We start from the raw sequence: 72,089 nt of genomic DNA, 5'->3' as shown, positions 1-72,089 counted from the left end.
AATCCCACAAACAGAAATAAATGGCCAGATCATCTATTTTAGGTATTTTTTGAAGGGTAAATATTTGTCAGGGCACTGGGAGAAATTCATCTGCTCTTCTTCGACTAGTGCTATCACATCTTTTAAACCACCTAAGAGGGCAGATGGAGTCTCAGTACTGCATTGAAGTGTCCGTCTATATTTTGTGCTCAAGTCTTTAGAGTGGCTTTCTGACAGCTTTCTGACTCAAGAATGAGTCACAACTGAGCCACAGCTGACAAATCCATGAATGGATGGGGCAGGAAGAAACGGTGTTACGATCTCAGTGGACACCCCGGTAACTTTTTAAAAATTGAGTTCCCAGTTATTAACTGAAAAGACCACACGTGAAGATCCCACATTTTAAATGAAAACTTTTATCGTGAGAAATGTCAAAATAAAACAAGCGCTACTAACTAAACACTAGGCTGGGATTTTCCAGCCCTGTTGGTGTTGGGCGGGAGGGGACGACATGGTGAGAGGGCCAAAAATCGGTTTCACACCATTGTGAAACCAGCTTGTGATCGTCCGCTCCACCCACCAATGGCGGGCCACGTTTCCTGCCAACGCTCAGTAGGAACCTAATTTCAATACTTTAGCATCTCATTATAAGCCCTGCTCGCCGGAATCATTCCCCTACGCTGGATCATCCGGGCATATCTGTGTGTTCACAACTGTACATAAGCAACGTACACCTGGCAGCCTGCACTTCACTTGGGACCTTGAGGTTTGTTTCCCTACTTTGCTTTGGGCAACACTCGTGGTCAGCAATGCCAGGCTTCACAGGCAGCACCGTATCACTTTTAGGGGGGCTCAAGGGCAGGTCTCTACCTACTAGACCAGCCGTAAGGTGGGGGTGGCTTTTAAATGGCTGCAGGACTAGGGCTTGCTTGGGGAACGGGGAGAAGTGGCCTCAGGCAAGGGAAGAGGCTGCAGGGCGAGGGTTGTGCTGGGGAGAGGGGTATCCCAGGGTATGTGTGGGGTCACATGTTGATATGTGCAAGTGTCCTCAGGATGTTGAGGGCTGAGGAGGCAGTATTCAGAGGAGATCAGGCCAGATGGAGATGTGAGGGTGTGTGTGAGAGAGTGAGTGGTAATGTCCCTTGAGCTGGCAGTGAGTGAGATGCCAGTGAATGTGTGATGGCCTTGTGAGTGTGTGAGTTTAGAGTGATAAGATCATTCGTCCGTTTTCTGCACTGGATGGCCGACCTCCTGTGTGCACCATTGGCACTGACCACCTCTACCAAAGCCTCCCAAGTGGTGAGACTGATGGGCCTCCTGCGGCCAGAGCAGGGGTAGAGGATATCATGGCCGGCCTCCACAGCATGAAGAATGCGTCTCAGGGATGCGTCACTAAATCGGGGAGCCACACTCGTCTTGGCTTCTAGGGCCATGTCTTCACCAGAGCAGTCCTGGGAGCATTGAGAAATGTGTTTGCGGCTGCAGTTTAAATATGGCGCCTTGCGTGAGGAAATGGTGAGGTAAAAGCATGGTGGACAAATCGGAGGTCACCTACCAGCGAGAAGGCGTGTTTCCTATGGCTGCATAATTAATGGGATGAAAACCCACCATTGAGTCGGCGGGTAAAACTACTTTCTTCCTGCCCCCTACCGCACTTTGTGCAAATCTGGGATGCTTCCACCTGTCATGAAAAGAAAATAATTTTCATAATATTATTGTAATTTATTGTGAAGGTAGGTTAATAGTGGGGTTTGGATTAGTTTTTCTGTATGTATGTGTGTGGGTGCGTGGGGATTTAATTGAATTAGAGACAGCTGGTCTGGAGCTTTTGAGTGATCAAAAGGGAAGCTAGGTTTGAAATACTAAATAAGTGAACATGGCTGAAGTTTTAGGATGTGAGGTGTGAGGAAAATTTGCATTTTTAGATAAACCAGAGTAGTTTGAATTTCAAAGAAATGATGAGATGTTACACCTAGCCATATGAAGCTAGGTCAAACAGTGTGTTTATTTTTCCCAAAGATTACTGATAATATGAGTACTATGAAAGATTTATATTATGGAAAAAGTAAAGTTGCAAAGACATATTGGAACAATGGAATTTACATTAAAAAGGGAGTATAAAGGAGATGTGGTTATGTGTAAGGGAAAGGCATTCTAAGATCTAACACAAGTGTGAAAAGCCTCCAGCCTTTATGCGTCAAGTTGCTGTCTACAGGAACCGAAGCTAAGAAAACTCACTTTGACTATCACTGTCCAGGGTATTGTGTGCTTTGTCTTGGTCTGTTGAAATTTATTTGTTTTTACTGTTGCCTCAAAGAGGGGTAACTGGGAGCTAGATTAATTGGGAGATTTAGGCATTATTATAGTAGTGTTTTGTAGACCTATGTATGTGCTTAAAATCTTTTCTTTTATTAATAAATGTTTAATTTAGTTTTGTAAAAAAAACCTCTAAGTCTTTGTGGGCTCATTACTACTGAATTCAAGGCATACATCTCTTAATAAAGTAAAAATTGCAAAACCATTGTGGCAGCTGTTTCATGTTTCCCTCTGGGATTTGAGCAGCTCAACTGTGCCATAACACCACCCTATATCTCATAAGCACTTATACATTAAACCAATATTCTGAACAGAGCACTGCCTATTCTACTTTTAATTTCAGCCAAGAATCTCTTTTTATGTTACGGTTTTGTGAGTAGTTATTCAGTGTTCATGGAACCAAACCACAGTTTGGGCCACAGCTCCCTGGAATTCAGACCCTGGATTCTCCCAGCCTGGCACATAGGCTTCCAGGACTCACACTCTCTCTCTCTCTGTGAGGATTTCACTGCCAATCTCTTCCACTGGCTTTACTAGCATAAGAGATTCACGCTCCCATTACTGATGGTTCTTGATTTTAGGATTTTATAAAGAACAAAATTACACAGACACGGAGTTTGATTCAACCACAAACTTGTTTATTAAAACACTCCTAACGTCCTAATAGAAGAGCTCTAAACTAGTGTAAATGACACTACACAACACTTAATTGGTTAGCCCGATTTAAATCCCTCCACGATTTAACCTCAGCTTCCTGTAAACACACAAACAAGCCATGACTTATTAAAAAGCCTCTGCTGAAAACCACAGGCAAAACCCCATGTTTCTGCCCAAAACCTTCCTGAATTCAACACAAACCCCCTCAGGATTTGTGTGTTATTCTTCAACTACCTTTTGAGCCTCAGTCCCAATGCCCCTTGGATTTGGCTGATAACTTACATCTCCCCACACGGTTGGTCCTTCCAGCAAAAGTTGTAGATCTGCAAGTCAGGTTGACCGTTCCTGATCCTCCTTCTTGACTGCAGTCCAAAACCTTCAAGCCAATATCACCAAGATATGACTGAAAACACTTACAAACCCCAACACACTGGTCTGTCCGGTGTTGAAAGTGGGCCTGAGTCAAGGTGACCAGACCTGACCCTCCTTCTGAATGCTGTGCCAGGCTCCTCGATCTTAGCCTTTTATGATGATCCTTATCGAAAATATCAAAACACATTTCCTGAAGACATTCTGCTGAATGATAAACATGTTTCCTAAAGTCATCTTGCTGGATGGTCAGTGCATAGCACCCTTTAACCTCTTGGTCCAGATAGACCCATTCATGGCTGATGTTGTTACCACAACCGAAACAATGGACACCGTTCTTGTGAAGTATCTCTGGCTCCCAAACTGATATGCATATAACAGTTTCCTCTCCTTCTTGGCTGTTGTTGATGTTATGATGGCTGTTGTCTGGGGCCAGTTGTTACAATGGCCTTCCCAACTTCTTAATGGAGTTATCTGATGTCAGCTACCTTATGTCATTGTTGTGATAATGTCCCAGTGTCCTTTCATAGTACCCATTTTGCTTTGATATTGGAATGTTTTGAGAATTAACCCCTGCCTCTGTGTGTTTTTGTGTTGAGGTTTGGCCTGTTTATTTGCAGCACTTGTGTCCGTGGGTTTTGGGGTTTTTATATTTCATAAAGTCTGGTTGGAATGGGATCCCGATCTAACACTAGGTGGTAACATGGGCCCCATTCGCAATTCCTTTGGTTCCTGTGGTTTCTGCTGCTTCTGCCTCTCACAGTTTGTTCCCAGGCCAATTGCCCCACAGACTGTGATAACAACAGAGGTATATTAAAACAAAGGAACTTTCCCCTCTCAACCCATCTCCATGGTCATGTGACACACAGGGGCCATTTTCAGTTAGAAATACAAATCAGTTATCTTTAACTTTAAACTTTTCCTTTGATCTGAAAAGTGTATGGATACTTTAAAGCCTTCCTTTGTTTACAAGTCTCCTTCAAACTGTTCTCCCAAGATGTCTTACGGACAGACTGTCTCCTCAAGAGATTGGGAGCCTCATTAACTTTGTTTAGCTTTTAACGCCTCACTTCAGGGCTTCAGTAATATAACATGGGCCTCTCTTTGATCTGTAATTATCCCAGGCCTGAATGCCAGCACACCCCTCCACCCTTCCCTTAGACCCGGCATTCCTTCATTTATCCTGCGTTTAAAAATTACAATTTCTAAATTGTCGCTTAGTTGTACAGAACTTGAATATTGCTGAAAGGGAGAAATGTTGCCTAAAACTTTTTGACTTGCACTCATCAAGACAAATGCAAGAATGTCAAATTTCAAACAATCACAACAATTTATACTATAGGAGGAAAGGGTGTTGATTGGTTGGCAAGTCAGCTCTGATTGGCCGAGGTGTTGCCATGGAGAAAGCAAGCAACTATAGACACTCCAAGCTACCAGGTAATTCAAAAAAGGTGCAGGGCTTGAACATATTCCTTTTGTTTACAGAGAACAGGCCCTGGGTGCAAATGCATTTCACTTCCAGCAAGCATAAATGAACCATGTTACAAATTTAATTGATTACCTTAAATCGGTGTAGCTTATCATGCACTCAGGATTGTTCATCAAGTGCTGCCTAACCACGGAATCACATCTAACAATAGACATTTTGTTGCTTTCTCCATGGCAACACCTTGGCCAATCAGAGTCAACTTGTCAACCAATCAGCACCCTTTTCTCCTGTAGCATAAATTGTTGTGATGGTTTGAAATTTGGCATTCTTGCATTTGTCCTGATGAGTGCAACATGTCTCTCTTTTTGACAATATTTAATTTCCAAATTTAAAAAAAATCGTATTAGATATATGTTTGTAACAATGGAAACAAGGAAAACTGGCAAAAGAGAGTAGATTCCAGTGACCTAGGAACCTGGAAAGGCAGAAAGGTGCACCGACTGCCCTACCAGTCCTAGAGTTTGCACCCCAGAAATAGCAAAACACCCATTCAACAACACCAGCATCTCCTGAAAAGAAAGTAGGAGTAGGGTCTTAAGTTTTAAAGTCAATATCAAGGCAAGAAGACACTTTGGGACATCCTCAGCACATTTCTCCATCAATGCTGACAAACCTGTTGAGTGTTTCCAGAAATTTTTGCCTTTTTTTTGTTTTACAGGGTTGTAGTTTACGGTTTCCTGTCTGCTGCTTTTGAAACTGTTGACCACACCCTCTTCCACAAATACTTCTATGTATTTCAAATGTAACTTCTTTACAGTACATCACAATGTGTCCTTACTCTGCCACTACATTTCAAACCATAGACAATACATACAGGACAATAGTTCCTCCTGCCGTGCTCACAATTCACACTTGGTGTATCCCAGAATTTTAACTTTAACCCCAACCTCTTCATTGCTTAAATGATATCCTTCAGTGCAGAGAGGGGGTAGCTTTCACATTAATACTGATGACACATTAGGCATGCCAAATGCCTAAACAACTTCATAACCTCCATGAGCTACAACTTCCTCGACCACAACAGCAAAGCCAAAGGCACCTTCTTAGGATTCCTATAAATACCTAAATGCCACTGGCATCACCTCTATTTATTTCTCCATCTGCCATCACAGGCTACACCCAGATGTGCAAATCCTTGATGAGCTGCTCGTTCTCGATCTGTTTTTGTTTCATGTGCAATTTGCCACCAAGACCATTTCAGTGAGGAATTGCAACTTCAAATATCCAAATGAACCCAGTACTAATTCTCTTTTGTTTGTCCTTCGAGGTAAAGATAACATGTTCATCATTTGGAGCCATTAGTAGGGTTCCAGTGGGTACGTAGGTGACTGCTAAGCCCAACCTGTGCCCAGAAGGTTCTGCTGCAAATAGGACTGGATACTGCAGATGATTGAGTTATGGATGAGTTGCTGGCTTGGGGTTTCTACTCCATGTGTTCTCTCTCTCTCAAAATTAATATTGACATGTCAAATAAGCCCTGGTGATTTGAGGTTTGGGCTGATAAATGGAGAATATTGCAAGAGGTTAGCATGTTCTATTGGTATGAGAATTGATTCGTGCCGTTGGTGTCGTTCCATCACAAATTAGCCTTCCAGCCAACTGAGAAAAGCTCCTACATTGTCCCCATCGATATCAGTAGACCTCCAGTTCGCTGGATGAATAGTCATTATGCAATGCATTCAGTCTATCTTTACAGGCCAATGTGTAAAGAAATAAGATCCTTTGAGAGAAGTGCAAGGAAAAGTCTGTGGGAGATAGAGGCATCCCTTAGGTGAGATAGTGGAGGCACCTCCCTCCCTTTTAATGGTATCTTTCAGAGTTCCCTCCCGCAGAGAACCATGAGAAACTGTATGCTTAGCTCTCCAACAACAATAAAAAATCTGTACTTGTAAAATGGCCCAAGGTTCTTCATAGGATTATTATAAAACTTAACACCAAGCCACAGATATTAGGGCAGATACGAAAAGGTTTTTTTCATTGTTTGTTTTCGGGATGTGGGCAACACTGGCAAGGTCAACATTTATGGTCCACTTCTAATTAGCTTCAAGTCATAATGAACCACCTTCTTGAACCTTTGCAGTCCATGCTCCGTTGACACACCCACAGTGCTTCAGGTAGGGAATTCCAGGAGTTTTGCCCAGCCACGGTGAAGGAACTATAATATAGTTCCAAGTTAGGCTGGTGTATAAGTTTGAAGGCAACTTGCAATGGTGTGTTCTCCTGCATCTACTGCCTTTGTTCTTCTAGGTGTAAGAGCTCTATGTGGAAGAAGGGTTTGGAAGATGTTGCCAAAGCAGCCTTGATGAATTGCTACAGTGCATCTTATAGATGGTACAAACTACAACCATAGTGCACTGGTGGTGGAGGGAGTCAATGTTTAAGGTGGTAGTGCCAATTAAGCAGGCTGCTTTTTCCTGGATGATGTCAAACTTCTGGAATGTTGTTGGAACTGCATTCATCCAGACAATTGTTAGCTCAGTTGGCTGGTTTGTGATGGAGTGACACCAACACCACGGGTTCAATTCCCAAAGTGGCTGAGATCATCCATGAAAGCCCCAGCTTCTCAACCTCACTTGTGTGGTGTGGTGACCCTCAGGTTAAACTCACCACCAGTCATCTCCCTCTGATGAGAGTAGCAGCCTATGGCCCTCTGGGACTACAGTAACTTTCACTGAGTATTCCATCATACTCCAGATTTGTGCCTTGCAAATGGTGGAAAGGCTTTGGGGAGTTAGGTGGTTCAGCTACTTGCTACAGAACTTCTAGCCTCTGACCAGCTCTTATTGGCACGGTATATATATGTCTGGTCCGATTAAGTCAAAGGTGACCTTCAAGGGTGGTGATAGTAGGTAATGGTGATACTGCTGACTGCCAACAGAAGTTTGATACAGAAATGATGCAAATAATAACTTGCTAAGTGTAGAATTTTAAAAATGAAGCATGTGCTGTAAGTTAACAATGTACACTTTTTAAAAATATGTTGTTTCCAATGCCATGGTACCACATAGAAACTGTTTTATTGGAGTAGATTTCAATACAATTGTTTGATGGGAAAATTTTCATTGAATGAAATGATTCTCTACGTTGCAGCTAATTCAGTTGCATTCAACAGTGCTACTGGCAAAAAATATGGAATCCAACAAAATTCAATTCACATTCGAATCATTTTCAGGTTCATATTTATTCTTTAAAATGTCATTCTCTTGAACAATAAAATGCAAATCACAAAATTTTACATATTGACATGAATGACTGTTGCACCACTGCATTCAAGGACTGATTAGAATCCCCTGAATATTTCTGTAATGTAGATGGTTGGGTCACAATATCCTAAATCTACATAAGGCACACTGCAAGAGACCAGAGATGGGGGCCACATAATCACAGTGTACATGTTTTGGTTCCTTCAAGTCTTCAGTTAATCCATATGTTCCTTCCAGCACACATCCTCAAAAGTGTCTACCAGAGGTAGTTTAAGAGGCACTACACCAGCAGTAAATAGTTGTTTAAGTCTTAATATGAACACACATCATACAGGGTATTTAAACACACTTAATGCTGAATTCTGGCAAATTGACAGCAGTTTTTAAAGTTTATACTTATCGACACGAGTTATTCAAATCTAATAAATTTTGGAATTGGAGAAAGCATTTAATTTGTATTTTTCCAGGGCATCCAGAGCAGCTCAACACTGCCGTGACATACGCAACACAATAGTAAGTTTCCCACAAAGGTGATTACACTAATTTAAAAAGGCACCTTATAAAAACAATTCATACCATGTTTTGCATATTTGTTTTTGATGTAGTAAACCTGTTTCAAAAAAATTATACCCACAGTTAAAATTTGTCACAGTTTAAGGTTATTTTACTTTGAATGTTGGCAGATTGTATTTCATTAAGAACTATACAGCTTGGGTACCAATTATTGCAGTCTAATCAAATTGTGACTATTAAAAGTAGTAGGTAACCTTAGATTTAAGAAACAAGATATTATTCAAGTTCAATAACCTTTGAATTGTCAATTTTATCTACTGCCCTATTTCTCAGTATCAGTATATCTCAGGAGGTCAGGAATTACGAAATTGCAATTGTGAAACCTGTCATAATACTTTACATGCCTGTAAGATGGCAGCTGCCCAATGTAATCCACGATAACCTTTCTCATAAAATATCGAGTGCTATTCGGGAAATTCTGTTCCAGAAGATGGAAATGATAGAGAAGCATTATTAGTTGTTCATTCCTGATTTTAATGTTCCACCATTCGCAGCTATGCCTTCAGGTCTTGGAATAAATTTTTAAGATTCGGAATTTCCTTTCTAAACCTCACTGCTGCTCTACATCCTTATCTCTTTGATCTGTCCTAATATCTCCTTTTGCAAATCCGATTGGTGACAAATTTTGTTCACTGTTAAGTGCCTTGGGACTTTTAAACTACATTGGAGGCACTACATAAATGCAAGTTGTTGTTGGAAAAATTGAGTAGGCCATCTTACCTATTATAAATATGCAATTTTGTTTCTCAAAATAAACTTATTTCTTCCTTATTTTTTCCATTTTAATATTCCAGGATGTCATTTTCATTACCACAGAAGTTTACTTTCCTTTGTGAAAAGTTAAAAGAAAAATCCTCAAATTTCTGATGACTTAGAATAAGCTGTCATTTAATTTTAAAATTGAGTTTTATAAATTAATTTTAATTCAACCATATGGTAAAATATACCCTTCAGTGATTTAAACTTAGACAGAAACCAAAACGACCAGAAATATCCTCTGTACCAAACATTGGGAAGACAGTTACTGTTTCTGCCCGTGTTAAACTTTGTTCACTTGTCACTGACTCCAGCCATCTGTGAGACTGAATCAGACTGTTTGCAACCTTGGTGTTATATCTAACTCCAAGATAAGTTTCCAACCGCATTTCTGCATCATCACCAAGACCACCTATTTATTTCCCCCTCTATTACCCAACTCTGCCCTTGCCTCAGCTTCTCTGTTGCAGAAACCCTTATCCATGCCTTTGTTATCTTTAAACAATTCCAATGAACTCTTAGTTGGCCTCCGTGGTTGCCCTTCCACAAACTTCATCATTTAACCTCTGCTACCCGCGTCCTTAATCGCAAAACCCTTAACCCGCTCACCCATATCTCCCTTGTGCACTGGCCGACATTGGCTCTCAGTTAAGCAATGTGATTTTAAAATTCTCATCCTTGTTTTGAAATCCGTCTGTGGCCTCACCCCTCCCTTTCTCTGTGCTCTGTCAATTCTTGCCACTGGAGCATTCCTGATTTTAATTGCACCACCATTAGTGGCCATGCCTCCAGCTGTCAAGGTCCTAAGCTCTGGAATTCACTCCCTAAAATTTTCACCTCTATTTACTCCTTTAAGATTTTCCTTAATATCATCACTTGCAAGATCCCCTCCAAGCCACACACCATCCTGACTTGGAATTGTTTCACTGTTCCTTCACCATCACTGGAACTCCCTTCTTAACGGCACTGTGGGTGTATCTGCACCACAGATTGTTGCAGTTCAGGGTGGCAGCTCACCACCACCTTTTCAAGATCAACTAGGGATGGGCAACGAATGCTGACATTAATGGGATGTGAGATTACTGGCAAATATTAAAAGAATCTCTACCCAAGCTTATAGTCAACTTGCCTGATATTTCCTTATGTGACTTGTGTCAAATGTCAAAAATAAAACATTGGATTGTTTTGGCTCTATATGCCAAATACAAGTTGTCATTGTTACTGATGAACCATATCAATAATTTATATTAAGGAGAACATCTTGCTATGAAGAAATACTTTCTATATTTCAGCCAATGTAGATATCTAAGAGAAAATAAATCCAAAACATCATGTTGTCTATTGCACTGCATGAGGTTGTTATATTTACAGTACATAAGAGGGAAGTTTGATGATTTTCAAGTATATATTTAAACTCAAAATATAACTAAAGATTCCAATCCACAAATATTATTAAGCAGACAGTGATAAACAGTTGATCCATATCACATTGGCCTCCCTGGGGTAATCCAAATAGTTGTTCACCTTGTGTTCTGGCATATTTCCCAATTCTGGATGACAGACAACTTTTCAATTCCCAATTGCTTGCAAAGTTTTAAAAATCTCAAAATCAATCTACTAGCCTACAATAGCATAAACAAGCAGCCCAGATTAACACCATAACACAAGGGGCTAGCATTCAGAACATTTAGTGCTCACTAAGTTTGTACTTCCCCGATTGTCTAGTGGTGCTGTGAAAACAATTGTGTTGAAATTCGAGTTGCTTCTTTCCCAAAACATGTACTTTAGCAAAACTGATCATTTTAATCAGTGGTACTTTGATGAAGGTGGTAACCAACTGGGCCAGAATTGCTGTAAAGGCTTTCATATCCTGAAAGTAAACTCACATCTACAAGAGAACCGTGCTTATGTTTGTGGTGTCAATAAACTTTATCTTAATGGTCGACTTAGCTCCACACTATGCAGCCTTACAGGAACATAGCAAGTTTAAATAAATGTTCTCATTAATTTGCATACATCTGAAGTTTGTGATACTAACTGATCTTAAGGGCAATTTTCACCTTTACCGCTTACATAGCAGGTCACCCACCCATTATAGGACTCCATTGCCAGATTGTATAAATGGGCAGATGATCTGCTCAGTTATTTTACTACTCTAGCAACGATTGTAATTTGACCCCCTTGCTGTTCTGATTTGGGATTTATCCATCAATGAGGAAACATTAAGAACCACTCTTTCCAGACTCTCAAAACAGGATGCACCAGTGAGCATGAAAACAAACGCAAGTGGAACTGAGATGTTTTGTGGACTAGTCTGCTCGGGCCTAAAGGCCACAATTTACACACTACTGGTTATGACTGAACAGCTCCATTTGCAATAGGTTCCCATTTGCTGCTACAGGAGGAGCTCTCAAGGCGAGAACAGCAGTGAAAATGCCATCTGCACTACCTGCTGTTCCTACTGCACACCCCAAAAATCTGGACAGGTGTTCTTTGACCCCTCTTCTTGCTATGGATTTGAACTTCTAACCTTCAGGCACTACACAAGGACATGTTAATATGACACCAATTCCACAGGAAATTCATGTTTATGCTGATACGTACAGGCCTGTTCAATGTATTTAACTGGTGAATCACCAGCTTCCAATACATTGTATTGGCTCATCATTGCTCATTGTGAAATATTTCTAATGTGGTGTTGACATTTCTTGTATGTTCTGAATAGTAACCCATAATTATCTGAGATAAAGTGCTTCAGGTGGTTAAATTTAATGTGCTGCAATTTGATAAAATTACAGAAACCGAATTCATGCAAGAGATGGTGTAATTTGGGTTGTAAACATGGTGAACATAATTAAATTGGTTACACCTCACAAATTGTGTGTCTAGTTCATAGCAGCACTTAGAAAGGTTTAGACAGAAAATGGATTTTTCATTCATTTTCATTGAAGAATGGATTGAACAATAATTACCCACGTACAGTTTTATTGGTAAAACTGGCAGATTGCTTTGGAATTGATGAAAAACAACATTAGTTACATATAAAAGTTAAAATTACAGTTTTGTATGTTTTTGCTTGCCTTACTAACACAGTAGCTGTTTTATACCAGTTTAATGGTACAGAGAACAAGTTAGTGGACAAGGATCAGCAAGTAACAAAATGTCTGCTTCACCACCTTGCTAAACCTGTTTTTGGTTCAATCTTCAACTCATTCACAATAACAATCAGAAGTAGATCCCTGGTTCAGCTAGCCTTTACATCCAACTTCCCATGAGTAGGAACAAGCAGCAGCAGCAGCGTGTACTGCACATAGTGTAAGATAAACTCCTCTTCCTCAACCACAATCCATTAAAATGGGGACAACAGCTCAACTATATTATGCTTTAGACTGAAAATGGTGTTTTGAATTAAAGCATCTGGCATTTCAGTGCACTGAAATTTCATTAGACCTGCAATTATTCCAATAGATATTTTTCAAAATGTTGAACCATTGGAATGTCTTTATCTAGAAACTTTTGTAAAGCAAGAGAGATTAATTTTACAAGGCCTTTGTACAATTTATAAAAAAGTTTGGGTCTTCATTTGACCAGTTATCAAAAAGCTGCTGTTGAAACATTTCATAAACTAAATTAGTTAAACCTGAAAAGTCCACAATTATAAAGATTAAAAGCATCCATCACATCAAAACATTAAAACCTCCTGCAAAGTATTTGCAATATTCAAACAGGAGTATTTAGATTTGCACAGTGGATATTCAAGATGGAGTGAATCTTGTTTTAAATGTTTTGTACCAACATTTTAAATTCTTTTAATGGGAGGATGGAGGAGTTAGGAAATATCAGGAGGCCCTATCCTACCATTCATTAAAACTTGCCAATACAGAATAGGATTTTTGGATCATATCCGACATGGAATGGTTTCATTCCAAAAAGTACCAACAATGGTGTGATACCTGCACTCTGTGGACAAGCATCTACGGGCCTGGATTTGAGTATGAATTTTACAGTGTGCAATTGGTGAAGAGGAAGGATGCATAAATTTTTTGCCCGATTATCCTTGAGGAACTCACATGCAGAAACATAAAAATGGTGATGCAAAACATTCCTTCTGGCAGGTCTGCAAGTTTGTTCTGGGCTTCCATTTTTTCCTCGAAATGCCAAAATGCACACTAAAATATCTCTTGGCATTTCTGCCCTTTGTGTAGATTTTAAAAATATATTATACAGTTTGTCCTTAATACTACAGCAATCAAATTGCTATATTGGCATTGAATCAGATTGTTCTATGTGTAATGCAGGATTATACACTTCCGCAACCCTGTAGATTCTAACGCTGACACCATTTTGAATTTAACAACAACTCTTGCTGATCAGTGAACAATGGAAGTAAATTCCAGTTAAGCTTTGGTGCTTGTCTGCCACCGTACAAAACAACGCTTTATATAAATTCTTCGTCTGCACTCCTGTTTTGCTGGCCTACTTACTCAACAGATATTAGAAAAATGAATCTCTGTGTATTGTGGACTCATCTTAAAAATTGGTTATCCTTCTTCACCAGAGAATATGTTAGGTAGAATTCAGCTGCCACAAATCTTGCTCAAATTTTCCAATTAACTTTTTTCCCCATAGTTAATCTCCACCCAAGGAAGTTTGTAAGTTTAAAATGGGAGATGGGACCCAGAGGAGATGTTGCAGGGCAACAAACAGGCATTCCAAATTCTAAAACCCCAAGGCTGAAGGGTTCAGAGGTATATATTTATCACAAGCAATTTGTGGAATAAACTGTCACTCAGAAGAAGGGTGGTCAACAGATACAGATGCATAGCATGAAGGGGACTAAAGTTTACTCCTGGATCAGGATGACAGCTAGATATTTGGATATTTTGTGTGACAAGATTGAAATAGATGTGGCTTGCAGTACCCATCCACAGTGAGCTGCATGAGCTGATTGGCCTCTATCTTTGTGACCAGCTGAAAAAGCACATTTGGCCAATTTTCAGGGTTTAACAGAGATCCAGTGCCAATTAACTACCAATGCCCAAATGTTTCGAACCCCATCATTGCCCACCAAAGCCACACTAAAGTAAAAGTCAGCATGTGTATGTTTGGGAGGGGGAGGGAGGACGAATTTGTTATTTAATTTATCAAGCAGGATCCTTACTCAAAATAACTAGCATACTGTAGGAAGAACAATGGAATTATTTAAAAAATATGAACTGAAATCAAATGTGGTCAAAAGAACTTAATTTGATTTAAGTGAGGTCTGATATATAAATCTTGACCACAATATTTTATATTCAGTCACTCTTGCCAGGGTAGTTAAAAATGTTAAGCGAGATTTAAGTACAATACATTTACTTCATTTTATTCTCGACAAACTAGGGGTATTCATAATTTAATGGAGATTAAAAACTACAATAGTCTTGAGAGGGTCAGATGGATAAAGAATAATTTTATGCACTTTAATGCAACTTGGAAATTACGGTAGTTTCTTATACATAATCATTATGAAATACTTGTTAAACATTTTACCAGCAAAAAGACCTACATAAGAAACTATTTTTTTGCATTTGACACATGTTCTTGGGTTTAATTTGCAGCACACAATAGCCTTAGCTAACTAATTTTGGAAGCACAGTACGTAGAGGTATATTATTTCCATTTGAATCAGCCATTTGCACCAAATTGGTCCTTAGTTTGGTGCTATTTGGGGGTAACTTGGAAACAATTCCAGGCAAGGAACTACTGCTATCTGGCGTAGATTTAACCGGTGCGGTCTTCTCCACAGTGGGTGGTTTGGGTAAGCGTCTAAGTAGCCATGAATGTCTCAAAGCCTGGGTGGGTGTTATGCGATTAGGTGGCTCCCAGTCCAAACATCTCTTTAGGAAGCTGATGAACAACGAGTCATCGCAACCCTTCAAAGCTGTCACCCAGTTCCTGCTACCCGGTGGCCCTCGCGGCTTACCTCTTCTGGAACGACCACCATTCACAATCACTGTGTTATCTGGGAGGGTGATGATAGTGCAATAGCGAGGCTGATTCTTAGAGTTGAAGAAGTTCTTGGCTCGTTTGCACTGATCCAGCATTTTTTGAGGAGGCATTCCCAAAAGTTCCATCATGCAAGCCAACTGATCTGCTTCATCTTCTCCAGGAAAAAGAGGGTACCCAGTCAATAGTTCAGCAAGGATACAACCAAGGCTCCACATGTCAATGGGCATCCCATAACGTGAGCCAAGGATAACCTCAGGGGCTCGATAAAATCGTGACTGGATGTACGTGAAAACGCGCTGATGTTCATAGCAGCTGGAGCCGAAATCAATTACTTTGATACCACTGCGGCCTTGCTGCTTCAGTAAAATATTTTCTGGCTTCAAATCACAATGAATGATTCGATTTTTTTGCAATGCTTCCAGGCACTGTAGGATAGATTGGGCAAACTTCCGCACTAACTGCAGGCTGAACCCTTGGAACTTGTTTCTTTTAATCAGTTCATACAGGTTCATGCTCAGCAGTTCAAAAGTCATGCAGGTGTGGCTGCGGAATGTGAAATTCTCCAGCATGTGGATGATATTCATTTGCAAGTTCTTGTCTTGCTTTTTCAAGTGCTCTAGAATTCGGATCTCCTCTACAGCCTGCCGGTGGAATCGCTTCTCATTTCGCACTATCTTCAATGCCAGGTGCTGCCGCTGTTTGTGGTCATACACTTTAGCCACCTGTCCAAAGCTTCCCTTCCCAATAACTTTAAGTACCTCGTACCTATATGCTATATGGTCATGAGGCAAAAGTATGTAAGCTGCTTGATCATCATCATAACCACAGTTGTTTGATCCACCTACTACCCCTTGTCGTTTTTTTGCGTTTAGACCCATAAAGTAAACTTCAGGATAGTTAAAGATTTCCTGATGCTCAAAGGAAGACAACTGATGCATGTGCATCTTCATGGCTTGTGTAGGTGTTATAGCAGCTTTTGATTTAAGTAAAACGCCTTCCGATTTAGACAAGGCCGTACCATCCGAGCTCTTCTCTTTAAGTGAAGGTAGCGCTGTTTTACAAGTTCGAGGCACAGTGGACTGCACAGTTGCATTATTTCGTCTGTTTCCAACATCCTCAAATAAATGTTGCACCTTGACCTGAGACCGACATGAGGCTGGCAAATGGTCCTTCATTGTGTTCTTTCCAATCTAAAATTTGTACAAAAGAAAGTGCTCAGTTTGTCAAAACATACCGAAAGTACTGGTGGTAAAATAGCATAGTAACAAATCCTTTTCATTATCACCTTCCAAAGCAGAATTGTCCAATAGAAATTGCTGACTGAGTACAGATGCAGTGACATCCTTTCGTTTTAGTCAAGTGCATTAATTTTAGTGGGAAACACCTTGTACACACACAAATGCATGAAAATGTTATTTCATTTGTGTATTTACTTAAAACGTCTCCTACCATTCAGCAGCTAAGGAAGTAATGTGTTTACTTTCATTAAAAATTCACTCTCTCATTCTGCTTTGGCTCATCATTTTAACAAAAGTAAAAAAATTAAAGTAAACATGCATAAGCCATGCAAATACAAGTGCTGAGAACACATGCTCATCACTAATATCTCTTTCTCGTTTAGTAATCAGAAATTCAATTAGTCACATGCTGTTCATGGCCAGTCTGTTGAGACACTGTATTCACAAGCAATGTAAGTTACACAAACTGCTAAATACAATCAAATAGAACAAGAACACAGATTTACAAACAATTATCTGCATTAATCTCAAACAATTCATTATTTTCTCTATCCCCCAGCCCTTAGAAGTAGTAGTGGGAAAGTAAGCATTGAGGAAAGGACCATTTCCACTGCGAGTAGCACCCGGTATCCACAATAGTTCAACATTAGATAACAGACACGGAAATGCTCTTTTTAACTGGGCTTGACAACGTACATTAACGAGCACACACCATTACAAATACACTTTCTACACTGAATTAAACCACCCAATTAGTGCTGAATTGGATCGAGTGCGTGAGGTTACTCCCTTTGGACCCCTTTCAGTAGCCAGAGATTTCATCAGTATAGAGGATCCACTGATGAAAACTTTTCCCCATCAGTTTGTAATAAAAGCAAAATACTGCAGATGGAGATCCGAAATAAAAACATAAAGTGCTGGAAAAGCTCAGCAGGTTTGGCAGCATCAGAGGAGTGAGAAACAGAGTTACCGTTGTGAGTCCGTATGGTTCTTCTTTAGTTCTCAAGCAAATGGAGCTGCAGTTTGTGGTTGCTATTAGCATGAAGTGAGGGGTGGGGGATCCAAGAGGGGAAATTGGGCGGGCTTCTAGGTTCATTTTCAAAGCTTCCAATATCTTGAAGATAAAAAAGATTGATCTTTCAATCATTCGACAGGGAGTTGTTGGTCTTCAGTTCTGAAGAGTCATATTGGACTTGAAATGTTAACTCTGTTTCTCTCTCCACAGATGCTGCCAGACCTGCTGAGTTTTTCCAGTATTTTGTTCTTATTCCCATCAGTCATCTTTGGTTCTGTACACTTTGTCTTTTGGTATCGTAACTAACCAACTTTTAGTAGTTCTTTGACATGAATGGAATCACAGTCTAGTCGGTGTGTTTGTTACCTGATGCCCACATCCATACTCTCTAGCATATGTGACCATTAAGAACATGAAACTTAAAAATTTTTCTCTTCCCTCACTAAATGGTGTGAAGGCTAACTAGTGCTCTGCTGCCACCCAAGCTCAAGATCAGCTAACTTAGCACATATTAGAATTAGAACCTGGGACGTTCTCGGTCAACACGTTTTAGTTTGATTTACAGCCCGGCTGTACCAAACTCAAGTGAGCTGACGGGAGCTCCATTCTCACAATTGTTGCAATTTATTAAATTATTTACAGATCTTAGGAGATCACTGGTGCTTGAGGAGAGTGCAAGAGGAGGACCCTGGCACAGGCAGTCAGCAGCACCTAGAGGAGTTTGTGAGAGGACCACCCTGGGACAGGCACTTAGCAGTACCTAAAGGACCACCCCGGGACAGGCAGTCAGCAGCACCAAGAGGATCTAGTCTATTTGGAGGATCTAGCATCTAGTCTACTCAAGTAGGAGTAAGGGTAAAATAAAAGCAAGGGTCCATATTCTATTCAGTTAAGATGTCTGGGGAGCTCAGTCCCTTGATTTGCACATCCTGCGCAATGTGGGAAATCCTAGACGCTCCTGGCAGTCTGGATGACCATGCGTGCAGGAGGTGTCTTCAACTGGAGCAACTCAAGCTTCAGGGTTTGGAGCTTCAGCGGCAGCTGGAGGCCCTGCAGCGCATTCACGAGGCTGAGAAGCTCGTGGATAGCACGTTTCAGGACGTGGTCACCCTGCAGCTTAAGGAAGTGCAAGCAGAGAGAGAATGGATGATCATCAGACAGAAGGGGACCAGGCAGGTAGTGAGGGAATCCCCCGAGTGCATCTAGCTCACAAACCATTTTTCGGCCTTGGAAACCAGTGAGAGTGACGGTTCCTCTGTGGAGGCCAACCAGAGCCAAGGACATGGTACTCTGGGTGATCCAGCTGCTCAGGGGGGAGGAAGAAATGTGGAAGGGCAATAGTGGTAAGGAATTCATTAATGAGGGGAGTAGAAAGGCCGTAGACGCGACTTCAGGATGGTATGTTGCCTCCCGGGTGCCAGGGTCAAGGATGTCACGGAACAGCTGCAGGGCATTCTGAAGGGGGAGGGTGCACAGCCAGAGGTCGTGATCCATTTTGGGACCAATGACATAGGAAGAAAGACAAATGGGGCCCTGTAAGCAGACTTTAGGGAGTTAGGTAGGAAATTGAAAAGCAGGACTTCAAAAGTAGTAATCTCCGGATAACTCCTGGTGCCACACAGTAGTGAGTATCAGAACAGCAGGACAGAGCAGATGAAAGCGTGGTTGGAGAGATGGTGCAGGAGGGAGGGTTTTAGATTCATGGGACATTGGGGCCATTTCTAGAGGAGGTGGGACCTAAAAGTTGGACGGGTTACATCAGAACAGGAATGGGACCAACATCCTCGCGGGGAGGTTTGCTAATGCTGTTGGGGTGGATTTAAACTAAATTGGCAGGGGGATGGGATCCTGAAAAGTAGTTCAGAGGGGAGAGAAGCTGAGATGGAATTTGAAATTGAAGCGCTAGTAAGTCTGGAAGGCAGAGGAAACATAGGCTAGATAAGAAAGAAGTGAGCTTAGCAAGGCTAAATGGAATATATTTTAAAACAAGGAGCCTGAGGAATAAGACAGGCAAGCTGAGGGCACAGATAGGCGCGTGGGTGTATGATATCATAGCTATGACCGAGACGTGGCTAAAAGGGCAGGATTGGCACCTCAATATTCCTGGTTATAGGGTATTCAGATGAGATAGAGAGGGGGATAGAAGAGGAGGGGGGATAGAAGAGGAGGGGGGATAGAAGAGGAGGGGGGATAGAAGAGGAGGGGGGATAGAAGAGGAGGGGGGATAGAAGAGGAGGGGGGATAGAAGAGGAGGGGGGATAGAAGAGGAGGGGGGATAGAAGAGGAGGGGGGATAGAAGAGGAGGGGGGATAGAAGAGGAGGGGGGATAGAAGAGGAGGGGGGATAGAAGAGGAGGGGGGATAGAAGAGGAGGGGGGATAGAAGAGGAGGGGGGATAGAAGAGGAGGGGGGATAGAAGAGGAGGGGGGATAGAAGAGGAGGGGGGATAGAAGAGGAGGGGGGATAGAAGAGGAGGGGGGATAGAAGAGGAGGGGGGATAGAAGAGGAGGGGGGATAGAAGAGGAGGGGGGATAGAAGAGGAGGGGGGATAGAAGAGGAGGGGGGATAGAAGAGGAGGGGGGATAGAAGAGGAGGGGGGATAGAAGAGGAGGGGGGATAGAAGAGGAGGGGGGATAGAAGAGGAGGGGGGATAGAAGAGGAGGGGGGATAGAAGAGGAGGGGGGATAGAAGAGGAGGGGGGATAGAAGAGGAGGGGGGATAGAAGAGGAGGGGGGATAGAAGAGGAGGGGGGATAGAAGAGGAGGGGGGATAGAAGAGGAGGGGGGATAGAAGAGGAGGGGGGATAGAAGAGGAGGGGGGATAGAAGAGGAGGGGGGATAGAAGAGGAGGGGGGATAGAAGAGGAGGGGGGATAGAAGAGGAGGGGGGATAGAAGAGGAGGGGGGATAGAAGAGGAGGGGGGATAGAAGAGGAGGGGGGATAGAAGAGGAGGGGGGATAGAAGAGGAGGGGGGATAGAAGAGGAGGGGGGATAGAAGAGGAGGGGGGATAGAAGAGGAGGGGGGATAGAAGAGGAGGGGGGATAGAAGAGGAGGGGGGATAGAAGAGGAGGGGGGATAGAAGAGGAGGGGGGATAGAAGAGGAGGGGGGATAGAAGAGGAGGGGGGATAGAAGAGGAGGGGGGATAGAAGAGGAGGGGGGATAGAAGAGGAGGGGGGATAGAAGAGGAGGGGGGATAGAAGAGGAGGGGGGATAGAAGAGGAGGGGGGATAGAAGAGGAGGGGGGATAGAAGAGGAGGGGGCATAGAAGAGGAGGGGGCATAGAAGAGGAGGGGGCATAGAAGAGGAGGGGGCATAGAAGAGGAGGGGCATAGAAGAGGAGGGGCATAGAAGAGGAGGGGCATAGAAGAGGAGGGGCATAGAAGAGGAGGGGCATAGAAGAGGAGGGGCATAGAAGAGGAGGGGGATAGAAGAGGAGGGGGATAGAAGAGGAGGGGGATAGAAGAGGAGGGGGATAGAAGAGGAGGGGGATAGAAGAGGAGGGGGATAGAAGAGGAGGGGGATAGAAGAGGAGGGGGATAGAAGAGGAGGGGGATAGAAGAGGAGGGGGATAGAAGAGGAGGGGGATAGAAGAGGAGGGGGATAGAAGAGGAGGGGGATAGAAGAGGAGGGGGATAGAAGAGGAGGGGGATAGAAGAGGAGGGGGATAGAAGAGGAGGGGGATAGAAGAGGAGGGGGATAGAAGAGGAGGGGGATAGAAGAGGAGGGGGATAGAAGAGGAGGGGGCTCGCAATATTGATCAAGGAGCCAATTATAGTGGTGAGGAGGGATGGTACCTTGGAAGGATCATCAAATGAGGCTATATGGGTAGAAGTAAAAAACACAAAAGGGGCAAACATGCTGTTGGGTGTGTACTATAGGCCCCCAAACAGTCAGGGAGAGATAGAGGATCAAATTTCAGAGAAGTGTAAGAATATTAACTGGGATAGTTTTAGTGTGCAAGGTAGGGAGGGAGCAAAATTCTTAAGCTGCATCCAGGAGAACATTTTAAGCCAGTACATAGAAAGCCCAACAAGGGAGGGGGCAGTTCTGGACCTAATATTCGGAAATGAGCCCGGGCAGGTGGAAGGAATATCAGTAGGGGAGCATTTTGGAGATAGTGACCATAACTCAGTTAGATTTATTTTAGTTATGGAAAAGGATACGGTTGAGTTGGGCCGGGAATAAAAGTTCTAAACTGGGGAAAGGCTAATTTTACTAAAATGAAATACAATTTGGCCCAAGTGGACTGGGAGCAGCTACTTGCAGATAAAACTGTGTCAGGGCAATGGGCACAGTCCTCAATGAATACCTTACGTCGATCTTCACAATGGAAAAGGACGACGCAGGCAGAGACATCAGGGTGGAGGGCTGTGAAATATTAGAGGAAATTAACATAGAGAGAGAGGAGGTACTAGCGGGTTTAGCGGCCTTAAAAGTGGATAAATCCACAGGTCCAGATGAGATGAATCCCAGGCTGTTGAGGGAGGCAACGGAAGAGATATATATCAGGGGCCCTGGCAGTAATTTTCAAATCCTCTCTGGCCACAGGTGAGGTGTCAGAGGACAGGTGGACTGCTAACGTCCCATTATTAAAAAAGGGAGGAAGGGATAGACCAGGAAATTACAGGCCAGTCAGTCTAACCTCAGTGGTGGAGAAGTTACTAGAAAGAATTCTGAGGGACTGAATATGTTGCACTTGGAGCGACATGGATTAATTAGGAATAGTCAGCATGGATTTGTTAAGGGAAGGTCATGTTTGACAAATTTGATCAAACTTTTTTGAGCAGGTAACCAGGAGTGTTGATGAGGGTAATGCATTTGATGTGGTCTACATGGCTTTTAATAAGGTCCCTCATGGCAGACTGGTCAAAAAAGTAAGAGCCCATGGGATCCAAGGGAAAGTGGCACATGGATCCAAAACTGGCTGAGAGGCAGGAAGCAGAGGGTGATGGTAGAGGGATGTTTCTGTGACTGGAAGTCTGTTTCCAGTGGGGTTCCATAGGGCTCAGTGCTGGGGCCTTTGCTGTTTGTGGTATACATAAATGATTTGGACTTAAAATGTAGGGGGTATGATCAAGAAGTTCACAGGTGACACAAAAATTGGTAGGGTGGTAAATAGTGAGGAGGATAGCCATAAACTGCAGGAAGATATCAATGGACTGGTCAGGTGGGCAGAGCAGTGGCAAATGGAATTCAACCTGGAAAAGTGTGAGGTAATGCACATGGGGAGGGCTAACAAGGCACCTGGAAAGTACTGAAGATCAGAGGGACCTTGGTGTGCATATCCACAGATCCCTGAGGGTAGCAGGTAGATAAGGAGGTTAAGAAGGCATATGGGATACTTCCCTTTATTAGCCAAGGCACAGAATACAATAGCAGGGAGTTTATGCTGGAATTATATAAAATGCTGGTTAGGCCACAACTGGATTACTGCATGCAGTTCAGGTCACCACATTATAGGGAAGATGTGATTGCACTGGAGAGGTTAGAGGAGCTTTACCAAGATGCTGCCTGGGCTGGAGGGTCTGAGCTATGAGGAAAGATTGGATAGGCTGTGGTTGTTTTCCTTGGAGCAGCGAAGGTTGAGGGGGGACCTGATAGAGGTGTATAAGATTATGAGGGGCATAGATAGGGTGGATAGGAAGGCACTTTTTCAATTCGTCGATGGGTCAATAACCAGGAGGCATAGATTTAAGGTAAGAGGTAGAAGGCTAAGAGGAGTTGAGGAGAGATTTTTTCATCCAGAGGGTGGTGGGAGTCTGGAACTCACTGCCTGAAATGCTGGTTGAGTCAGAAACTCTCGTAACATTTAAAAAGTATTTAGATATTCACTTGCGTAGCCATAGCCTCCAGGGCTATGGGCAAAGCGCTGGAAAATGGGATTAGTGCAGTCAGATCTTTGTCAACTGGCACAGACACGATGGGCTGAATGACCTCTATCTGTGCTGCAAACGTCTATGAGTCTTAAAACTGAAGGACAGCTCAGTGTTGTTACTGAGACAATATCAATAAATAACACAAATTATGATCATTCGAATTTCCCACTTTCTCGACACCACACTACAACAGAAAAATGTCCCATTTGGTGCCCACACCTTTTCATTTAAATCAGTACTAATATTCAATGAAATGTTCACCCTACCACTCCCCATTGAGCTTTGTAGGTATATCTGTGGGCATTTCTTTCAGGATGAAAAAAAGGGCTTCAGTCAACCAAGAGTTAGTGCAGTACGCTATACATTCCTTTCACAGCAAACGAATCCCTGAACCCAATTGCAACACATATTTGCCACTTTAGACACAGGGCATCTGCAGTCATCATCTCCTGTGGCTTTTAAAATAAGGCTATTATTGCAGATGAAAATAGAAACCAACCAAAGATTAATAAAGAAATACCAGAGACAAGTACAATAGTTTAGCTGTCTTGTTATAGCCAATATTAATACATTATCTGATGACTTAATCAAAGCAGTGTATTAATTTAATTCATAGATGCATGTTGGATTGAAAAATGTCTTTCACCAAAATAAGCAGTATTACGCATAGAATTGGACTACTAGAATACAAGCGAGTTGAAAACATGTTAACACAGTAGTGAAGCACTGTAACTCCTCACAACTTAAGTCCCTTTAATTATTTCATTTCAAAAACTATTTCATAAAGGTGAGTAGTGGGCTTTCGTCCACCTCATGGTAGCTGATCATGAGGCCTGATACTAGTTTATATCCCAGCCGCTTCAAACAAGCAGCAGGATGGCACAGGCAGCCAAAAAAGTTGGGAGGAAAATAGGCTTCAAAAAGGGGTCAAAAATAATAATAAAATGAAACACAGATGTCTACTCTTTCCTCTAATTGTTTTTGTTTCCTGCCTTTCAGGTGAATCCACTTTGTCCATTTTGCCCCAAATAAGATCCTATATGGACAAAGTAACAAACTTACCTATCTACACTTCAATAAACTTCCATAGATTTGCAGGTACTTATCGACACTGACACGTTGCATTTTCTGTCACATTATACAGGCAGTTTGAAAAGTTCACGCAGAACTAAAAACTCCTTATTCTACAGAATTGAGAGGCATTAACTTTTGAAGGAAGTTCGAAAAACTTTGGTAAAACTGTTGTAAATGGTGGTCATTTATTATTTTACAGCTGCATCACCTTCTTGCAGAGCTGAAATGAATTTTGTTTATCTCACCTACCCAAAACTGCATGTTAAGCACAGTGCAGCTTTAACAGAAGACTGCTATGAGTCCTGTGTTCAAGGTGCAAGCACAGGAGAGGTCGAGAAACAAAATGTGACCGGGCACATCTCAATGCTTGGTTGCAGAGTACCACTAGCAAAGGCTTGCAAAGTAAGCAGTACAATTGGCCTCGGTATCTCCGAGAAGGTGGCAGTGAATCCAGGGTAATGCTCTGGGGACCTGGGTTCAAATCCCACCATGACAGATGGTGAAATTTGAATTCAATAGAAATCTGGAATTAAAAGTCTAATGATGACCATAAAACCATTGTCAATTGTCATAAAAACCCATCTGGTTCACTAATGTCCTTTAGGGAAGGAAATCTGCCATCATTGTGACTCCAGACCCACAGTAATGTGGTTGACTCTTAGCTGGCCTAGCAAGCCACTCAGTTGTATCAATCCGCTTAATGTAAAAAGGGAATGGAACCGGGCGGACTATCCGGCATCGATCTAGGCACCGGAAACGACAACGGCAAACTCAGCGCTGTTGACTCTGCAAAGTCCTCCCTACTACATCTGGAGGCTAGTGACAAAATTGGGAGAGCTGTCTCAGACTAGTCAAGCAACAGCCTGACATAGTCATACTCATGGAAACGTACCTTACAGACCCATGCCCCAGACCCAGGGATGGTGATGGTGGTGTATGTCCTGTCCCACCGGCAAGACAGACCCAGCAGAGGTGGTTGCACTGTGGCATACAGCCGGAAAGGGGTTGCACTGGGAGTCCTCAATATCCACTCTGGATCCCATGGGGTCTCATGGCATCAGGTCAAACATGGATAGGGAAACCTCCTTCTAATTACCACAAACCACACTCCCCTCAGCAGAAGAATCAGTGCTCCTCCATGTTGAACAACTTGTAGGAAACACTGAGGGTGGCAAGGGTGCAAAATGTACTCTGGGTTAGGGCCTTCAACGTCTATCAACAAGAGTGGCTCGGTAGCACCACTACTGGCTGAGTCGGCTGATCCCTAAATGACATAGCTGCTAGACTGGGTCTGCGGCAGGTGGTGCGGGAACTAACAAGAGGGGGAAAAAAAAAACACGACCTCAGCCTCACCAACCTGCCTGCCACAGCTGCACCTGTCCATGACAGTATCGGTAAGAGTGATCACCACACAGTTCTTGTGGAGATGAGGTCCCGCCTTCACATTGAGGATATCCTTCATCATGTTGTGTTGCACTATCACCGTGCTAAATGGGATAGATTTTGAATAGATCTAGCAACTCAAGACTGGGCATCCATGAGGTGCTGTGGGCCATCAGCAGAATTGTACTCAACCACAATCTGTAACCCCATGGCCTGGCGTATCCCCCACACTACCATTACCATCAAGTCAGGAGATCAACCCTGGTTCAATGAAGAGTGCAGGAGGGCATACCAGGAGGAGCACCAGGCATACCTAAAAATGAGATGTCAACCTGGTGAAGCTACAACACAGAACTACTTGCGTGCCAAGCAGCAAGTGATAGACAGGGCTACGCGACCACACAACCAACAGATCAGATCAAAGCTCTGCAGTCCTGCCAAATCCAGTCATGAACGATAGTGGAAAATTAAACAACTAACTGGAGGAGGCGGCACCACAAATATCCCCATCTTCAATGATTGGGGAGCCCATCACATCAGTGCAAAAAATAAGGCTGAAGCATTTGCAAAAATCTTCAGCCAGAAGTGCCAAATGGATGATCCATCACGGCCTCTGCCTGAGGTCCCCAGCATCACAGATGCCAGTCTTCAGCCAATTCGATTCACTCCACCTGATATCAAGAAATGGCTGAAGGCACTGGATACTGCAAAGGCTATGAGCCCCGACAATACTGAAAGCGTGCTCCAGAACTTGCCATGCCCCTAGCCAAGCTGTTCCAGTACAGCTACAACACCAGTATCTATTCGGCAATGTGGAAAATTGACCAATATGTCCTATATACAAAAGGCAGGCCAGACCCAACCCGGCCATTGTCGCCCCATCAGTCTACTGTCCATCAAGAGTCCATGTCCAAATGCAGCAAGACCTGGACAATATCCAGGCTTGGGCTGACAAGTGGCAAGCAACATTCACTGCACACAAGTGACAATGTACATCGCCAAAAAGAGGGTCCAACCATCACCCCACGACATTCAATTACATTACCATCGCTGAATTCCCACCTAGCAACATCCTGGGGCAGGGGGTGGGGCGGGGGGGGGGGGGGGTGTGGTGGTGGTGGTGGTTACCATTGACCAGAAACTGAACTGGACTAGCCATATAAATACTGCGGCTATAAGAGCAGGTCAGAGTCTAGGAACCCTGCAGCCAGTAGCTCACCTCCCAACTCCCCAAAGTCTGCCCATCTACAAGGCACAAGTCAGGAGTGTGACAGGATACTCTCCGCTTGTCTGGATGAGTGCAGCTCCTACAACATTCAAGAAGCTTGACACCATCCAGCACAAAGCAGCCGCTTGATTGGCATTCCTTCCACAAACATTCATTCTCTCCACCGCCGAACAGTGGCAGCAGAGTGTACCATCTTCAAGATGCACTGCAGGAACTCATCAAGCCTATTTAGGCAGCACCTTCCAAACCCACGACCACTACCATCTAGAAGGACAAGGGCAGCAGATAGTAACACCACCACCTGGAAGTTCCTCTCCAAACCACTCACCATCCTGTCTTGGAAATATATCGCCGTTCCATCACTGTTGCTGGGTCAAAATCCTGGAACTCTCTTCCTAACAGCACTTAGGGTGCACCTACACCACATGGACTGCAACAGATTCAAGAAGGCAGCTTACCACCATCTTCTCAAGGGCAATTAGGGATAGGCAATAAATTCTGGCCTAGCCAGTGACATCAAAATCCCATGAATGAATAAAAAAAGGGTCAGGTTAGGAAGAAGGGTATGAATGGGGGTGGAGGGGTGAAGATATCAGTCAAGGTCAACCTAACCACTCTCTCAACTGTGGATATGTTCTTGGATCTAAAGAGAATGAGAAATGTTTACACAAATACCACTAAGTCACCGATTTAAAAATGGTTAAGTGCTTCCAGAACAAACATTACAATTTCAAGAATCTCTTAACACTAAATGCTGTCACTTACAGTCCCCAATCCAATACAGAACCAAGTAAGTCGAAGAGGCAAGTGGGTGCGGGGAGTTGTAAAAGTAGTACACTTGCGTACTTCAGTAATTTGTTATATTGAGAAATTATCTCTTAAATGTGCATCTACTTCCTTTACTCCTCAGAGTCAGGTTTATGAGCGCTTGTTGAACCGGTCTCATAAAGTTTTAACAGAATGAAAAAATTGCATCATTTTAAAGTGCATTGGTACACATTATGCATATGCTTACCGTTAAGCTATTAAGAGATGGTAATCCCACAGGGCTTTCTTTCTCCACACACAGGACTTGGCTCTCAGCCTGATCTACACGCATGTAAGAGTCATACAGGACATCTCCAAGTTGGGCTGTAAACAGAAAAGTCAAAACCACATCATTACTGCAGTTACGGACTCAGCTAGTAAGTGCTAAAATGAGTGAGGCAAATTTGCAGCAAACAACCAGACTACGTTTACAGCATGTTACCACTTGTCTTCCTCACTGGAGGCCTCACTAAAAAAGGTGCAATGATTTTTCTTTCTCTTCTCTCCTACCAAATAAATGCATGTGTGACATTTTCAAAAAATAGTTTGGGAAGGGTTAATCCTCCACAATCTGTGAAATATGTTTTAGTAAAACAGAGTGCAAGCATAAAGAATGACAATATTTTACTAAAATCAGCTTCTCTCCCATGGTACCTGCAGTACACAATGAGGTTTTGCTTCTAACGTAGCCTACCCCTTTAAGATATCTTGGAGGGTAAACAGTCTAAAAAGGTCTTCCAAGTCCTCAATGGCAAATCATTCTTGTTATTGAAGGCTTCTTCACATTAGCAGCTGTTTGGGTCTACCTTCTTTGAAAGGAGCCAAAAACAGTACAAAATAACTGTATACTTTAAAAGAAAAGGTCATTCCTTGAGGTTTGTTGGTCTCTTCTACTTGTGAGTGCACGTAGTCACTTGTCATCCACTCCACTGAAGCAGAAAAGGGATGGTTAGAGTACAAAGTGTTACTCAAATTGCAATTAGCTTTTGAAGCAGGGTCAATCATGGAATTAAAAGGGGCACTAAAATAAACACTTCAAGCAAAAAATAAGGCCACTGGAAAAAGCACAAAATTGATATGAACCTGATTACTGCAAAATATACCAGCAGCACAGCTGTAATGATTCTTATGGCTTCCTACTGTGGCGAGATTTCTACAATTCCAGTACAGATTTCACTGAACTAACTCTAGAGGTGAAACAGGCAGACGGATGAGAATGCTGAACAAAATAAGAGTTTGAAAAAGAAACTGATGATTTCTCCCCAAACTTGGTAAACTAAAAATTGGATTTTGTTGCCCCACTAATTCATTAGCCAGACTAACAGAAATGGAAGCAGTCAAACAAATTCAGAGCGCAAGAGATGCTGGGTTTAAAGATTATCTTAATGACAAGGTTAAGTTACCTGCTGCAGGTTAAAATTGCTGCCATCGTTGGGTGTTCACAAACCTCAGGGCAAAGTTGAACAACAACTGCAGAAGGGCATTATGTGGCAACATGACTACCGTTTATAAGGGTGCAATCTGTAGACTATAATATTTCATGATAAGTAACTGCGTCAATGGAGCTGGTCATAAGTCATTTTTAATATACTTGCAACTAAACTATAGATCCATTAGATTTATGTCACCGTCATATTAACAAAGCTGGAGTACAGTGACACAATTAATGGCAGATGTGCCTCAATGATGTACATTACCTGTTATGTTCAAAGAAGCTGTGCCAACAGTTCATAAACTCAAGATTACAAAGGGAATAGAAACATTAAGTTGGAATTTTTCGTTCTATATACATGGTGTAAAATTTACTCCCTCAAAACTTTAAGATCTGTCACCAACAGCACACATATAAACATTAACAGCCACTGGGAACCATGGAAACATCCACAATTGTCATGTCACAATTATATAGAGTCAGTGGTTAGATTCTAAATCTGTTTTCAAAAAAAAAAGGATCAAGAAGAGGAATGTGTGAAAACGGAACATGCCAGCTAATTTAATAGCCAAAACTCTCAATTGATCCTGGCTGAAAGGTGGTTGAGAAATCACATTCTTGAAACCAATGCTTATGAAACACAACAGGAGCAAAATTGACCATCACCTAAAGTAACGAGGAAACTGGATGACACAAGCACAGTTTCTGAAAGGGCAGAAAGCAACAGAACAAAAATAAAACACAGAACCCCCAACTCTTAAAGCAGCACCCCCAAGGCACAAGTCATAATCGAAACATTTGAGCAATTTCCCCCCTGATGTGACCTGCACAGCTATGGTGGCATTAAAAGATCAGACAAGTTCAAAGAGTAACGTGGGGAGTTGCCAGCTCGGAGGGAATCCTGGACAGGAAGTCTGAGGCGCTTTTATCCCTCTTAGTAAGAAAATTGGGGGGGGGGGGGGGGAATGAACATGCTTTCAAGAGAGTGATCGACAATCAAACCACTGCACAGAACGAATAAAGGATTTTTAAAAAAAAAACACACACATTTGAAGGATATGCAATGTTTAAATTCTAGGTGGGGACACATTGAAACCCAGACCATAAGATTTAAATCCTCCAGCACAGAAAAAAATCAAAATAATGAAAGAATTTTATAATTATATATAAATGCAGATCAGATTCCTACACGAATTAACTGATTGAAGTGAGAATGATGATGGGGATGGGGTTGGTTAGATGGGGGGGGGGGGGGAAGGTACATCACCATTAACTGAGACACGTGGAGCGGGACTGAGGAGCTTCTTTTACCCGTGGCCAAGAGTCCTGGAGCCGATGCTTTCCTCGTTAACATGGCGATCGAAGAGCGTTCAGCTGCCTCCAACCGCCGGCCATTCCTCACACAGCTTCCTACAGCTGGCCATCTGCCTCTGCCAAAGGCGGGGTGGAGCCAGCAGGGTGCGGCTCCAGGCCTGTGGGCCTCTGGGCCTGGGCCTCGCTCAACTGTATCTTGAACCAAGCCGCCGGATTCCCCCTCCCTCTCCCTCTCCGTCCGGGCGGCCGTTTGTCCGTTAGCCGCGCTCCCGCTCTGTTCAATCTGTGGCGATTCGCGGCCCAGCGTCAAACCCACTCACTCACTCACTCACACCCACACTCCCCGAGCGGAGGCAGGACGAGAATGGGGGGAGGGGCGAGGGGGAAGGGACAGACCACCCCGCCCCACCGGCACCGTGCCCCCCCTCCTCACCCCCGACAAGCGTACCGGCATTGACCTCCCGCCCCGCCCCTACTCACTGCTGCCCTCTTGCTGCTGGGAGGATATTTTTGTGCCGCCGCCTCCTCCACCACCACACACTGCTGGCCCCTGCTGGTAGGAGGACCTCTTTGTGTCGCCCCACCAGCCCACACGGCTGATCCCTGCCGGTAGGAGGACCCCCTTGCGCTCCCGCCCTCTACTCACTGCTGCCTCCTGCTGGTGGGATGACCTCCTTGTAAACCGCCGCCACCTGGATCTTGCTGCTTATTCTGCTGCTGGGAGGACCTACATGTACCCCTGACATGCTGCCTCCTGCTGGTGGGAGAACCTCCTTGTGCTCCTCGCCCCAACTCACTGCTACCCCTGCTGGTGGGAGGACCTACTTGTACCCCCCGACACACGTTGCCTCCTGCTTTGTGACCAGATTGGAGGGAGCTCTCCTTGACAAGGGACTGCTCAGCTCACAATTACAGATGATGTCAATCATTTTGGTCCATAATGGATCAACCATTCCAAAATCTAATTGTTCTTATCTGCATCTGGGGCTATACACCTCCATCTCTTTATGGTGAAGTCCATTGCAAGGGCTTTTTATCCTCAACATCCACCTCTTTACTCACTCAAGCCATTTGCTAATGCTGTTTGTGGGAGTTTGTTGTACACAAATGCAACAATTTCCTACATTACAATGGTATTTAAACTTCAAAATTACTTTTTTGGCTGTAAAATGCTTTGAGGTGTCTGGTGGTCTTGAAAAGCACTATCAATGTGTGTTTCTTTTTAAAAAATCATTAGGGCACTAAAAGGGAAGTTTCCGTTAGGAGCAGGAGTAGACCATTAGGCCCTTTGAGCCCGCTCCGTCATTTGATGACATGGCTGATCTAATTGTGGTCTCACCTCCACTTTCCTGCCTGTTGTACATAACCATTGATTCCCTCGTTGATCAAAAATCTATCTAACTCAGCACTGAATATATTCAATGACCCAGCCTCACTGTTTTCTGGGGAAGAGAATTCCACAGACTAACAACCCTCTGAGAGAAAAAATTCCTCCTCATCTCCGTCTTAAAAGGGAGACCTTAAACTGTGTCCCCTAGTTCTAGTCTCCCCCTAAGATGGAACATTCTCCTGGTATCTATCCTATCAAGTCCCCTCAGGATCTTATATATTTCAATGCAATCACCTTTCATTCTTTTAAAATCCAATGAGTAAAAGTCCAACGTGTTCAATCTTTCTTCATAAGATAATCCCTTCATCCCCGGGATGAGTCAGTTGAATCTTCGCTGAACGGCTTCTAATGCAATTGGATCGTTTTTCATGTAAGTAGACCAAAACTGTACACAGTATTCCAGATATGGTCTGACCAAGGTCCTGTGCAGCGTCAGTAAAACTTCCCTACTTTTATACTCAATTCTCCTTGCAGTAAACACCAACATCTCATTTGCCTTCCTAATCATTTGCTGTACCTGCATGCTGACATTTTGTGAATCATGTAGTCAGATCCCTCTGTACCACCAAGTTCTGCAATTTCTCCCCATTTAAACAGCATACTGCTTTCTATCCTTCCCGCCACAGTGGACATGTTCACATTTTCCCACATTATTGTGTCTGCCAAATTTTTGCTCACTCACTTAACCTACCTATCTCTTTGTAGACTGTTTATCTCCTCTTGACAACTTACTTTCCTACCTATCTTGGTGTCATTGGCAAATTTCACCACCATACATTTGGTCCCTTTATCAAAGAAATTGATATAGATTGTAAATAGTTGAGGCTCCAGCACTGATTGTTGTGGCACTCCACTAGTTACAGCTTGCCAACCCGACAAAGACCCATTTGTCCCTACTCGCTGCTTCCTGATAGCTAACCAAACCTTTATCCATTCTAATTTTTTACCCTGTATATCTGCTCCTATCTTTTGTAGTAATCTTTGATGCAGCACCTTATCAATATCAAATGCCATTTGACAAACTTTTTTTTGTCTCCCCAACATAACTTGTTTTGTACATGGTTCTATGCAGGAGATATATTGGAAAACGCCAACGTAAACTTGTCACACTGTAATTACACACTCTTACCAGTAGCAACGCTGTAGCACCTCAGTTTTCCTCCACAATTTGTACTCTGATGCTCCAACCAACACCTTTTCAATTATATAATATGAATAATGGAGTATAAAAGCACATTAAACTAAGAATAGTTGCATGTTTTTGTTGCATGTTTATTATTTCTCAATATAAATATTAAATTAAGGTATTATATAAAAATAAAGACAGAGTTTATGACTTTGAGTTAGGCTTTGAATTACATCTGCACACCCTGGTCCAATTATCTCCTATCCTGTAACCCTGATTAACCTGAAGACAACACCCAATGTGCAATATTCTAGGAGATCAACTATTATTTTAAATAATGTATTTTGCACAGTAACTATCAGCAAATTTTAGGAAATAATTCAGTCATGGAAGTCTGATGACTATTGAACTATTTGAACTTGATTATTGTGTGATACCTTCCAAACCAAAGTAACTATAATCTTGGAAAGTCTTTTTAGACAGTCCTATGGGATTGAGGATGACTTGCTTCCACCCTGGTTTGATGGGATCTGATAAGCCCAATGCACAATCTGCAGACTCTTCCACATGAGGGGCAGGTGGTGCTTGAAGGGTCAGATAGATGAGGTGTTCGGAGGTTTCTGCGCCCTCTCTGACGCCTCAACTTCACCTTTGCATGTTCCCGACAAAGTCTCTCGAGGTATTTGTTGCCTTCCAGAATGAACCTTTTCTATTTTGGTCGGTCACAAACAGGGATTCCCATGAATCAGCGCGAGGGGAAAAAAACAGTTTGGACTCGTACTCTTATTCCCCAGTTTTTACTGTTTTTTCCCCTTCGGAGAGGGGATGTTGGGACTTCTTCAGGGATGCTTTGAGAACACCTCTACAGAGTTTCCGCTGTCCTCCAGAGAATCTCCTGTCATGATCGAGCTCCCAGGAGAACAGCAGGAGTCTGGTGTCAGGCATATGAATGACCTGCCCCAGCAGAGCAGGTTTTGAGTGATGAGTGTCTGGATGCTTGGGCATGTATAAGTTGGAAAGTACAGGCACAGCAGCAACCACTAAAGTAACATAATGCTCATTGAATCGAGCATTGATTGGCAGGATTGTTCATTGTCAGTAGATTTACCATCAATGCTTATATCTAAAATAAAAAGCCATGCAGTGATTTATATATGTGCAATTTATCCTGCTGCACTGCCTGGTGTGGGTAGGAACCTCTAGAGCAGCCACACGGGAAGCTTGTGTTCCACCCGGAAAACTGAAGGAGGGGCGCAAGATGGCGGAACGGGCCGCCGACACAACCCGAACAAACGTTTGAAATCGTCGCTGCTGAGCTGAGCTAAGCCAAGCAGGTGGCCCTAACTCCCCGCGGGGATGAACCTGCGACATCAGCGGGACTAGCCGGAAAACCAAAGGAAAATGTTCGCCAAACCTTTTCGCGTCAAGTCCAACACGGCGATCAAAGGGTCGGACAGGTGAGCTCATGGTGTCCGCTCTGTGGTGTGTTCCGCCGGCCCCGGGGAGACGATGAGCCGCCTTTAGAGGTTAAACGTCGATGTCATTGACAAATAATCGGAATCAATAAACTCCAGGACGTCAGAATGTAATATTTACGCGTCAGTGTCAACGATGACCTAAGCGGATAAACTGCGGACTCAGGGTTACTCTCTGCAATTGAGTCTCATTTTCCCTTTGGCAGGGCTTAGATTTACAGCAGAATTTTATTTCTTTCTTTCTGTGCAGCTTCCCGTTACTTTCAGTCAAATATTTGATGAGACCTTCCAGGAACTCGTGAAGCCGGTCTAACATCCCACCCCACTTTTTTTTTTGCATTTAAATAACACATTTCACAACGGCAGGACGTGTAAGAGCGGTTTATAGCCGATGGAGTACTTTTGAAGAGTAGTCACTGTTGTAACGTAGGAAAGAGGGAAGTGTGTTTGCTTTATCTCCTATGAAAATCACCCTGCTTGGCCTGAGTATAATTAGGGGGGAATAGATGTTGTTCTCTGCAGCCGTGAGCGTGCCCCTGAAGGCTCTGTTGCCTGCCTGGTGCCAGGGTTAAGGACACCTCAGAGCTGGAGAAGAACTTGGAGAGGGAGGGGAGGGGTCCAGTTGTCATCATCCATGTTGGCACCAACGACATTGATAGGACAAGGAAGGAGGTTCTGCTGAAAGAATTTGAACAGTTAGGAGCTAAATTAAAAAAACAGAACCTCCAAGGTAATAATTTCGGGATCACCACCTGAGCCACGGGCAAACTGGCCTAGGGTAAATAAAGTGAACGAGCTAAATGCGTGGCTCAAAAATTGGTGTGGGAGGAATGGATTTCAGTTCATGGGCACTGGCACCAGTACTGGGGTAGAAGGGAGCAGTTCCGGTGGGAAGGGCTTCACTTGAATTGTTCTGAGACTGGCGAATTGAATAACTAGGGCTGTAGAGAGGGCTTTAAACTAAATAGAGGGAAATAGGGTTCTGGAGAGGGGATACATAGTCATACAAAGCAAAAAGATATGGCAGCATTGCAGGGCAGCTATTTAGATAATGATACCCAGAGTGTGACAGAAAGAGAGAGAGAGAGAGTACAAACATAAAAACAAAGCAGCAAATAGATTCAAAAGGGGAAAAAATGGTAAAAAGGCAAAATTAATGGTTCTCTACTTAGATCCATGTAGTATTCGGAACAAGATAAATGAATTAACAGTACAAATAGAGGTTAATGGGTAAGATCTTATAGTCAATATGGAGACATGAATACGAGAAGATCAAAGCTGGGAACTAAATATTCAGGGGTATGTGACTTTTTGAAAGGACAAGCAGGAAGGAAAAGGTGGTGGGGTAGCTTTGTTAATACAAGATGGAATAAGTACGATAGCAAGAAATGACTTTGGATCGCAAGATGTAGAATCCATATGGATGGAGGTAAGAAATAACAAGGGGAGGAAGACACTGGTGAGAGTAGTCTATAGGCCCCCTAACGGTAGCTATACTGTAGAACAGAGAATAAGTCAGGAGATAATTAGGGCATTAAAAAAGGCAGTACATTAATCATGGGTGACTTTAATCTTCATGTAGATTGGGAAAATCAAATTGGCAGAGGTAGCCACAAGCAAGAATTCATATTGTTCTAGGAAACTGTCTCAAATACACTTAAGTTGTGATCCAACCAGAGATCAGGCTATTTTGGATCTGGTAACGTGTAATGAGGCAGGTTTAATCAATGATTTCAGAGTAAAAGATCTCCTAGGCAACAGTGACCATAACATGGTAGAATTTAGCATTCAGTTTGAGAATGAGAAACTTGAATCGGAAACAACTGTACTAAACTTAAATAAGGGTAATTACAAAGGAATGAGGGCAGAGTTGGCTGGAGTGGACTAGGAAAGGAGTTCAGCAGAAAAGATGGTTGTTGAACAATGGCAGATGTTTAAGAAAATAGTTCATGGCTCACAACAAAGTTATATCCCAGTGAGGAAGAAGGATTCTAGGAAGGGGATAAACCAACCATGGTTAACCAACGAAGTTAAAGATAGTGTCAAATTGAAAGAAAAAACACATTGTGGCAAAGATTAGTGGTAAGCCAGAGGACTGGGAAAGTTTTAAAAACCAACAAAAGATGACCAAAAAAAAAGAGGGAGAAAATAAACTTTGAGGGTAAGCTAGCAAGTAATATAAAACAGACGGTAAGAGCTTCTTTAAAAATATAAAAAAGGAAGAGTGAGACCAATGTGAACATAGGTTCCTTAGAGAATGACGCTGGTGAAATAATAATGGGGAACCAGGATATGGCAGAGGAGTTGAATAAATACTTTGCATCAGCCTTCACGGTAGAAGATGCTTATAGCATTCCAAAAATACTAAATAATCAAGGGGCAAAAGCAGGGAAGGAAATAAATACAATAACTATCACAAGAGAAAAAGTACTAGGGAAACTAATGGGGCTAAAGGCCAATAAGCCCCCTGGACCTAATGGGTTGCATCCTAGGATATTAAAAGAAGTAGCTACAGAGATAGTGGATGCACTGGTAGTAATCTTCCAAGAATCCTTAGATTCTGGGAAAGTCCCAGAGGTTTGGAAAACTGCCAACGTAACACCCTTATTCAAAAAGGGAGGGAGACAAAAAACAGGTAACTAAAGGCCAGTTAGCTTAATATCTGTCATTGGGAAAATGTTAGAGTCTATTATAAAAGATGTAATAGTAGAGCATTTAGAAATGCATAACATAATCGAGCAGAGTCAGCATGGCTTCATGAAGGCGAAATCATGCCTGACAAATTTATTAGAATTCTTTGAGGAGGTAACAAGCAGGATAGATAAAGGGGAACCAGTAGATGCAATATATTTGGATTTCCAAAAGGCGTTTGACAAGGCACCCTACATAACGCTACTTAATAAGATAAGAGCCTGTGGTGTTGGGGGTAGTATATTAGCATAGATATAGGATTAGCTAACTAATAGAAGACAGAGAGTTGGGATAAGGGGGACATTTTCAGGATGGTAACCTGCAACTAGTGGAGTGCCACAGGAATCAGTGCTGGGGCCACAATTATTTACAATATATATTAATGACTTGGATGAGGGAAGTCAATGTACTATCGCCAAGTTTGCGGTTGACACAAAGAGTCTACAGAGGGATATAGACAGGTTAAGTGAGTGGGCAAAAATTTGGCAGATGGGATATAATGTGGGAAAATGTGAGGCTATGCACTTTGGCAGGAAGAATAGATGAGCTGAATATTATTTAAATGGAGAAAGATGGCAGAAAGCTGCAGCACAGAGGGACTTGGGGGTCCTCGTGCAAGAATCAGAAAAAGCTAGCATACAAGTTCATCAGGTAATAGGGAAGGCAAATGGAATGTTGGCCTTTATTTCAAAGGGAATAAAAATAGAGAAGTCTTGCTAAAACTATATAAGGCATTCAGATCACACCTAGAATACTGTGAACAGTTTTGGTCCCCTTATCTAAGGAAAGATATACTGGCATTGGAGGCAGTCCAGAGAAGGACTAGGTTGATCCCAGGAATGGAGAGATTTTCTTATGAGGAAAGGTTGAGTAGGTTGGGCCTGTACTCATTGGAGTTTAGAAAAATGAGAGGCGATCTTATTGAAACATGTAAGATTCTTAGGGAGCTAGACAGGGTAGATGCTGAGAGGTTGTTTCCCCTTGTGGGAGAGTCTAGGACCAAAGGGCATAATCTCAGATGAGGAGGAATTTCTTCTCTCAGCGGGTATTGAGTCTGTGGAATTCTTTACCACAGAGGGCTGTAGAGGCTGGGTCATTAAGTATTTTAAAGCTGTGATAGACAGGTTTTTAATCAGTAAGGGAATCAAGGGTTATGGGGAAAAGGCAGTAAAAGGAGTTGAGGATTATCAGATCATCCATGATCTCATTCAGTGGTGGAGTAGACTCAATGGGCTGAATGGCTTACTTCTGCTCCTACATCTTATGGTTTCTTGTGATATCTGCAGTATACCCGCCATTACCACCAGGAGATATCTAAACCAAATATGCATGTGGCTCAGAGGTTGGTTTGTTCCAGGCTAGCCAAATCAAAAGTTTTTAAAAAGTGCTGGAAATACTCAGTAGATTTGGTAGCATCTATGGAGAGAGAAACAAGAGTTAACGTTTCGAGTCCAATATGACTTCTTCGGAACTGCGGGGTTCTGAAGAAGAGTCATATTGAGCTCAAAACATTAACACTGTTTTTCTCTCCACAGAGGCTGCCAGATTTGCTGAGTTTTCCAGCATTTTTTGTTTTTATTTCAGATTTCCATAATCCACAGTGTTTTGCTTTTATTTGATTGCCAAATCCAAAACCAGACTGGAATGGAAGATGTCTGTGGCAAAATGTTGCGGAGGAGGGGGAGGGACTCCCTGTAAAATATTTTTACTTGACTTTAGATAGCTGTGGGGGGAGGCAGGCAATGCATGTAGCTTATCTTTAACTGATGGATGGAGGCAGGGTAAATGTAAATTATAAATAGTTTCATTTTACTATATCTATAAATAAATCATTTTGTTCCTGTATCAAGGGAATGGGCAACACATACAATGAATTAGTTCTATCCACATTTTCAATGAAAACCAACTGGTCACTATTGGTGTACTGTCTGCACTCAGATCTGGATCCCAATTAGGTCAAAGATTGCTTGGTGGCTAGACATTCTATTTGAAGTGTTAGTTATACACATGCCAACATACCAGTGTAGGCAGGGGTTGGGGTGGAGAGGGGGAGAGAGACAAGTTCAGTGTTAATGATGTTAAAATCATCAAGCCATATACTTTTGGCATTAAAGGTATTGCCCACCCTCCATTTTAAATCAGTGCACTTGTGAAGTTGATGCGAGAATCATTTTGCTCATGTAGATCACTGGGATCTAATAAGAAAGACTGTTATATCCAAAAGTCTTAGATTTTTGGGCTGTGTATGAGGTATGATCCAAGAAGGATATTTTAACTCACTTTATCACTGTTTATGAAAAGTGCCTTTCTTGCATGAATGCAAATTAAAAATTATGGGATAAACCGTGAGCCATAACATTGAGATCATGACTTGGGTTCAGATGTTCTGAATGCTTCTGATGAAAATTGCATCATAAGACGCATATTTTAAAATTCCATTTTAAAATTCACTCTTTGGTTTCCGGCTTGCATGAAAACTATTTCTGGGTAGCTCATTCTATAAAATCAACTGTGGGATCCAAAATTAGACAGATGGCAAACTGCTGTCAGATCTTCAAGTTCTGCTAGGACTCTTTTTGTGTGGTTTTTGAAATCGTGTATTACCTTCAGAAGTTGAAAGACTACTCTAAATGGATTGTTTATTATTGTTGACAATGCCATAGAATTTGGAGCATAAAGCAACTTTAAAATTACAGAGGAATAATAATTCTACTTAAACCTATTTATTTTGAAGTACTGTATTTGACTTTGTTCTGCTACAGGTGATAGAGTCCAGTGTTATATCCCATCCACACTGATCTGCAGATCCCTGACCACTGTATGAAAGTTTTTTTCATGTCATAGACTGCTGAGCAGAATAAAAACATCAGAATATCATGGTGTTTGAAAACTAGCTTTGCATAGAGAAAGTGCAAACAGGTTTGGACAAGCTAGTGCCAAATCAATTCTCTAAATTCAGAGAACAAGAAAATTCAATTGTCTTTCACTGTGTACATTGTAAAGGCACACTAAGAGATTTGAAGATAGAAATCCAAACAGGGATTGGTTGTAGTTAGAATTAATGTTTCAGTAAAGCAAAGAGAAATTATTATTTTAAGCGACTAACCCAAATTACTTTTCATTCCCCAGGAGGAAGCTCAAGGCTGACGTACAGTCTACCTTTCCTTCTTTATCCGGTGGTGAACTATCACATCTCATACCAAACAAGGAGGAGCTGAATGTGGTGAAAATATATTTGCATAAAGGAGAAGTAGTGACTGCCTACGTTTTGAATAAGAACCCCATCTTCTTTGAATTGGCCAAGAGGCTTTATCCAACAGGTGTGAGTGATTTTTTAAAACTGGGTCTTTTTTTTCCTGATTGCAGCAAATTCATAAAAGGAATAAAAATGTTGATTGCAGCAAAATTGTGTAATATCCATAATCCAGCTGTTTTTAGTGTCTCAAATGTAACATATTTTGCTCAGGTATAAATGAGTCTCATTTTGGATTTTTGTTAGTTAAAAGGGGAATCCTTGGTCGCTCAAAGTTTCTTATTAAGAGCCGAAGCTGGGGACAATGATGCACAAATTGAAAATGACTGCCCAACTCTTTAACCCCAACCATAGAGCTTTTATTTGGAACTGTCGTAATAAACTCTGACACGCTTCTGCACAGTTTATTAACCTTTTATTGCATTCAGTTATCATCCCAGAGGAACATTTCAGTGAAGTGCCTATCTTGACCCTCTCATCTATGCTCTCATCGGTGTACTTTGTTTTTGATGAAGAGGCTATTTTAGAGAATATAGGTTGCTTGTTTGGAAGTGTATTCCAACAATATCGTAATTGATTAGGTGAGAGTTTCAATCAAGAGGAGGCTATAGTTTGTGTAAGAATTTAAAAAACATGGGAAGTAACCATATTACTAAACAATCACTGTAACAGTCCATTGGCAGAAAGGGAACAAACAATTTACAGTGCACTTCATCATGTCATACCTAAATCTGTCAAACTTAATCTTGCACGCTTGTTTTACTGTATTCTGACACCCAAACTCCATCTCCAAGGTAATGGGCCTTTCATGCTGTGCTCCACATTGTCATCTGCCTGAGCTGACTCAGTCCCCTTTCATTCTAGCTGCCAGGGTACATCCCTGACTAGATCCCGGTCATTCCCTGATGCTGGCTGAAGCCTTCTGTAAAGGCCAGCCCAGAGCAAGGATGGATCCTGCCACCCATCACTGGTAACCCAGACATCAGTCTGCAGCCCTTCCCGTATGTACCACCCCTATCAGAAAGAAGGCATGAGGGAAGAAATGTAACTGGCTAGAGAAAGAAATGAAAGAGGAGATAAAACAGACAAAAACATGTTGATGTAAAAGGAGAGAAATAGGAACAGCACATAAACACAAACCCACAAAAGGAGAGGAGCACAAAATATAGGGAAGGAACATGCACACATGGATGTATCTTGCTGCTTATGACATGGCCAACAGAAGTAGGTTATGGTGTCCTTTTATACACTTACCACCACGAGATTTCATAGAATTATTTTTCTCAGTTATTTTGTTGCACAAGCAACCTCATTGTTTGTCACCCACTACCATTACTTAAGAAAACAAATGGATTTCGTTCCATTATAAGATTACAGCTGATTACTGACTAATGTACTTGATGAATTAGTAGTACTGCAAGACTGAAATTGAAGGGAATGTCAAAAATAGCACGGAGAAGAAAAGTAGATCTGCTTCAATGGGGACATTCTGCTCTATGAGTAAAGTGTTTGTGACCATGGAGAGACCAAATGTATAATGCTAACTTATGGAAAAATACCTTCCTTAAGTAGATTAGTTTATGGTTCCTTCCTTTGTATACACTGTATATTATGGACCTGTCTCAGTTCTCCTTTATATTTCTGCATGCCAGAGACAACAATTGAGAGAGTTGTGCTGTATCCATAGAGGTATATCCAGTAAGTGGTGTAATAGCTGCAGAACAGCATGTTTGATTGTAGTTGAAATAGTCGGTCGGATGCCAAGTGCTTTATGCTGCTAAACGGAGTTTGTAATATTGTTCCTTTGAGCATTTACGCTGTTTCATCCCCATTCTGGACGTTGGCTTGTACCCTTAGTTTAGTTTTGTAATAATCTATTGAGCTTAAAACTTTACCGTTCTTATAAAAAAAAAAACAACCACGAACTAGAAATCGATAAAATGAAATTACATAGGACTATGGAGTACTTTTCCGTAACCAATGAATCGATTAGGAAGGAGAGCCAGTAGTGTTCTTCTGAAATGTCCTCAGCCCAACACTCAAGTGAGGAGGGTGCACTGGAAAGGTAAAAAGAATTATACAGGATTTCAAGAGGCTTACATAGTATCCCCATTCCTTGTAATAATCCCTATGTTAAGGTTTCACTCACTATTTTAAAAACAATCTAGAATTTTCACATCTAATGTCAGAACAGATGTTACAACAAAAAATGTTTTTGTCCATTATGTTAACAGTTGACTTTTAATTCAAAACTTAACTGATAGTGACTTTTTTCTCAGCCTAAAGTTCCTAATTTCTTATGTTATTTGCATCGCTTGATTTGCTTTACTGGTGTTATAAATGCAGGACTTTACAAGACGGTTATGTTTTAAAATGTCTCCTCTAACTTAAGATGAAACAGAATGTTCTGGCTAGGAGTGATGGTGATCGTACCTCTGCTGAGGACAAGCCCATGTGACCTGGTTATCATGGAAAAGGAACCCAAACTGAAACCTTTGGAAATCAAGTGACAGTTTTCACACCGGAAAGGGACAGTTTTCACACCTTGGCACAGGAAAGGACAACTACATTGTGAAGTCAGAGAGAGAGAAAGACAATGCAGCTGTTTGAAGAGCAGGGAAAGATTGTTTGTTTGAGCAGCCAATCAGTGAATGCTGGTCTTTGTTCGAAAAGAAGATAGAACAGAAGGGACTTTTGGCAATTTAAGGAACAAGGAGTCATAGAAGTGTGCCTTGCTGGTGGAAGTCTGATTTGGGAGACTCAGGCTGAGAGGTGTGAGGAATTCACTTGTAATAAATAAGTCAGTAGCAAGACCATCAAATTGTAGCAGAGTGCAAAGATGTATTAAGCATAAAATATGACCTCAGAACCTGGCAGTAATTAACACAGCTTAACAGGTTATACTTCTCACTTTGCATACGGACACCAAAGCATGCAAAAACCCAGACTGGATTCACCTTTCAACTTCACAAACTGTTGTTTCTTCAGACTTCTGTGATCTGCTCAGACTTCTGTGGATCTTTGATCCCGGGTATGGGCAATTCCTTCCATTTGGATCTTCTCTCCGCTACAACAAACATGGTTTTGACCACCTTTCTTATACCCTAAGCAATCAATTAGTGCCCTCCTTTTACAAATCATTTGAGCCAATTGACCAGTTACTAGGACACCCTAATTGGTCCCTGTTAGCTAGTCTTGGCTGCTGTTTTATGTCAGTCTTAAACAGAAAAGTTCCCATGTTCACAAGCATGCTTATCAGCTACATCCTGGTTTTGACCTGCTCAGTTCCATCTTGTGCAGTTACAGCAGTCATTTTATGCAAGCGTAAGTATTTTCAAGCAGGTACACAGGCTAAGGTTAGAAAGGTTCACTTAGAGTTTGAATTCCGGTACTTGAGATAAGGAACACATGTTAAAACTTTGGATGCTGCCTTGATTCCCTTGTAAAGCATGATTCTAAAAACATGATTTTCTCACAATGGACCATTAGAAGTTGCAACCTGGCATGGCAGGGAGAAGTGAGCTTTTTGGAAAGCTTGGAGTAACCTGGGACTCCTTCTTGTAATGCTATATATCTGCCAGAAGTGCAGTGCACAGCTAAAGGAGTTGTAAGATGTGTTTCGACTGCATTATTTAGTTAATGTGAAAGTACCTTTTATTTCATTCGATGTATTAGTTGCCTGTCAGGTAATGTTTGATTTATGTTGATTTTAGTTTGTTCATTACAGTAAAAGCCTTAAAATGTGAAAGCTTTCCCGCTGAGAAATTCAGCTCTTTTTGAAAGTTATTGGTCTCTATGGGATTGTAACACTGGTTATTTCATATATTTAGCATGAGAAAATAACTGAATAATCAGAAGTATGCTGTGTAATGACAAATACAGTTGCCCATTTTTGACAGGTGATATATTGGTTATATTTGAAACAATAATACAACGTAAAGACCTCAACATTCAGACTAATTCCAGCCATACAGTAGCTGGCCTGAGTGAATTTATCTATGCGTCTAGTGAATATAATGAGGGGTCATAGTGACTCTGGGGACTAGTTTAAAATGGACAATATTGGATCAACTGCAATTGGCTATCTTTCTTGATGAAAATGGGGATAGACTTGTAACAAGCAGCTAATTGGATACTGCCCATTTTACATTATTGGCCACCAAAGTCAGAATTTCTTCCTCCCCATGTCTTTTGTGGTTTAGTAATTTGATTTGTTTGTTTTATTGGACAGTGTATACCCTGTGGTCTCACCCAGATCTGCTGGCTGCATTCACAACATGGCCTGCTGTACTAACAAAACTCACTGGAGGAGCAGGTGAGGCATCTGAAACACAGAGGCGCAAAAAAATGTTATTAAGAGGCACATTTAAAATAATTTCAGCCTATGTAATAGTTCACATTTTGTGGAAGAAAATTTTCTGCTCCTATAGTTATTTGAGTGTGAGCAGTTAAGCTAAACTTGTGGTGGGAACTAAATAGTAAATGTTAAGGAAGTAAGCCATACTCCTGAATTCTACTTCAAGCTCAAGCTTTTCCAAATCACTACCTTTCCAGAAAACATTGGTCTCTTCCATAAATTGTCTTCTATTTTTCCTCCCGTTAATTGATCTGTGACTTTCCTTACTTAATGTTCATCCATAGAACATTCATCACAAGTCCTTATTGGATGTATTCATTGGATGTTTCTTTTGGGATACAGTTTTAGGAAAATAAATGGAAGATGCCAAGTTCATTGCAGGCAGAACAGTCCTTAGACTTTTGAGGAAGAAAGCACCTTTTTTATGTTTTAACAACAAATTATATTTATATAGTGTTTTTAACTTAATAAAATGTCCCAAGGTGATTCACAGGAGCATTATAAAACAAGTATGACACTGAACCGCATAAAGATGCCCAAAAGTTTGGTTAAAGAGGTAGGTTTTAAGGATTATCTATAAGGAGGAAAGCAAGATAGAGAATTAGAGAGGCATGGGGTGTGGAGAGGGGCTGTTATTCCAGAGCTTGGGGCCTTAGGCAACTGAAGGTACAGCCACCAGTGGTGGAGAGATTAAAATCGGGGATGCGCAAGAGGCCAGAATTAGAGGAGCACAGATATCTCAGAGTTGTGGGGCTGGAGGAGTTTACAGAGATAGAGAGGAGCAAGACCATGGAGGGATTTAAAAACAAGGATGAGAATTTTAAAATCAAGACATTGCTTGACTGGAAGTTCAGTGAGCACTGGGGTGATAGGGGACTTGGTGTGAGTTAAGACATGGGCAGCAGAGCTTTGGATGTCCTCCACTTTACAGAGGGTAGAATGTGGGAGATCAGCCAGTGTATTGGAATAGTCAAGTCTAGAGGTAACAAAAACTTAAAGGTTTCAGCAGCAGATGAACTGAAACGGGCAAAACCGGGTGATGTTACAGAGGTGGAAATAGGTGGTCTTAGTGATAGCATGATTATTAGGTCGGAAGCTCATCTCAGGGTAAAATGCGACACTATAGCTGTGAATAGATTGACTTAATCTCAGACCATTGCCAGGAAGAATGATGGAGTTGGTAGTTAGAGAATGGAGATCGGATTGGGGACTGGAAATTATTTCTATTAACTTCAATTTACTTGGCTTAATTGTGGGATTTCAAGACACCGATAGATGAAGCTGCTGTCACAGTGTCCGCTTGTGTGTTGGTGTAGGGACTATATGCATACATCATATTTGATGCTATCCACATGTTTTAATTGAGAATATATGTGGAAAATCTAATTATTTTGTTGCATTCTGGTACCCTTGCAATTGTTGAAGTATTAATTGTAGTGTTTATTCAAAACAAAGTGTATTATTGCTTTCCTTGCACTTTTTTAAAAAAAAAGTCAGATTACACTCTTCCAAATTCAAGAGGGATTCAGCATCAAAGCCAAGAATCCTTGAGTTACCAGTGTTCTTTTCCCAATAAACTGGTAGTATTATTTGAGTTTTCAAATGAAAACCTGGAAAAGAACTTTGGCTTCACTGGAATGTAAATTCAGGGCAACTTTTGCTTGGACAATAAGAGAATTGAGTTCTCTTCCAGAGAGTGCTTTGGCTGAGCAATGACCCGCCCCCTTCCAGAAAGACCGCACCCGGTGAGGTTCTGGTGCACCTATGGCTTTACTCATGTAAGTGCCCTTTGTGATACTTGACGTCACCTGCTGCGAACTGATGGAAAGGAGAGCATTCTCACCACCAATAATGCTGACCTATAGAAGTCTGGTAAATAGAGCATAAAAGCGTGCCTTCACAGTGGAATAGCGTGTGAACTGGCCTTGTATTGTTGGGAGGTGGGATGCTTTTCCTTCCATCACTGCCTTGTTTTATTTTGGTGTAATATCAGTTGAAGCACGTTGACTAATGAAGCTGTATGACAGTAGAAAGAAGTGCAGAGGGAATGGAACGATAAAGCACATTTTATTTCTGAACACTATACAATAAACATCACATATTATCTGGTCATTATAATAGTGCTGTGTGTGAGAGCTTGCTGTGTCCAAATTTGCTGCTGGGTTTCCTACATTAGAACAGTGACTGCAATTCAAAAGTATTTATTTTGCTGGGATGTCCTGGTGTTGTAAAAAGCATTAAATGAATGCTAGCCTGCCTTTCTTTCAAATCAAAGTTACAACTAAAGGAAAGTACCCAAGGATCTTTTTTGGATAAAATTATTTGTCATGGCTATTGCAATTTTCAAAAAGTTTGAGAAGCTTTCTCTAAAGGAATATTCTACTTGTGTACCCACCACAGATAGCCAACTGCAGCATTACTATATAGTAACCAAGGACAACATATTCCTTTGTCTTAACCACTCATTGTGTAGCATCACACCACTTACGATGCAATATAATTACACTTACTTAAATAAGTGAAATTAGACTATCAAAACTGCTCATGCTAACTCACATGAGTTAGGGTTTGTTCAGTATTGTTGGTATTTGTAAGTTTGAGGTCATCCAAAACTCTGCTGCCTACGTCTTTACTCTCACCAAGTCCCGTTCACCCCTGTGTTCGCTGACCTACATTGGCTACCAGTCAAGAAAGGCGCTGATTTTAAAATTCTCTTTATTGTTTTCAGATCCCTCCATGGCCTCGCACTTTCCCTTTCTCTGCAACCAATTCCAACCCCACAAACCTCCAAGATATCTACATTCATCTAATTTTAGTCTTGAGCATCTCTGGTTTTAATTGTGCCACCATTGTTAGCCAGGCCTTCAGCGGCCTATTCTCTAAGCTCTAGGGTACCCTCCCCAAATCTCTGATTCTCTACTTCTCTTCCTTTCTTTAAGACACTTCTTAAAACCTACCCGTATGAACAAGCTTGTAGCCATGTACCCTAATATTGCCTTATGTGTCTTGCTGCCCCTCCCAGGGCTCTGGACCAAGAACTTCTGAATTAAATCAGCCACCCTTCTGGCAATGTTATATGATTACAAGAAAATATGGTTTTTATAATAGAGCTTTATAATAGAGCTGTTTAATACTTTGCCAATCAACCCAAAGGAAAATCAGCCGGGGTATATAGCGGCCTTCTGATCCAATATCTCCAGTTTTATGCCTCCACATTGACTATTCCAATACACACCTGGCCTGCCCCCGACATTCTATCTTCTGAAAACTTGAGGTCACCTGAAATTCTGCTGCCCCTGTCTGAACTTGCATCAAGCCTCATTCACCCATTACCCCTGTGTTCACTCTCCTACATTGGCTCCTGGTTGAACAAATCTCTGATTTCAATATTTTTATCCTTGTTTTCAAACCTGACCATGGCCTCACACTCTGACCTCTGTAATCTCCTCCAGTTCTATGATCCTTCGCGATACCTGCACTCCTCTAATTCTGGCCCCTTTAGCATCCTGAAGTTTAATTGCCCCACCGTTGACGGCTGTGCCCTTAAGCTGCCGAGGCTCTAAGCTCTGAAATTCCTTCCTTAAACTTCTCTTCTCTTTCCTCCTCTAAGACTGCCCTTAAAACCTACACCTTTGACTAAACTTTCGGCCAGTATCCTAGTATCGCCTTATGTGGCTCGGTGTTAGATTTTGGTTTATAGCATTCCTCTGAAACACTTTGGGACACTTTATTACTCTTAGGGCAGTAAATACAAGTTGTTGTTTTTCTTGCTGAGACGTCGTCGAGCGGCAGGACAATCGAGTACATCATCTTGTGGGGGAAAAAAGCATACATCATTTTTTGAAAGTTAGAAATTACATTCAAGTGCGAGGGAGAGAATGCAAGACAGTAATTTAATGATATGTTAAGATGTTTATAAAGTGAACTTTGCCTTTGAGGTTAATGACATCATCTGGACCCCTCAATTAGACTGTCTCGTGGGAGTTCAGCCCAAGAAATCATTTTAATTTTAGTTTTGTAACTTTTTATTCCATGTTTTAGTTACAAATCTGATTTTAGTCCAGGCTTTTGCTGCCATGTTTTAGTTTTTGGCAAAAGTTTTAGACAAATATTAGCTTTTTTTTTTTTGCATTTCTGTTTTTCAGAACTTATTTTTAAAATTTATGTTTTATAAATTGTTATTTCTCACATAAGACCATAAATGTGGGCAAACTTTTAGTTGAATGGCAATTAAGACTTTAATCATCTGTTACAATTTCCAAAGTTGTGACCACAAGACCACGAGGAAAATGTCAACGGTGATGGGAATAAAACACTGGTTGCTCCTGTTCCATTTTATCTAGTCTAGCATCTAATTGTATCTTGAATCTCCCTAACATATTTGAATGCACTGCCTTCCCTGATAGATATTTGAATAAAGGTTTTTTTTAATCAAGATCTATTTTAAATCTACTGTTCACAAATCATATTTAAGTTTACAACCTCTTATTGTACTAGTTGGACTGACAAACTAAATCCTGGGTCCATCTTGCCAATGCCATTTAAAACTTCATATGAAATTAGTTAGGTTGCCCCTGACTTTGCTTACTAGACTATCAAGGTTAAGCTCCTCTAGCCTCTGAGCTTGTTCCCTTTTATACGTGACCATCCTTGATGTTGTTCACTCCTGCAATGCATGAACATCCCTTTTGAAGTGTGTCAACCAGCACTGCACACAGTGCTCTGGTTGAATTCTAACAGTATATTATAGAAGCTCAATCTAATCTCTAGAGACTTGCACTATAGTGTAATGGCTGCGTAATCATTTTAACTTTAGTCTTGCTATAGTCAAATCTTCATAAAAATAGTGCTATGTTTTAGTCCTATAACAATTTCCTCTAAATGTCAATCTGCATGGCTGAATCATTGGTATTCACTATTCTGTTGCCTGCAAAATTAAAAGTTTATACATTTGATTATAATAATTTGCAGATTTAATACAAAAATTGTTTTCTAATGAGAATCTGCTACTTGAACATTTGGATTCACTGTTTGTGGTAATTCTGAATTATTGCTGTTGCAGATCTTATGTTGCCTGGAGTGGTGGTGCCACCTTCTGGTCTTCCTGAAGTATGGCAGGGAGATCTTTGTGCTGTTAACCTTGTTGGGAGCAGGTACTGTACTCTCATTACTACATTTAGATGCCCAGTTTTTATCCCTTTTGCAAAAGTTTGTTTGCAGGAAACCTTTGTTTCTTTAGACTGTACAGTAAGGTAATTTGTGCTATGCAACCCACAGAAAATCATAGAAAGTTAAAAGGCTGACGCACAAAGGTGACTATTTATCCTGTTGTTGGCCTTGTATTCTTTGTCTGATATCCCTGCTGCTTCAAAAAAGGCTGCTGGTTGATGTACGTTTGGAGCCATTGCTGACAAATGAAATGAAGGTCACCTCTTTCCACTCTGTCAAGTGTCCTAAAGCCCAGAGCCCACAAAGCAGATCTAGCAATACAACAACTTTTTTAAATAGAGACATACAAGCTTTTGCCAGCAACTTGAGAGGGAGGAAGATCCACATGATCCAATTTAAATTTAAAATGCAAATCGTGTTGCTTTATTTTATCCCTTTTGTTCAATATATTGCAGAGCTCCAGTGGCAATAGGCTTGGCCACTATGCCAACAACAGAGATGCTTGCAGCTGATATGAAAGGAAAGGGTGTCACCACCCTCCATACATATCTGGATCAGTTATGGTAAGAATGGGGAGTACTCAATTCATATTTATAAATTTTACGTGGCTGCAAAATATATCAACCAATTAGCACTCTCTTCTCATGTAGTATAAATTGTTGTTCCATTTACTGTTGGTATTCTTGTGAACTGTCTTGATGAGTGCAAGATGAAAAGCTTTGGCTGCATGTCTCTCATTCAACAATACTCCAGTGCTGTACTACCAAATTACTATTGCACCTTTAGCTCATTTACCACCCATTACATTCAGTTGCATACTACACGAACAGAGACCCGCTAAACAATTAGTATCTTTATTGCAACAGTACTCCTTTTAAATTCCCACCCCATGCCGTTCAACCCTTTCCATGCCATCCCTCTCATGTCAGACCCATTCCATTCCTTTCGCCCCTCTCACATTATCCCTATCCCATTCCCATCCCCATTCCATATCTCCCATGCAGTCCCCCTCCTCTCATGCCATCCCCAGCCCCCCTCCAGGTCCACTAAATAAACCCACCAACTGACGCACCCCTTAAAACAGTCTGGACAGACAAAAACTGCATAGTGTTATTAATAATAATATTGTTATTATTCTTACTAGATAGTGTTGGTATGGCTACATGATGTGGCACAAAAAGTAGCCTTATCTGCAAAACCTTTTAACTCTTGGCTTCGTGAAAGATTAAAATGATGTTATTAAACCTTGGATACTGAGGTCATACTAACACGTAATACATGATACACTTAGGATGTAACTTTTCTCCTTTACCTGACAGAATTATCACCTGACAAGCAGAATGTAGTAAGTGGCACAGTAATAAAAAAAAAAAAATTGCCACCACTCAGCTTCAACAATCTTTCCGTTTGTCTGAATCTAAGTGATCATTGTCTCCACTCAATTGAAGTATATGGCTTTTTTATACATGTTAATAGTTACCTACTATAACTACCATCCAAATACCTTTTTAGTTTTCAGTATAATGATGGGTATTACTTAATCTTTTTGAGTTCATCCCTCATTGGTTTTTAGATTGAGTTATGTTTTGCGGGTTGCATCTTCAAATCAAGTGATTTTTAAAAATTCATTCACGGGATGTGGGCTTCGCTGGTTGGGCCAGCATTTATTACCCCTAGTTGCCCTTGAGAAGGTGGTGGTGAGCTGCCTTCTTGAACTGTAGGTACACCCACAGTGCTGTTAGGAAGGAAGTTCCAGGATTTTGACCCAGCGACAGTGAAGAAACGGTGATATATTTCCAAGTCAGGGTGGTGAGTGACTCGAGGGGGAACTTCCAGTTTGTGGTATTCCCATGTGTCTGCTGCCCTTGACCTTCTAGATGGTAGTGGTTGTGGGTTTGGAAGGTGCTGTCGAAGGAGCCTTGGCGAATTCCTGCAGTGCATCTTGTAGATGGTACACACTGCTGCTACTGTGCATCGGTGGTGAAGGAAGTGAATGTTTGTGGATGTGGTGCCAATCAAGTGAGCTTCTTTGTCCATGATGGTGTCAAGCTTCTTGAGTGTTGTGGGAGCTGCACTCATCCAGGCAAGCGGGCAGTATTTCATCACATTCCTGACTTGTGTCTTGTAGATGGTGAACAGGTTTTGGGGAGTCAGGAGCTGAGTGTAGATGGTGGACAGGGTTTAAGGAATCAGGAGGTGAGTTACTCATCATAGGACTCCTAGCCTCTGACCTGCTCTTGTAGCCACAGTATTTATATGGCTGGTCCAGTTCAGTATCTGATCAATGGTAACCCCCCCCCAGGATGTTGATAGTGGGGGATTCAGTGATGATAATGCCATTGGACATAAAGGGGTGACGGTTGGATTCTCTCTTTCTTGTTGGAGATGGTCATTGCCTGACACTTGTGTGGTGCGAATGTTACTTGCCATGTGTCAGCCCAAGCCTGAATATTGTTCAGGTCTTGCTACATTTGGACATGGACTGCTTCAGTATCTGAGGAGTCACAAATGGTGCTGAACATTGTGCAATCACCAGCGAACATTCCCACTTCTGACCTTATAATGGAAGGCAGGTCATTGATAAACAGCTGGAGATGGTTGGGCAGAAGATACTACCCTGAAGAACTCCTGTAGTGATGTCCTGGAACTGAGATGACTGACCTCCAACAACCACAACCATCCTCCTTTGTGCTAGGTACGACTCCAACTAGTAGAGAGTTTCCCCCCGATTCCCATTGACTCCAGGGGTCCTTGATGCCACACTCAGTCAAATGCGGCCTTGATGTCAAGGGCAGTGACTCTCACCTCACCTCGGGATTTTAGCTCTTTTGTCCATGTTTGAACCAAGACTGTAATGAGGTCAGGAGCTGAGTGGCTGGGCAGAACCCAAACTGGGTGCCAGTGAGCAGGTTATTGCTAAGCAAGTGCCACTTGATAGGACTGTTGATGACCCCTTCCATTACTTTACAGAAGATCGAGAGTAGACTGATGGGGCGGTAATTGGCCAGGTTGGATTTGTCCTGCTTTTTGTGTACAAGACATATCTGGGCAATTTTCCACATTGCCAGTGTTGTAGCTGTACTGGAACAGCTTGCCTTGGGGCGCTGCAAGTTCTGGAGCACAAGTCTTCAGTACTTTTGCCGGAATATTGTCTGGGCCCATAGCCTTTGCAGTATTCAGTGCCTTCAGATGTTTCTTGATATCATGTGGAGTGAATTGAATTGGCTGAAGACTAGCATCTGTGATGCTGGGAGGAGGCCATGATGGATCATCCACTCGGCACTTCTGGCTGACGACTGTAGCAAATGCTTCGACTTCATCTTTTGCACTGATGTGCTGGGCTCCTGTATCATTGAGGATGGGGATACTTGTGGAGCCTTCTCCTCCAGTGAGCCGTTTAATTGTCCACCGCCACTCACAACTGGATGTGGCAAGACTGCAGAGCTGATCCGTTGGTTGTGGGATCACTTAGCTCCGACTATCACTTGCTGCTTATGCTGTTTGGAATGCAAGTAGCCCTGTGTTATGGCTTCACCAGGTTGATGCCTCATTTTTAGGTGTGCCTGGTGCTGCTCCTGGCATACCCTCCTGCACTCTTCATTGAACCAGGATTGATCCCCTGGCTTGGTGGTATTGTGTGCTTTGCCTGGGTCTGTTGAAATATATTTTGTTTTACTGTTGCCTTAATGGAGGTGTAACTGGGAATCAGATTAATTAGGGGAGTTTGGAGTTATTAAAGTAGTAATTTGTAGACGTATGTATGTACTTAAAATCTCTTCTTCTACTAGTAAATGTTTAATTTAGTTTTGTAAAAAATCTCTGGACTCGGTGGACTTATTACTACTGAATTCAAGGCACACGTCTCAAAATAAAACTGCAAATTGCAAAATAGTTGTGGCAGATGTTTCAAGTTTCCCTCTGGGATTTGAGCAGCTCTGCATTTACCATTTGCTGTCCCATAACAATTGTAGATGTGGTGTCATTTGAAATTTTCAAGACTGCAATTGAAACATTTTTTTGTTAGGTAAGGGTATCAGCAGATATGGAAAGAAAGCTGATAAATGGAATTGAGGTAAGGATCAGATTGAATAGCATAGCAGGCTGAATAGCCTACTGTGTTTCTATTCATGCTGCACAGTACTGCTATGGGCAGAGACAAATGCTTGTTTGTGAAAGATAAGCTGAAACAGGGCACCGCAGTCAAAGAGGACATGAACAACAAGAGAATGAAAAAGTGTTGCATGAGAAAACAAGTGAGAAAATGGAATAGCAACAACAAATGAATGAAAGGAACGTTATGAACAATATAATGAACTAGGCAGGAATGATCTAGGTGTGAGCAGAGGGTAAAGATAGGAAAAAGAAAGGCTTGCCGTTATATAGCACTTTTCACAACCACCAGATGTCTCAAATGCGTTACAGCCAATGAAGCATTTTGAAGTGTAGTCACTGGACGGAATCGTTAAGTGCGGCAGGTAAAACGACGTTTTAGCCGTATCGTCCCAAACCCGCCACATTAGTTTTGCGTTCATGGGAAACGAGCCATTTTGATAGCAGGCGGGCTCTCGTTCGCCCACCGTGCTATCACCTTGCCGCTTCATCATGCGGGCCCCATATTTAAAGTCCAGACGTGCGTGCACATATCTCAGTGTTTCCAGCCCAGGACTACTGCAGGGAAGATGTCCACAAAAGGCAAAAAGACTGCAGCCTCCAGGTTTAGTAATGTGTCACTGGAATGCCATTTGGATGCTGTGGTGGCCTGCTGCGATGTCCTCAACCCCCGCTCTGGCTGCAGGATGGGCAGCGACGTGAGGCTTGGGAGGCAGAGGTGGTGGTCAGTGCCAGTGCTGCGCAGAAGAGGTTGTCCATCCAATGCAGATAGAGGACGAATGATCTCATCTGTGCAGCCAGGGTGTGGCAACCATCTCATCACTCTAAACTCACACATTCACAAGCCCATCACACATTCACTGGCATCTCACTCACTGCCAGCTCAAGGGACATCACCACCCATTCTCACGCACATACCCTCACATCTCCATCTGGCCTCATCTCCTCTGGAAACTGCCTTCTCAGCCCTCACCATCTTGAGGCCACGCATAGATCATCATGTGCCCCCACACACACTCTGGGTTACCCTCTTTCCTCAGTATAGCCCTCGTCCTGCTTGAGGCCACTTCTCCCTCTTCCCCAAGCAAGCCCTAGACCTGTAACCATTGAAAAGCTACCCACATATGGCTGACCTGGTAGGTAGAGACCTGCCCATGAAAGTGATGTGGTGCTGTCTGGGAAGCCTGGCGCTGATGACTGCAAGTGCTGCCCGAAGCAAGGTAGGCAAACAAACCTCGAAGTCCCGAGCGAAGTGCAGCTCACCAGGTGCACGTCGCTTATGTGCTGTTGTGAAACACATCGGTGTGTTTCTCATCGACTTCGGCGGACGAGCCGGGGGGGTGGGGTGGGGGCAATTCCGGTGGGCTGGCCTAAAAATGACATGAAGATGCATTACAATGAGGTTCCTGACATCCGATGGCAGGAATTGTGGTCCGCCATCGGCGGGCTGAGTGGATGATCGCAAACAGGTTTCATGCTGCCATGAAACCGATTGCTCCGTATTGTCCACTCATGTCAACGAACACGCCCGTGGCCAGCGAGCACGGAAAATCCCGGACACTGTTGTAACGTAGGAATGTGGCAACCAATTTGTACACAGCAAACTCCCACAAATGACAATATGATAATGACCAGATAAAGTGTTTTAGTGGCATTGATTGAGGGATAAATATTGGTCAGGATACCAGGTATAACTCCCTTCTCTTTTTTGAAATAGTGTCGAGAGATCTTTTACATCCACCTAAGCAGGCAGGTGTGTCTGCGGTTTAACGTCTCATTTGAAAGCTGGCACTTCCGACAATACAGCACTCCCTCCATACTGCACTGTGTAGTCAACCTTCATTTTCGTGATTTGTAATAAGGAAAGAAACTTGCAGAGGCTGAATCTGAATCTGCTTGAATGGAGTTCAGCTGCTTATGTTATAAAATAGTGCACCCACCAACTTGGCACAAGTAGGAGATTCAATTTAGGTTAGTGTCTGATATTTACACTAATACCAAACTCCACTCTATTTTCTTTTGTTCCAATGTGATCATCAGTTTAGTTTCTTACAAATTTGATCTTTGCCTTTATTTCCACTCATTGTACTTTGTACTTTACTGTCCATATCTAATATAAGATCCATGTTCCAGTACTTGGTGAATTCTTGTTGTCAGCTGGATTGACTGGGTGAGATGGCTAAAGGAAACAGCGTGCTCCCCTGTCATCAACCTCCACCCCCCACCCCAAAATCCCCTTGCAATCCCTGGAGATGAGAGGGAAAGAGAATCAAAGCTTAAATCCATGTATTTTATGTATTTATCCTTGGACACAACATGGCAGCTGGTTCAAGGTCCTTTTAACTGGAAGGTGCAGTTTGAAAGAGGAAGAGAGGAAATGTTTTTCTTTAAATCAATTAAATTCTTGATTCTTTTTAAGGGCATTTGGAGAAAAGACTAACCCACCTGTGATTCCCCACGTGTGCTGTGACCCTGGGGAGATTGGAGACCAGATGGAGAAGGAAGAGGAAGAAATAGGAGAGGAGGAAAAAGTGATAATTAATACAAATGATATTGAGAATGTGACTGCAGTGCTGGACAGTACAGAGAATGATGCACCAGACATGGACAGTCTTTGTTTGAATGTGGAAACTGAATCAGAACATGTATCCTCAGCAACAGGTCAAGCGAATGACAGCGAGGCTCATGACTCAGAGATCGTTGATCTGAAAGAAATTACAGAAGACAGTGAGAATGACCAGGACACTCCAGAAATCATTGGGACTGTACAGGGTATGAAGGAGCTATCTTTAAAAAAATTAGCTACCCAGGATGGATTGTCAAACATGTGGGTCACATATTACAAGAAACCATAATGGGAAATTGTCCTTGGTTTAGGTTTTAAATAGATGGCTGTGCGGATTTCAATTCCTTGCATACCAGTAAAAATCCTGGAATCCTATATAACCAGAATTTGATGTATTAATTCTTTCTCTGAATTTTTTTTTGAAATACCCACTAATTTTTAGCAATGAAAACAGTACAGCAGTAGGAAATTAATATTTAATAAAATCAAATAATTTTGTGAACCAACTTTGAATGGCTATAACAAAGTGAAATCTCGAGGCCAATATTTATTTTTTTGTACGATAGTTGCATCTGATTTTTTAAAAAGTCAATAGATCCTCTCTTTGCATTTTTTGCCCCACAATGAAAGGTATATAGAATGTCATTTTCAAATAAATCCTTTTGTTTCATAAAAAAACAAAATTCTGCAGTGGTCAGGATTTAATTTTGCATCCTAACTTTTCAAAATGTTGGGTATTGTGCAAAGAAGGATATCTCTTACAAATTGCAGTCCACTTACAATTTAGTCACCGTCTAATGCAAAAAGGCTGAATAACCCAACAATTTGAATTAAACGGACAACACAGCAAATTAGGAATTGAATATAAAAGATTGAATTGTCAGGAAGCTTAAATTAAGCAATGTTGATGTGAGTAGACTATACAGCAATGTTTAATGCTACAAGAAGTTTTGTTGTAAAATGTAAGTAAATTTGAAAGCTTGAAAGAGAATTTCAGTATTAAAAGGGTTAAAATAAATAAATGGACAGATTAAATTATGTTTTTTTGAAAAAAATCTAAGAGCTCCTAAAGTCCAAGGGAAAGGGTTGCTGCCAGTAATAAAAGCCAAATGTCTTCTGTAGTGATGTCACATTAAACATTAGGCACATTGCCCATTGTCATTTTATGCACTCAGTTTAATTTCTCTCAGAGCCTTGGCAGCCAGTGGCACTTGCAGTTAACTGACCCGTCATGTCAATTTAGTAGCAAACTAGCACTTATTTTGGGTCTTGTAATGGGCAGAGCAAAAATAGCTTTATTTTCCCCTTCCTATTTCTACAGAGCAGATGGATGAGCTCCTTCTACAGTGTTTCCTTCATGCTTTGAAATTTAAGGTGAAGAAAGCAGATCTGCCACTGCTTACAAGCACCTTTCTCAAGGTTCATGTATATCCATGTTGGTAAGTGTAGTATTCAATCTGAATTGCAATATGATGTTCGTTCATTATGGACCTGGATTGGTACTGTACTTCTATTGAAGCTGTTACTCCACATTGGCGGGTCAGTGAAGGACTTGTTTACAAAGTCTCAAGTTAGCTCTTGTTTTATGATTAATCAAGTTTTCTACAATGGATTGCACTATATTTAGAAACTGAGGCGATGGATTGAAGAAAAAATTATAGGACTAGAGACCTTGCATCTTATTGCTGTCCTCCTGGATTTTTTCTACTTTTGTTAATAGACTGGGAAGAGAGAAGTCTAGCTAAGAATTAGACACATATCCTGGTACTTTTTTTTGAGAAACGAATAAGATTGCCTTCATTTTTAAATTGATTTATGCCTATCTTAGAACAGAACTCCCCTCCTAAACATTAAAGAATAATACTGGAGCCCTTGTTCCATGCCAAGACGAAGAGTCCACTTAACTTGGGCGAAGACAAGAATGGTCATTCTGAACATAGCTTGTGGAAATATCAAAACATGCGTGTAAGGTGCAGACTAAATTTCCCCTCAGCCACTGAATAAGAGAAAATGACCAGTTTGGGTCTATCTCAAGTTGAGCTCACAACTTTTTAAAAGTTCAGTACCATCATGAAAAAATGTTTGGCGAATCTATCTTCATTTGTTTATGAACAAGCAGAGTAATGTAATTTGTTCTGTAATGTAACTTGTTCTGAACTGGATAATTGCATCACATGTCACTGTGATGAAAATGCTACACAACTTTTCTCACTTCCCCAATAAAAGACACTTAAAGATAAATTTTTTCGTGTAACACCACTTTTAGCAGCACTGCCGGTGACTTGTGTCGATTCACCAGGGCAGGCAGCCATTCAATAATATTAATGAAGAATGCCAAGTGGGCCAAATAGATAGCAGCCTGCGGCACTGCCTGCCCCAGGGAATCGACCTATGCCTGCTGACTGCACCACACAAAAGAGTTTCTCCGCCACTCTTTGTCAAATATTTTATCTTGTTTATAAAAAAATGGTGTCCCTTTGGCTTATGAGAATCCATGTTCATCCTTGACTATGTTATTCACTAAGATCCAAAACCATAATTTATGCAGAATTGTTTTAATTTTTTTTTGTGCTGTTTTCTTTTTGCATAGTCCTGAAGGCCGACAATTAGACATCAAAAAATCTAGTTATAAGAAGGTAAGTTAATGCATAAAAGTGTTTTATACAACAGCTAAACATAGGAAAAATTACAAAAGCTTTGTAGAATTATAGGAATTAACACCACAGAAGAAGGCAATTGATGCATTGTGCCTATGCCAGTGGTATATGTTCATTTGGAGATATCTGCTCTCATCACATTCCCCTGTGTTAACCCATATCCTTCAATGGTTCTTTTTAAATACTTATAAAGTATTTTCTTTTAAATGATATGATCTTTTCCTCAATAAATAATTATGTTCCATATTTTAATAGCAGTCTCAATGAGAAAAGTATTTTGACCTCCCCCTTCATTCTTTGAGTGATAACTCTGAAATTATGCCCTTTGCTAACCATTGAAAACGGTCCTTCACTATTTACTTTCTCAAAAGCTTTGGGTAATTTTGAGAACCACTGCTCCTTTATCTTTCTCTGTTCCAGTGTACAAAAACTGAAATTTTCAAGCCTTTCTTCATAAATATATCCTTTAATTCCAAATTTCATACTAATGAATCTTTTCTGTAGCCTTTTCTGTCTTTTAGAAAAGAATGCCCAGAACTTGACACTAAACGCGAACTGTGAATTTACAAATGTCTTGTGCAAATTCAGTACCACTTCCATATTTCTGTACTTTTTGCTCTTGTACATTAAACCCAGATTCCCATTGGGCCTTTTTAATCACTTCCCTTTTGTGTTATGTCGCAGTGACAAAATAATTTCTGTGATGTCTGTGACTGTTCACAGAACTGTCACGGCGCAGAAGGAGGCCATTTGGCTCATCATGTCTGCACCAGCTCTCCAAATGAACATCATGACTTAGTGCCATTCTCCAACTTTTTCCCTGTAACCTTGCACATTGTTTCTATTCAAACAATCATCTGTTGCCTCTTGAGTGCTTCCATTGAACCTGCCTCCACCATACTTCTAGGCAGTGCATTCCAGACCCGAACCACTCGTTGTGTGAAAAAGTTTTTTCTCACATCACATTTGCCTCTTTTGCAAATCACTTTAAATCTGTGCCATCTTGTTCTCGATCCCTTGACAAATGGGCACAGTTTCTCCCTAGTTAATTCATCCAGTCCCCTCATGATTTTGAACACCTCCATCAAATCTCCTCTTAGCCTTCTCCTCTCCAAGGAGAACAGTTCCAACCTCTCCAATCTATCTTCATAGCTCAAGTTTCTCATGCCTAGAACCTTTCTTGTAAACCGCTTCTGTACAATCTCCAATGCGATCACATCTTCCTATAGTGTGGCACCCAGAACTGTACACCATACTCCAGCTGAAGTCTAACTAGTGTCTTATATAAGCAAGCATAACCTCTCTGCTCTTGTACTCTTTGCCCCTTTTAATAAAGCCTAGGATACTGTATGCTATACTAACTGCTTTCTCCACCTGTCCTGCCATCTTCAATGATCTATGCACATATACACCCAGGTGTCTCTACTCCTGCACACGCTTTAGAATTGTACCCCTCATTTTATATTGTCTCTCCATATTCTTCCTACCAAAATTAATCACCTCACACTTCTGCATATCGAACTTCACCTGCCACCTATCTGCCCACTCCTCCAACTTGTCTATGTCCTTTTGATGTTCTACACTGTCCTTCTCACAGTTTACAATGCTTCCAAGTTTTGTATCATCCGCATATGAGACATTGTCCCCTGCACACCAAGATCTAGATCATTAATATATATCAGGAAAAGCAAGGGTCCCAATACCGACCCCTGGGGAACTCCACTACAAACCTTCCTCCAGCCCGAAAAATATCCATTGACCATTACCCTTTGTTTCTTATTACTCAGCCAATTTTGTATTCACGTTGCTACTGTCCCTTTTTATTCCATGAGCTATAACTTTTCTAATGTGTTAGTTCTCATTCTAACGTGAGTTTAAAAGTAATCCAACAGACTGGTTGGCCTTTATTAAATTGAGTTTTAAAGTTGACCTCAAATTTTATGCAGTTAGATCACAGCTGGTGTTATGAGTATCCGTCCTGGGTGATCTTGTATCTTGCGAAGTGGTGTATGTTTGGCCATAGTTATGCTGCAATTACATGTTACTGGGAAGTTGAAGCATTGTAATGGTGCGAAACAGTCAATATAATTACTCTATTGCAATAATTGCACTCTCCTCTGAAACATTGGCTTCTTAACGTCAATCCTGAACATCACCATCATGTTATAGCTGGGCTGCTCAATGAGAATGCAGTGCTATTGCTATCACTTATCCTACCAATGCTATCAATGATGTGGTTTGCATGAGTTTTTGAAGTGATCTGTTTAAACCTTGTCCTCAGCTCTCCAAGTTTCTTCAGACCATGCAGTACCGGCAGATAGTGCAGGTGAAGGAACTCTCGAAAGGTGTTGAAAGCATTGCTGTTGTGAACTGGAAGCATGCAGAGTAGGTATACAGAACAAAACCACTCTTTATCAATGAGTTGCCCAAGTAACACTGTACCTGTACCAGTAAGAAAGTGTCTTCAGTTTCATATCTTTCTGGTTTGTGAACTTTTGATTGTAGCACTTGTGCCGTTCGTGGAGCAAGTATTCTGCAAACTCTGCTTTTACTTCACTATTCTGACGAGTGAAAAATTGGGTTATGCTGAAAAAGCTTTTCGTTTTTCTTGCTGAAACGTAGTTTTTCAACTGAGTAAAACTCAATCACAATAGCGCGTTTTTTGCTTTGGCCACAATAGCAACGAACATCTGTTGAAACTTTTTAGATGCTGTAATCCTATGCGTAATCCATTTCTTTGCTGTCGTAACATGAATCAAAAAGTGCGAAGAGTGACAGTGAGCTGATGTTCAGCGTCAAATAACTGGCACATATTGCAACACAAATTATAGCTTTCGTCTACTCAAAAAATATATAACAGGCTTTGTCATTTAAATCTGATTTTATGCAAAGTAAGAGATTATTATATAAGTTATTCATGAGGAAATGTAGAAATATATATAAAATATAGTTTGTGTAAGAAAATTGACTCTTTTTCCAGTCCTTTTCTCCACTTCCCTCTCCAAACCCATCCTCCACCGGTCTGGATATTTTGGCATTATTTCAATTCAAATATCTACAGATTTACTGTTGTTCTTAATTTTATTGAAAAAGTATGCATTTAAAAAAAATCAAGATCAAGCAGAAGCCAGTATACTGTACTTTGGCTATTATTAAAAATTAAAATAATAGATCAGTTTGCCAAATTAAAAAGGACTGATTCTATCAGAGGTTATGAAGAATTTCTTGCTAAATTTCTTCTAAATCTCACATAACTGCCATAAGGAGTGATTGAAACAGACAACATTGAAGCATTGATGCGTAACTGAGAGGGAAGGGAATCGAGGCATTTGGGGGCAGAGTCGGCTAAAGTAGTAATTAGAGAAGGAGGAAGCATGTGGAGGGTAGAAACACGAACGTAGCCCAGTTGGACTGAAGCATGTGTTCTGTGCTGTTGGTGCTATACAGTTTAAATTCTGTGTAATATAAGGAGGACAAAAATGATGGATTCCAGCACAATAGTTCTCTGAAACCACAACCAAATCTTCATCGCAGACTTCATTGACGATTCTAGTCACACACATTGAAATTGAAGAAGTAACATACTTACAAAATGATGAGTTCAATCTTGCCGGAAACTTTTCCTACAGGGGAAAAAAGGAACACTAACTCATCAGAATATTTGTCAAATAGAGTTGCCTGCATGCCGTTTAAAATTGCATGCAATTTAGAATTACATTTTCTGTTGCAGCCTGCGGTCCTTCAAAGTTCCTGAAACAGCTACTGGCGAAGACATGGTGAAGATTGACAGAGTGAGAGAGACACCCTACCAACCACTTGAGATCCGGTCCTTTTGCAGTGTTTCCAGTAAATTAATTCCCCTGTTTGAACACGCAGGTCTCAAGTAGGTATTGTTAAACTGTCTGCCTGAAATGTGTAACACAGTCTGCCTATGTTTGTGTGAATAACCCATTTTTCTAGAAATGGAAATTCCTTAATGAGAGCAGGCCACACGGGCACTTGTACACAGTGAGTGGCTAAGTGAAGAATGTGAATGACAAAGCCATGAATTTGTAAGTCTGGGTGGATCTTTGAGTGGTGCCCTATATACAATGGAGAAATGTTGAGCTCTGAGAAATGTTGGTGATCTCAATGTATTACTCAGTCCAGCAAACGTGTGGCCAACTGTTACTGAGGCTAACTCACACTGTAGCTACGGGACATTGCTAAAGTTCATTATGACCCCGTGAGACCTGAAATGTTAAATCTCTCAACGGATGCCGCCAGACCTGCTGAAAATTTCTAGCATTTTCAGTTTTTATTTCAGATTCCCAACACCCCCTTCCCTTGAAGTAGGGGGAGCCACAACTTTACTTTTCAGAGCCCAGTCCTTCAGAATTGTTACACATGACTGTCAGGACGAGGGGGTATGGGCTCAAGCTAGTGAGTGGCAGGTGTAGGACTGGGGTTAGCGGGGGCCGGGTTGGAGGTATGATGGTTGTTCACACAATGGATGATCAGCAAATGCAGTAATCTTCTGATGGAGGCAGGGAAATGGTTGGCTCTTCTGATAAGGGGCTATAATTTTTCTCCTGGATTGATTCAGATTGGAAATGATCTTCAAAGATAAAGAATTCTTTTTTTTGCTTTCCTGATAAATTTGTTTTCATTCTGTTTAGAAAAGATGCAGCCCTCTCAAATGCAGATGTTAGAAGTATCATCACAAGTTATGTAAAGTCTAATGAACTGATAGACGACTACAATAAAAAGTAAGTCATCCACATGGTATATAAATCTGAAAAGTAATTTTTTTTAAAAATAACTTGGGGAAGAACAAACAATCTGCACTTCTGACAACATAATGGTAGAGAGCATTAACATTATTATGCAAGAAGTTACAGTAATTATAAAAGGCCAAGGGTTCTACAACCTAGAAGGCCTAAATGTGCCTTACTTGTTAAAATAAAGGTGTGTATAATTAAGTAAGGTAGTTGACCATGAAGGTTTACTGATCATACGTTCCACATGTCAGTGGGGAGAATCTAGAACTAGGGGCCACAGTTTCAGAATAAGGAATTTCCCATTTAAGACAGAGATGGAGAGGAATTTCTTTTCTAAGAGGACTGTGAATCTTTGGAATTTTCTACCCAGAGAACAGTGGAAGCTGGGTCATTGAATATATTCAGGACTGAGTTAGCCAGATTTTTGATCTACAAGGGAGTTGGGGTTATGGGAGGAGGTGGGGTGGCAGCAGGGAAGTGGAGTTGAGACCAGCATCAGATCAGCCATGTTATTGAATGGCGGAGCAGGCTCAAAGGAACAAATGGCAATCTCCTGCTCCTATTTCTTATGTTCTCATTGAGTTTCTGAATAAAACTTTTAGTTGCCTGAAACATTTCTTTTAATTACATTTTATTATGGTCGCTATTAGAGTAACCCAGTTATTCAGTTGAGCATTGAGAACAATTGACTAAGTGCTTTGAACATGGGGTGTAAAGGCTATATTTGTCCTCTGGTTTATAATGCCAAATTCTTTAATGCATTGGCTGTACAATATATTTTATTTGCATTAACCACTCAGCCATTTTATTTTATTTGACTTGATTATATTTCTTTACAGTGTAGAAACATAGAAACTAGGAGCAGGATTAGGCCATTCGGCCCTTCGAGCCTACTCCGCCATTCAATATGATCATGGCTGATTATCCAACTCAATAGCCTGCTCCCGCTTTCTCCTCATACCCTTTGATCCCTTTCGCCCCAAGAGCTATATTTAACTCCTTCTTGAAAACATACAATGTTTTGGTCTCAGCTACTTTTTGTGGTAACAAATTCCACAGGCTCACCACTCTCTGGGTGAAGAAATTTCTCCTCATCTCAGTCCTAAATGGTCTACCCCATATCCTCAGACTGTGACCCCTGGCTCTGGACTCCCGCACCATCGGGAATATCCTACCCTGTCTAGTCCTGTTAGAATTTTATAGGTTTCTATGAGATCCCCCCTCATTCTTCTGAACGCCAGCAACTATAATCCTAATCGCCTCAGTCTGTCCTCATATGTCAGTCCCGCTATCCCAGGAATGTCAGGTAAAGCGTCGCTGCACTCCCTCTATAGCAAGTCACTACCTAATATCTGATGCATCTTTCTCTAATTGACTCACTTATTTTGTTATCAATTTGGTGTATTTTACCCTGAAATTATAAGTTGCTGAAACAAAAACCTGGTAATTCTGCAGTTCGTGTAGAAGATTAGTATTTGCTAGAACGAGCGCATGTAACATTGTGATTTAAGTGTCATGTAAAATTGCTGCTATAATCCTGAAAGGGATAGACATCAGAATGGATTAGCATTTAAAACTTAAAATAGAGCCTAATTCTTAATAAAGTAAACCCTCATCTATGATGTTTCAATCCATAAGTATATAATTAGATTTTTGAGATTTCTGCATTTTAAAGTGATAGTTTCATGTTTGTCTCATTTCCTCAGTTATATAGTCATTAATCCTACTCTTTGTGACTGCATATTGGAAAAATCTGAGCACCATACTATAACTAAAATCACATGGGATGACCTCTTTACCAGGTAAGCAGAGCTATTAAAATGCTGCACTCTGGCTGAAATATTACATCGTTGTCCGCTAAGATATTGCAACATTAAGATTAAGGTCAGCTTGCATTTATCTGGTGCCTTTAACATAGAAAAAATAACTCCGAAGGTCCTCATAAAAGCGTAATCAGATAACAATCAATGCCGAAACAAGGAAAGAGCTATTAGGATGGGTGACCAAAATCTTGGCTAAAGAGCTGAGGAGGGTACTGAGGAGAGTCTTATGGATGTGAATGCTTACAGAGAGAATTCCAAAGATCAGTGTTAGATAGCTGAAGACAGAGCCGTCAATGGAGGCACATAGGGAATGGGGATTGCACAAGAGGCCAGAATTGTCAGTATGATACGTTCTCAGACTGTTGTAAGGCTGAATAAGATTATATTGTTTGGAAACATGATGAAAGTATTGAATTTCAGGCCTTGTGGGACCAGGAGCCAATGTAAATAAGCTGTGTGTTCTTTAAAAAATATCTCAATCTGTTTCCAAGTTTTGTTCTGGTCATTCTTCAATTTCTTCAGATCCTTCAAAAACATTAGGAAACATTCTTTAATTTTACTTTTAAAATATTCAAGCAGGCAAAAAATAGCATTACTAATATTGTGGGAGCTGTCAGTAACTGCCCTCGAAGGGATGAGTTTAATCAATCTTTAATCAAATGTTGTGCTTGGTCTGATTTGCTGCTGTAGTGAATTACATCTCGAGTTTGTTTTGCAGGTGCCTGGAGAGGATGCAGCAATGTCATGAAGTGACTTTTCCTGGACAAAAGCCAATTGTTCGAAAGGGTGAAGTTAAACCCATTAACATTGATGTAGTGCAGCGTGCTTCAAACAAAAAGGTCAGTAGCTGAAAAACCATTTATCAGAGGGACTATAATGGATACTTCTCGGTGAGTTAGAATCAAGTCGAGGGAATTGGACATCATCACCTGAATGACTTAGTTTATTCGCTGCATTTTTACTGTGTTAATTTTCAGTGATGTTTGGAGTTTCCAGTATTCATTTAAGGTTGTGAATTTTCTTTACAATTCTTTTTCTTACTATTGTCATTTGTTCTAATCTGAAGATGCCACATGAAATAGGAACTGAAGAAGTATTAGTGTATGATACAAGATGTAGATACAGAGTTACTGTTTGTCATTATCTTATATGCCTAGGATGTATTTGGTTCACAGCAGTCTTGACATGGAATGCAATGCTTGTTGCACTATATTCTATGTGCACAGGAGGCTTGCTTAATTTTTATAGGAATTGTATCTAATTTAGCCTCCAGGAATGAATACTGCCTCATTCTCAGCATACCTTGCCCGATTTTTTTTTTTTGCCCATCACTCTCTTGCTGTGGTTACTATAGAGTTTATCCATTTTGCGTATGTTGAGTTAACCCTCAGGTAGAAAATGTAGCTGTTGATCTTCAGCCAACTTTGTACACTCTTGCCTTCCTCCCATCCACATCATATCAGAATTATTGCTATTGTAGCCATATGATTTCACTTTCGCTCTCAAGCCTCTGCTAGTACTTCAATGACTGCGAAGTACAGAAATGTAACTATCTTTCCTGCATTTTGTTTACTTCTTGAGGGGAAAGGTAACTTCTGCTTATTTGAGGCCCTGACCTATAATCATAGAATGATACATCACACGAGGAAGCCGTTCAAATCATCATGACTGTTTTGGCTTTTTGTTAGAGCTTTACATTCAGTTTCACTCCCCTGCTCTTTCCCCAAAGCCCTGTAATTTTTTTTAACCTTCAAGTATTTATCCAGTTCCCTTTGAACGTTCCTGTTTAATCTGCTTCCACCAGCCTTTTGGGCAGTGCATTCCTGCTCGCAAAAATTGCTTCTTTTACCAATCACTTAACCCTGTGCCCTCTGGTTATCAACACTTCTCTTTATTTACTCTATCAAAGCCTTTCATAATTTTGAACACCACTAGCAAATCTCCTCTTAATCTCCTCTGTTGTAAGGAGAACAATCTCAGCTTTTCCAGTTTCTCCACATAACTTACCCGTAATGCCATTCTCATAAACCACTTCTGCATCCTCTCTAAGGACTTGACATCCTTCCTAAAGTGTGGTACCCGGAATTTAACACAATACGCCAGCTGAGGTCTAACCAGTGTTTTATGAAGATTTAGCATAACCTCCTTGCTTTTGTACTCCATTCCTTTACTAATAATGCCAAGAATACCATGGGCAGGATTTTTCCCTCGCCGGGCGGGTGGGCTTGGGAGTGGCTGCGCAACAGACCGCTGCCCACGATCGGGCCCCGACTGTGATTTCACGCTGGCTGGTCAATTGACGGGCAGCCAGCGTGATAGGCACGCTGAAACTCTCAGCGCTGCTGGGGTAGGGGCAGGAGGAACGCGCTCGCTGAAGCCTGCGCATGCGCGAGGGAGTGCGCACTGAAAGCTCCCTGAAGGCACAGAGCTGCCCCGGGGAGCTGAAGAATTTTAAATACAAAAATTAGCATTTTACAAATAATATAAACATGTCCCCTCATGTGACATGTAAAAACTGATGTTAAAAATTATTATTTTTTTTGGAAACCGTTGGAAACATCATCCTGCCTGTGGATGAGGTTTCATAAAAGTGCAAAGGCCGTCTGGCCTATTCGTCCGCCTGCCAACCGAATGGTTGAGCAGGCAGAGAAAAATACAAATTAATTCATTGCTTAAAGGCCTCAATAGGCCTTTGAATTGTCAGCGGGCGTGCCACCGCCTCTCGCGCCCACCCAACTGAATGATCGCGAGACTGTGCGATGACGTCAGCACACTCGCCTGATGCCATTGCGCACTATTGCACTCCTGTTCGGGCTGGGCGTGTGCCCGCCCGCGGGACAAAAAATTCTGCCCCATGTGTTTTTTTTAATACTCTTCTCAACTGTCCTGCCACCTAGAAAGACTTGTGTACATACATCCCTTGGACTCTGTTCCTGCTTCTCTTTTAAAATTGTACCATTTAATTCATACTGCCGCCCCGCATTCTTCTTGCCAAAGTGCATTCCTTTACACTTTTCTTTGCATTAAATTTAATTTGCCGCCTGTCTGCTCATTTCACCAGCCTGCCTGACCTCCTGAAATCTGCTATTGCCCTCCTCATTACTTACTACATTTTCATCTGCAAACGTTGAAATCATGCCCTGTATACCCAAGTTTAGGTCGATAATATATGTCAAAAAGAGCAGTGACCTAATACTGATCCCATGGGAACACCACTGTATAGCTCCCTCCAATCTGGAAATACAACCGGTCACCCCTACTCTGCTTTCTATCTTTCAGCCAGTTTTGTATTCATGCTGCCACTGTCCCTTTAATTTTGCTAATAAATCTATCATGTGATACTTTGGACTTGCAAAAGACATTTGACATATACACATGAACTGTACTACCTTCATTAACTGTCTCCATTACTATTTCTCTCAGTCATGCCACCTTTGTTTCTCTCTCTTGGGTATTTTCCAACCCTCCAATTCCTATCGCAACTCATTACTATTCCCTACCTTTCTACTTGTCTTCATCTCGGATTTGAATCCCTCTTGGATAAGCCTGCTTTTTCAGCTCTTCTAAAAACTCTGTTGACCATGTCTTATCCCTCACTAAGGTCCACTCGTTACACTAGACCTTGCTGACCTGCACAGGATTCCAATTTTGAAATTCCCATCTCTGTTTATATCCCATCATGATTTTTTTTCTGTTTTCTTCAACCCTACAGCTACCACCCCCACCTCACTTCTACCTCCCCAAGAACTCTCCATTCTTCCGACTGCTGACACTTGTGTGTTTCACTGCTTCAACTCCTTTGTTGGCTGCCGTGTCATTAGCCATCTCAGCCTGTAGTTGCCTTGCTAAATACCACATCCCTCCATGTGTCTCTCTTGCTTTATAATCCTGTTTTTTAATAAAAATATCTTCTTTGGCTCTCCGTCCTTCTTTCTGTTTACGCCTCTTTGAAGTGCCTTGGATTTTAAAGATGCTATATAAATGCAAGTTATTCTTTTACTGCAATCTATTGCTTTATTTGTGTTTTTGGCAGGTAACGATTATTAAAAACCTTGAAGCGTTTGGCTTGGATCCACAGATCTTGGGAAATGCCCTTCAGCAAAAAGCTCAGGCCAGTGTAACTATAAATCAAGTCCCTGGTACTAAGGACAAGATGGCGCTACAGGTTCAAGGCAACCAGGTTAATCATATTGCCAAGCTCCTAACAGGCAAGTACTGCACTTTCACTTAAAATAAAACATGCACGAGTAAAATAAAACAATTTCTTTAATTCCCAAGACCATAGAATTTTGTGTAATCTATGCATTCTTTTAAACTATATGCAATGTATTTGCATTCATCATCATTGTATTCTTCATGAAGCATGATGAATTCTGACAATATAAAATATAATGTAGACGTAATGGCACAGTGACCAAAGGGCTCTTTTTTAAAGGGTTAAATGTAGTTTGGGAAAATAATGAGGTTAACACATGTTAAGCGAAGCTATCTTTACATAAAACAGGGTAATAATTTGGGGTTTGCCATTTAAGAAACCATGGATCTCAGAAGTGGACACTTGGGGGAGAAAAGGAAGGCAAAAACCTGCACTGGTCCCTTTGATTTTTATTTAAAGGGGAATACTCCATTGGTGAATGGGAAACACAAGTAATTTCCTTATAAAGTACTCCCCATATCTAGCCTATAAGTACTATCCATTACCATACGTTAATTACTGTGTGTACCAGTTGTTAAATTTTATATTAAGTGTGATATTTTAATTAAATATTATACAATTATTCAGTTTACACTATGTTGGTACCTTCATAACTAACCACAAGGAAGAAGTGTTCTGAGAATCATTTTGTTCAGACTGACACTTGTTTCGTGATTGTATTGCAGAGGAGTACAAGATCCCTACAAGGTATATTACTGGCTTGGACAAAGCCCCAAAATCTGGCAAGAAGAAGCGATGACATGGTAATAGTTATAGCAAGGGGTTCGGTCACAGCAATAAAATCACTGCCGATACCTGTTCTTGTCAATTTGTTATTTAATTTATGATACCAAACTTTCTACTAAATATGTACTAAACATCAAGTTGCTATGCATTTTTGTATTAAACTATTGCTCCTGAAGAATCTGCAGTACTGTTGCAGTTCACCCTAACTGAAAAGTACTTGTGAACTTCATAAGTTGGTTATAAAAAAAAAAGCCACAGGAAGTAATTTGCTGATGGAACAATGAAATACATGGGGGATCCCGAAGCTTCATTAGTAACTAGTGTATCTGAGTTATCCCAGTCCCCACGGCCTACGTAGCAAATTACTCCACATCAAAAGTAAGAATCATTTCAATGTGATCAGATGCTGTAAAAATGTAAGTAGTCTTGTAATAAAAATTGCAAGAACTGAACATTTTGGAATGCTGTGGTTATTATGTAATGAGGATGAATATTTAAAATGTGGGAATATGTCATAGGATTCAGTGTTGATTTCAGTAAAATGTGGATGGATAAAATACAAAACTAAATTGCAAATTTTCTAATTATTTGAGCTGTCTGAAGCCAAAGTTTGAAATCATTAAATGCCCTTCCCCATACCCACCCACACTTTAACATGAAGTAATCCTTGACCAAGCTAATTCAGAATATCATTCATCATTTTAAAACAGAATAGTAACTAAAAAGAATGATATTCCACAGCATGCTTATAGTTGTTTTATCTCTTGTACCTTAACTTATTTGTAATTGTTTGGTATCTTAAGTAATTGCATTATACACTGTGTGCACTCTTCTTCTTAGGCAGTCCCTTGGGATCAAAGATGGGTTATAAGTTCACTAATTTACATACTATAGCTCATGGATTGTAATCCATAAGAATTTGATGATAAACAAGAAAACGTTTGTCTTACTATCTCTAAAATGGATATTGTAATGATATAAACCTTAAATGGCAAACTCACTATTTAGAAGCAATGGCAGCGTTAAGCATTAGCTGCTCAGATATAATTAATACAACTGGGTCCATTTAC

General features: G+C 41.4%; 2 protein-coding genes across 4 annotated transcripts; one reads left to right on the top strand and one right to left on the bottom strand.

The window, feature by feature from the left end:
• Positions 1 to 13,761: 13,761 nt before the first annotated feature.
• On the bottom strand, positions 13,762 to 31,102 carry LOC144683483 (dual specificity tyrosine-phosphorylation-regulated kinase 2-like). 2 transcript variants are annotated; one of them, XM_078546538.1, is made up of 3 exons: positions 30,698 to 31,102; positions 28,163 to 28,278; positions 13,762 to 16,523 (listed from the first exon to the last, which is right to left on the bottom strand). In XM_078546538.1, exons 1-3 carry the CDS (start codon positions 30,738 to 30,740, stop codon positions 14,955 to 14,957), a joined length of 1,728 nt encoding a protein of 575 aa, XP_078402664.1. In that variant the 5' UTR covers positions 30,741 to 31,102; the 3' UTR covers positions 13,762 to 14,954. The 2 variants fall into 2 exon arrangements, with proteins under 2 accessions (XP_078402664.1, XP_078402665.1); XM_078546539.1 differs by lacking the exon at positions 30,698 to 31,102 and adding an exon at positions 30,053 to 30,100.
• Positions 31,103 to 34,441: 3,339 nt separating this feature from the next.
• eif2d (eukaryotic translation initiation factor 2D) lies at positions 34,442 to 71,471 on the top strand. 2 transcript variants are annotated; one of them, XM_078546536.1, is made up of 15 exons: positions 34,442 to 34,673; positions 40,512 to 40,702; positions 44,867 to 44,950; positions 50,055 to 50,145; positions 50,617 to 50,724; positions 56,691 to 57,043; positions 58,159 to 58,276; positions 59,428 to 59,473; positions 61,776 to 61,879; positions 63,225 to 63,377; positions 64,153 to 64,242; positions 65,961 to 66,056; positions 66,796 to 66,916; positions 70,111 to 70,285; positions 70,959 to 71,471. In XM_078546536.1, the coding sequence occupies exons 1-15, from the start codon at positions 34,618 to 34,620 to the stop codon at positions 71,030 to 71,032; spliced, it is 1,860 nt and encodes a 619-aa protein (XP_078402662.1). In that variant the 5' UTR covers positions 34,442 to 34,617; the 3' UTR covers positions 71,033 to 71,471. The 2 variants fall into 2 exon arrangements, with proteins under 2 accessions (XP_078402662.1, XP_078402663.1); XM_078546537.1 differs by lacking the exons at positions 34,442 to 34,673; positions 40,512 to 40,702; positions 44,867 to 44,950 and adding an exon at positions 49,292 to 49,412.
• The last annotated feature ends 618 nt before the right edge of the window (positions 71,472 to 72,089 follow it).

This window comes from Cetorhinus maximus, chromosome 8 (genome assembly GCF_964194155.1).
Source record: "Cetorhinus maximus chromosome 8, sCetMax3.hap1.1, whole genome shotgun sequence".
NCBI classification, from domain to species: domain Eukaryota; kingdom Metazoa; phylum Chordata; class Chondrichthyes; order Lamniformes; family Cetorhinidae; genus Cetorhinus; species Cetorhinus maximus.
Note: the sequence above shows the minus strand (reverse complement) of the source record. Positions and strands in the feature narration are given on the sequence as shown.

Excerpts from the sequence above, each read along its gene's own strand:
- LOC144683483 (XM_078546538.1), bottom strand. The coding sequence starts at position 30,740 with ATGTTAACGAGGAAAGCATCGGCTCCAGGACTCTTGGCCACGG. Across the intron at positions 28,279-30,697 it reads TCCAGGACTCTTGGCCACGG|CCCAACTTGGAGATGTCCTG; the intron begins GTAAAAGAAGCT and ends TTCTGTTTACAG. Across the intron at positions 16,524-28,162 it reads CATCTCTTAATAGCTTAACG|ATTGGAAAGAACACAATGAA; the intron begins GTAAGCATATGC and ends TACAAATTTTAG.
- eif2d (XM_078546536.1), top strand. The coding sequence starts at position 34,618 with ATGTTCGCCAAACCTTTTCGCGTCAAGTCCAACACGGCGATCAAAGGG. Across the intron at positions 34,674-40,511 it reads GCGATCAAAGGGTCGGACAG|GAGGAAGCTCAAGGCTGACG; the intron begins GTGAGCTCATGG and ends TTCATTCCCCAG. Across the intron at positions 61,880-63,224 it reads GTGAACTGGAAGCATGCAGA|CCTGCGGTCCTTCAAAGTTC; the intron begins GTAGGTATACAG and ends TTTCTGTTGCAG.